General features: G+C 36.2%; 1 protein-coding gene and 2 pseudogenes across 1 annotated transcript; all 3 read left to right on the top strand.

The window, feature by feature from the left end:
• The first annotated feature begins 16017 nt into the window (after positions 1-16017).
• On the top strand, positions 16018-16504 carry LOC140508272 (ATP synthase F(0) complex subunit C2, mitochondrial pseudogene; annotated as a pseudogene).
• A 2196-nt stretch (positions 16505-18700) lies between these two features.
• On the top strand, positions 18701-19539 carry LOC140507306 (L-lactate dehydrogenase A chain pseudogene; annotated as a pseudogene).
• A 29542-nt stretch (positions 19540-49081) lies between these two features.
• LOC140508247 (vomeronasal type-2 receptor 26-like) lies at positions 49082-71712 on the top strand. The gene is made up of 5 exons (XM_072616048.1): positions 49082-49357; positions 50691-51494; positions 57598-57825; positions 60976-61099; positions 70769-71712. The coding sequence occupies exons 1-5, from the start codon at positions 49217-49219 to the stop codon at positions 71710-71712; spliced, it is 2241 nt and encodes a 746-aa protein (XP_072472149.1). The 5' UTR covers positions 49082-49216.
• Positions 71713-72089: the final 377 nt, after the last annotated feature.

Below are 72089 nucleotides of genomic sequence, written 5' to 3'. Positions count from 1 at the left end.
TTGCATCTCTTTAATTAAGAGTGATTTAAAATCTTTTTTTATGTGACTATAGATAGCTTTAGTTTTTTTTTCTTTGAAAACTGCCTGTTCATATCCTTTGACCATTTATCAATTGGGTAATGACTTGTATTCCTGTACATTTGACTCAGTTCTCTTTAAATTTTATAAATGAAGCCCATCACAGAAACTAGTTGCAAAAAATCTTTCCCAGTTTCTTGCTTACCTCTTAATCTTGGTTGTATTGGGTTTGTTTCTGCAAAAACTTTTCAATTTAATGAAATGAACATTATCCAATTTATACTTCATAATGTTCTTTATTTCTTTTTCTGGACATAAATTTTCCATTATCCATAAATCTGACGAACACACCAGTCCTTGCTCCCCTACTTTGTTTGTAGTATCAATCTTTGCACCCAGATCATGTATCCATTTGAACTTTATTCTTATGTACAGTGTCACATATTGGTCTACGCCCAGTTTCCACCACACTGTTCTCCAGTTTTCCCAACAATTTTTGTCAAATAGTGAGATCTTATCCCAGCAGCTAGGTTCCTTGGGTTTATCAAATAGTAGATTGCTATATTCATAGACTTCTGTGTCTTGAGTACCTAATCTATTCCATGGGTCTAATTCTCTATTTCTTAGTCAGTACCAAGTGGTTTTGATGATTGCTACTTTATAATACAATTTGAGATCTGGTAGGGCTAGACCACCTTCCCTAGTACTACTTTTCATTAATTCCCTTGATATTCCGGACATTTTTTTCCTTCCAGATGAATTTTAATATTATTTTTTCTAGTTCTAGAAAACAATTATCTAATAGTTTGACTGGTATGACACTGAATAAATAAATAAATGAATTTAAGTAGAATAGTCATTTTTACCATATTAGCTCAACTTACTCATGAGCAAAGGATGTTTTCCACTTACTTAGATGTGATTTTAATTGTGTTCATATAGTCCCTGGGTTTATTTTGGCAGATTGGCTCCCAGATAGTTTATAGTTCTTAAGGTAGTTTTAAATGGGATTTCTCTTTCTATCTCTTGCTGTTGGGCTTTGTTAGTAATATATAGAAATGTAGATGATTTGTGTGGATTTATTTTGTAACCTGCAACTTTGCCTAAGTTGTTTTTTTTTATTTCACTTAGTATTTTACTTGATTCTCTAGGATTTTCTAAGTATATCATGCTCTCATCCGCAAAAAGTGACAAGTCAATTTCTTCTTTGCCTGTTCTACTTCCTTCAATTTTTGTTCTTCTCCTGTTACTAAAGCTGATATTTTTAGTACCATATTGAATAACAGTAGGGATAATGGACATCCTTGTTTCACACCTGATCTTACTGGAAATGCATCTAGCTTATCCCCACTGCATATAATGCTTACTGATGGTTTTATATGGATGCTATTTATTATTTTATGGAAAGCCCCATTTATTCCTATGCTCTCCAGTGTTTTCAATATGAATGCATGTTGTATTTTGTCAAAAGCTTTTTCTGCATCTATTGAGATAATCATATTATCTTTTAGTTTTGTGGTTGATATGATCAACAATGATAACAGTTCTCATAATTTTGAACCAGCCCTGAATTCCTGGTATAAATTCTACCTGGTCATAATTCATTATTCTCATGATAAATTTCTGTATTCCTTTGGCCAATATCTTAATCAAAAGTGTTGCATTTCTATTCATGGGAGAAATTGGTCTATAACTTTCTTTTTCTCTTTTGGCTCTTGCTGGTTCACATATCAGAACCATATTTGTATTATAAAAAATATTTGGTAGGACTCCTTCTTCAGCAATTTTTCCAAATAATCTATTATTGGGATTAACTGTTCTTTAAATGTTTGATAGGAACAACTTGAAAATTCATCTGGCCCTGGAGATTTTTTCCTAGGGAGTTCTTTGATGACTTGTTCAATTTCTTTTCCTGAGACAGGATTATTTAAGTACTCAACTTCCTCTTTGTTAATCTGGGCAATTTCTATTTTTTTTCAATATTTATCCATCTCATTTAGATTGTCAAATTTAAGGGCATACACTTGAGCAATTTCTAATTATAGCTTTAATTTCCTTCTCTTTGGAGGTGAATTCATCCTTTACATTTTTGAAATTGATAATTTGGTTTTCTTCTTTCTTTTTTTAATCAAATTGAACAAAGGCTTATCGGTTTTATTGGTTTTGTTCATAAGAGCAAGTCTTAGTTTTATTTATTAGTTCAATTGTTTTCTTAATTTCAATTTTATTGATCTCTTCTTTGGTTTTCAGTGTTTCATGTTTGGTATTTGCTTGGGGATTTTCAATTGGTTCTTTTTCTAGGTTTTTCAATTGCATGCCTAGTTCATTAATCTCCTCTTTCTCTCTTTTATTCATGTAAGTATTCAATGATATCAAGCTTACCCTTAGAAATGCTTTTGCAGCATCCCACAAGTTTTGGTAGGTCCATCTCATTGCTATAATCTTCTTGAATGAAATTATTGATTGTTTCTATGATTTGTTGTTTAACCCACTCATTCTTTAGGATTAGATTATTTAGCTTCCAATGAATTTTTGATCTATCTTTCCATGGCCTTTTATTACGTATAATTTTTATTACATTATGATCTAAGAAAGATATATTGATTATCTCAGGCATTCTGCACTGGATTGTAATGTTTTATGTCCTAGTACATGGTTAATTTGTGCATATGTGCCATGTACTGCTAAGAAAAACACATTCCTTTCTATCCCCCTTCAATTTTCTCTAGAGATTTATCATATCTTCCTTATTTAGTGTTCTATTCACCTCCTTAACTTCCTTCTTGTTTATGTTGAGGTTAGATTCATCAGGTTCAGAGAGGGTGAGTTTGAGGTCCTCAGCTACTATAATTTTGCATCTTTTTCTTCCTGTAACTCCCTTAACTTCTCCTCTCAGAATCTGGATGCCATGCTACTTGGTGGGTATAGGTTTTAGTAATGATGTTACTTCATGGTCTATGGTGACTTTTAGAAAATATAGTTTCCTTCTTTATCTTTTTTCATCAGATCTTTTTCTTCTTATGCTTTGACTGAGACTAGGATTGCTACCCCTGCTATTTTTACATCAGTTGAAGAATAATATATCCTGCTCTAACCTTTTAAAAGGTAAAAGGTAAAAGGTTGCCTTGTGTGTATCCCCCTACTTCAAATGTGTTTCTTGTAAACAATCTATTGTTGAATTTTGGTTTATAATCCGTTGCGTTATCTGCCTCTCTTTTATGGGAGAGCTCATCCCATTCATATTCACAGTCATGATTACTATCTGTGTCTTTCTCTCCATCCTATTTCCCCCCATTTATGCTTTCAGTTCTCCCTTCTCCTTTCTCCTCCACAATAGAGTTTTAATTGCTGACCACCACTTCCTTCAATCTTCCCTTCTATCAGCCCTTTATTTCCCCTTTTCCCTTGCTACTTCTTCCCTACGTTTTAGTCTCCTCTCCCTTTTCTTTCCCCTTTCCCCTCCTACTGCCTATTGGACTAGTTCAATTTCTATACTTAACTGAGTTTGTTGTTCCCTCCTTGAACCAAATCAGATGAGAGTAAATCACAAATAGTTCTCATCTCCCTCCTCTTTATCAATCTACTGTAATTGATTGATTTTGTTTGTTTTTGTGCCTCTTCTTGTGACGTAATTTACTTTTTTCTCCCTCCACCTTTTCAAATCTCTCGTGACAATCCCTTCTCAAGCTTAAATCACATTTTTTTATCATCACATCATTTAATTTATACCCACTCCGTCTATGTATATCCCTTTTAAATATCTGATAAATATACAGTTCTCAAGATTAATAAGTATTATCTTCCCTTATAGGGATGCAACTAGTTTCCATATATATTGACTAACAAGTTGTTATTTTTTCTCATGTTTATCTTTCCATACCTCTTTTGAGACTTGCATTTAAAGATCAAATTTTCTATGCAGCTCTGGCCTTTTCATCAGGAAGATCTGGAAATCCCTTATTTCATTGAATATCCATCTCGTTTTCTGAAATATTATGCTCAGTTTTGCTGGGTAATTGATGCTTGGTAGTAGTCCAAGCTCCTTTATGTTACAGAATATGATATTCCAATCCTTCCAATCTTTTAATATACAAGCTGCAAGGTCCTGTGTAAATGTGAGTGTAGCTTCTCGATATTTGAACTGTTTCGATCTGGCTGCATGCTGTATTTTCTCCTTCACTTCATCGTTTTGGAGTTTTGCAACAATATTCCTCGGTGTTTTCAGTTTGGGATCTCTTTTAGGAGGTGTTTGGTAGATTCTTTCTATGACTATTTTGCTCTCTGGACCTCAGGGAAGTTTTCTTTGATAATTTCTTGAAATATATTGTCCAGGCTCCTTTTTTCATCATAATTTTCTGGTAGGCCAACAATTCTTAGATTTTTCTCTCCTGGATCTATTTTCCAGGTCACTTGTTTTTCCAATGAGATATTTTACATTTTCTTCCATTTTTTCATTCTTTACATTATGTTTGACTGATTCTTGATATCTCATAAAGTCATTAGCTTCTAATTGCCCCATTCTACTTTTTAATAGATGATTCTGTTCAATTTACTTTTGCATCTCCTTTTCCATTTGTCCAATCATTCAAGTTAGGTTTTGTATCTCTTTATCCATTTGTACGATTTTCTGTATAAATTCTTCCATAAATTCTTTTTTCATATTTTTAAAATCATTGGCCAATTTTTATTCTACCTCTCTAATTTGGCTTTTAAAATCCTTCTTGGATTCTTCCAAGAATATTCTTTGTGCTTGAGACCAGTTCATATTCCCTTCTGGGGTTTCATATGGGGAGTACAGTCTCAGTGCTGACCTCTTAGGGATTTCTGTTTTGGTCCTTTTCCCCACTGTAAGATTCTATGGTCATTTTTTTTCTATTTTGCTTCCTGCTCATGATAATTGCCTTTTCTTGATTTTTAGACTAGATCTCTGCCTCAAGTGGTCAGAAGACTCTTTCCCATGGTTCTTATACTTAGAGCTTAAGACTTTGTGTATTGTGGCCTCTGATTTTTTCAGTTAGAAGCTAGAATGCTGCAGCTTACTTAGTGCTGAACTGGCTGGTGTGCCAAAGCAGAGGCCAAGTGAAGTCTTTCTGAGTTTCCCTGGAGTTACCCTGGAACTCAATGCAAAGATTTGGGGGAGGGATGATCTGGTCCCTGGAAGTCTCCTCTCCTGAGCTAGAGCATAAGCAGGTTCAGTGATTGTTGAACCCTTTTTGCTCTGGTGTTTGCCCAATTCCCCTGGCTGTGCTAAAGTATGCCTGGCCTCCTGGAGTTTGTGCTAAGGGTGCCAACCCCCTGAGCCTCAAGATCTTCTCCTGATTCACTGAGATGGGGCTGTCTGGTACAGCTCTGGTCCTGCAATGGTCCACTTCTGACAGGGCAATAGGGAACCCGCTTTGAGACTTTCATAGCCTCTCCGGCTGAGAGGTTATTTATCCCTTCTGCTGATCCCACTATTCCAGGATTTTTCCTGGGGAAATATTCTATGGGTTTTCCAAGGTCAACAAGGTGAAGGGGCAAGCATTTACAGAACACACCATCATCTTAGCTCCCAGAAGATCAAGTAGGTAATTTACTGTCATTTAATCTTCAGGTTGATAGTCTCAGGACCAGCTGCTGCTGTCACTTAGGGCCCTACATTTCTCTCTCACTCAGTTCCACTAGACTTCCATCCTGTGCAGATATGTTTGAGAATCTGCACTGTTTCCTCTGCCTCAGACTGTCTGTTGTTATTGTTTGGCTTTGCTATGGGTGGGTCCATGCTACAGCCTGTGTGCTGTGCACTCTGCGCTCCTCCAGCCCCATGTAAAAGATCCTGCCCATCAACCTTCCAGCCTGCTTTGGTCTGGAAATCTTCTGCACTCTGTATCCTAGTGGTTTTTTCCACTCCAAAATTTCTTCAGACACTCTATTTAGAGGTATCTGAAGGAGTTTATTTTAGATCTTAGGTGAGTGTGTGCTCTCACTCTGCCATCTTGGTTACACTTCTAAACTGTTCCTTAAGCCCAAAGAACATTCTTGGATGAGCTCATCAAGGATTTTAAAAGCCAAATTAGAAAGATAGAACAAAAAGTGACCAATACTTTTAAAAATAGTATCAGCCTCTCAGCAAATAAAATTGGCAAAATGGATAAAGAGGCACAAGACCAAACTGAAGAAAATAACTCCTTAAAAGGAACAATTGGACAAATGGAAAAGGAGGTAGAAAAGCTAATAGAAGAAAATAATGCTTTAAAAACTAGAATTGAACAAGTAGAAGCTAATGACTTCATGAGGCATCAAGAATCAAACAAAATCTAAAACATGAAAAAAATAGAAGAAAACTTAAAATATCCCATTGGAAAACAAATGACATGGAAAATAGATACAAGAGAGAAAAATCTAAGAATTGTTGATCTACCAGAAAGCCATGAGGAAAAAAGGAGTCTTATCCAAGAAATCATCAAGGAAAAATGCCCTCAGGTCCCAGATCCCAAAGGCAAAATAGTCATTGAAAGAATTCACCAAACACCTCCTGAAAGAGATCTCAAATTGAAAATGTGAAGGGATAATGTGGCCAAATTCCAGAATTATCAGGTCAAGGAGAAAATCCTGCAAACAGCTAGAAAGAAACAATTGAAATACTAAGGAATTACAGTCAGGATCACATGGAATCTTACAGCTTCTACATTAAAATATCAGAGGGACTGGAATATGATATTCTGTAAAACAATGGAGCTTGGACTACAACTAAGGATCAACTAGCCAGCAAAATTGAATATAACCTTTTTGACAAGAAGATGGACATTCAATGAAATAACGGGTTTCCAGGCCTTCCTGATGAAAAAGTCAGGGCTAAATAGAAAATCTGACGTTCAAATAGAAGATTCAAGTGAGGCATAAAAAAGTAAACAGGAGAAGAAGAAAAAAAAACAGTGTTATTTAATATGGCCAAACTGTTTACATCCCTATATGAGAAGATGATACTTGCTAATCTTGAGAATTTTATATTTATTCTGACCTTTAAAAGGGATTATAAATAGATAGAAGGTGGGTGTATAAATTAACTGATATGATGATAAAAACCTTAAATAAAGGTTTGAAGGGAGAAGATGAAAGGAGGAAGGAGAAAAGGTTAAATTACATCACATGAAGAGACAAAAACATATTATAGAAGGGGGGAAAGGGAGAAAGTTGAGGATTGTTTGAGTTACTCTCATAGATTAGGTTTAAGAAAGGAATAACACACTCAGTAAAGTATAGAAATCTAACTTATTCTACAGGTGGTAGGAGTGAAGCTCTTTTGAGGAGGGAAATGGAGAAGGGAGAAATAAAATCATAAACAGGGGCTGGAATAGGATGAAGAGAAAGATACAGATAGTAATCATAACTGTGAAAGTGAATGGGCTGAACTCTTTTCCATAAAACACAGGTGGGTACAGAATAGATTAAAAACCACAATGCCACAATACATTATTTACAAGAAACACATTTGAAATAGAGGAATACACACAAAGTAAAAGTAAACAGGCTTGAGGGCAATTCATTATGATAAAGTAAAAATTAAAAAAAAAAAAAGCAGGGTTAGCAATCCTAATCTCAGACAAAGAAAAAGCAAAAATAGATCCACTCAAAATAGATAAGGAAGAGAGCTATATCCTGCTAAAAGACACCATAGACAATGAAGTAATATTATTACAAAACATATATGGAACAAGTACTATTACACAGAAATTCTTAGGGGAAAAGTTAAGGAAGAAAAAATAACAAAACTATACCATTGGAGAACCTCAACCTTCCCCTCTCTGAACTTGATAAATCAAACCCAAACAACAAACAATTTGAGGAGGTGACTAGAGTTCTGAAAAGGGTTGATATTGTAGACATCTGGAAAAAACTGAACAAGAATGGAAAGAAATATACCTTTTTCTCAGTCGTACATGGCATATACACAAAAATTGACGTGTACTAGGGCATAAATCCTCAAAATCCAGTGCAGAAAAGCCAAAATAATCAATACATCCTTTTCAGAACATGAAGCAATAAAAATATTTGTAATAAAGAGCCATAGAAAGATAGACCCCAAATTAATTGAAACCTAAATAATCTAATCGTAAAGCAATAGTGAGTGAAACAACAAATCATAGGAACAATCAATCATTCTAGAAAATTCAAATAATGGAACAACCTACCAAAACATACAGGATGCAGCAAAAGCTGTTCTTAGCGGAAGTTTTACGTCTCCGAATGCTTACTTGAATAAAACAGAGGAAGAGGAGATCAATGAATTGGGTATCCAACTGAAAAAGCTAGAAAAAGAACAAATTGAAAATTCCAAATTAAATTCCAAATTAGAAATACTAAAAACAAAGGATATATTAATAAAATTAAAATTAAGAAACTATTGAACTAATAAATAAACTGAGCTGGTTTTATGAAAAAAACAATAAAATTAACAAACCTTAGCTCAATTTGATTTAAAAAAAGAAAGAAAACCAAATTACCAGTATCAAAAATGAAAAGGGTGAATTCACTTCCAATGAGGAGGAAATTAAAACAACAATTAGAAATTATTTTGCCCAACTACATGCCCACAAATTTGACAATTTCAGTGAAATGGATGAATGTTTACAAAAATAGAAATTGCCCACATCAACACAAGAGGAATTAAAATACTTAAATATTTCCATGTCTGAAAAAGAGAATGAACAAGTCATCAATGAAAATATCTAGGAAAAGTTCTCCAGGAAAATATCTCCAGGGCCAGATTCAGTTATAACCAAATTCTATCAAACATTTAAAGAACAGCTAATTTCAACACTGTTGTGACTATTTGGAAATACTGGTGAAGGAGTTCTATGAAATTCTTTTTATGTTGCACATGTGGTGCTGATACTTAAACTGGGAAGAGCCAAAAGTGAGAAAGAAAATTCTAGACCAATTTCTCTAAAGAATATAGAAGCAAATAAATACAATTTTAGCAAAAGAATTACAGCAAATTATCACGAGAATAATCCACTTTGATCAGGTAAGTTTATACCACAAATGCAGGACTAGTTCAGTTTTAGGAAAACCATTAGAATAATTGATCATATCAACAACAAAACTAACAGAAATCACTGATTATCTTAACAGTGGCAGAACAAGCTTTTGACAAAATTACAATATCCATTTCTCTTGTAAATACTGGAGATCATAGGAATAAATGGAGTTTTCCTTAAAATATTAAGTAGTATCTACCTAAAACCATCAGCAAACATTGTGTGTAATGAGGATAACGTAGAAGCATTTCCAAAAATATTAGGGGTGAAACAAGGATGTCATGTTATTCAATATGGTACTAGAAATGTTAGCTTTAACAATAAGAGAAGAAAAATAAATAGAAGCATTTAGAATGGGCAAAGAAAAAACTAAGTTATCACTCTTTGCAGACTATATTATGATATACTTGGAGAATCCTACAAAAACAAGTAAAAAGCTATTTGAAATAATACAAAACTTTAGCAAAGTTGCAGGACACAAAATAAACCCATATAAACCACCTGATATCTATATATTACTAATAAAGCTCAACAGCAAGAGATAGAAAGAGAAATCTCATTTAAATCTACTGTAGATACTATGAAATATTTGGGGGTCTATCTGCCAAAACAAACCCAGGGACCATATGAATGCAATTACAAAGCACTCTTCACACAAATAAAGTCAGATCTAAATAACTGCAAAAATATCAGCTGCTCATAGGTAGGCTAAGCTAATATAATAAAAATGATAATTCTGCCTAATTAATTTACTTATTCAATGTTATACCAATCAAACTACCAAAAAATACTTTTATAAAGCTAGAAGAAACGATGACAAAATTCATCTGGAAGAAAAAAGTCTCCAGAATATCAAGGGAATTAATGAAAAGAAATGCTAGAGAAGGTGGTCTAGCCCTACCAGACCTTAAATTGTATTATAAAGCAGTAATCATCAAAATCACTTGGTACTGGCTCAGAAATATAGGGGTAGATCAGTGGAATAGACTAAGTACAGAAGACACAGTAGTCAATGTCTATACTAACCTACTATTTGATTAACCTAAGGACCCTACCTTTTGGGATAAGAATAAACTGTTCGACAAAAACTGTTGAGAAAACTAGATAATAGTGCAGGGGAAACTGAGCACAGAGCAATGTCTGATACTGTATACTAGAATAAAGTCCAAAAGGGTAAATAATCTCAGATTAAAGGCTGATAATATAAACAAACTGGGGAAGTAAGAAATAGTTTATTTGTCAGATTTATGGAGAACGGAGAAATTTTTGACCAAAAAAGAGATAGAAAACATTATTAAATGCAAAATGGATAACTTCGATTAAATTGAATAGAAAATTTCTTGCACAAACAAAGCCAATGCAACCAATATTAGGAAGGAAACAAAAAACTGGGAAAGAATTTGTCCAAGTAGTGTCTATGATAAAGGCCTCATGTATAAAATATATAGAGAATTGAGTCAAGTTTGTAAGAATGCAAGCCATTCCTCAACTGATGGTCAAAAAATATTAACAGTTTTCAGATGAAATTAAAGTTATCTATATTCATACGGAAAAATTCTCTAAATCATAATTGATTAGAGATATGCAAATCATACATCACACCTAATAGATTGACTAACATGACAAAACAGGAAAATGAGAAGTATTGGAGATGTGGGAGAGTTGGAACACATTCATTTTGAGTGGAGCTGTGAGCTGATTCAACCATTTTGGAGAGCAATTTGAAACTATGCCCGAAGAGCTATTAAAATGTGCATATCCTTTGACCCAGCAATATTGCTTCCAGAGCTGTATCCCAAAGAGATCACAAAAATGAGAAAAGGACCCATATGGACAAAAATATGTATAGTGGCTGTTTTTGTGGTGGCCAAGAACTGGATATCAAGGGGATGGAAGTCAATTTGGGAATGGCTGAGCAAGTTGTGGTATATTAATATAATGTAATATTATTGCACTATGAGAAATGATGAACAGGAAGATTGCAGTGAGACCTGGAAGGAGTTATAGGAACTGATGCTGAGTGAAGTGAGCAGAACCAGGAGAACATTATACACTAAAAAAGCCACAGTATGCAAGCGCTGTTTTTGATAGACTTATTCCTTCATAGTAATACAAGGACCTAAAACATTTCCAAAGGACTCATGAGGCAAAATACTATTATCATTCAGAGAAAGAACATAGAATGAAGCAGATGAATTTCTCCTTTGTTATGTTTTGTATTGTTTTTCTCATGGTTTCTCCCTTTCATTTTAATTCTCTTGTGCAACATGACTAATATGAAAATGTGTTTAATAGGAATGTATGTGTAGAACCCATATAAAATTTCATGATATCTTGGGGAGACAAGGGGAGAAAATTTGTAACTTATGGAAGTGACTGGTGAAAGTTGAAAACAAACAAATTAATAAATTGAGGGGAAGGGGCAAAAGGAGCAGTCAGGAAGGTAGTAGGAGTATATAAAGCATATCAAGGAGAAGGTCATCTACAGTGTCAAATGTAGAGATATCAATAAGGCTTGAGAAATGCCCATTGCACTTGGTAATTAAGATATTATTAACAATTTTGAAGAAAATAGATTCAGATGAACAGTAAGCTTAGAAACTAAATTATAGTGAGTTATGAAGCAAGAAAGACCTAATACAGATAGCCTTATTGTAGAGTTTAACCAAGAACGCGAGGAGAGACAAGGAATGAGAACTAACAGGAATAGATAGCTCAAATGAGATCTTTTGTTGTTGTACTGTTGATGGATTTTTTTTTGTCTTATCTATGGGAGATGAGGATATATTTGTAGGCAATAAGGAAGCAGACAGAATATAAGGAAAGTCTGAACATAAGTGAGAGTGGTGATGATAGAAGAAATAATCTTCTGGATAAAGGCTACAATGAGATTCACTTGTGCATGTAGAGGTGTTTCCCTTACCAAGGAAAAGGACTACATATGAATGAATATGAATGAATAAAGGAGGAGAAGAAATGTAAGGCATCTGAGTGATCTGAAATGAAGAGGAGAGGATAAGAAAAAGTTCTTGGATAATGGTATATTTTTTCCATCAAAAATGATACAAAGTTCTCATGAAAGAACAGAGATTCGAGGTGGGAATTTTGAGATGGGATGAAAAATTTTGTAATCACAACTTTAGAGTGAAGTAATGAGTCAATTAACAGCGTATGAATGTATTGCCCTTTTACAGTGAAGACCCAGTTGTAATTGCATAACATAAATGAGATAAAAGCCAAAACAGCATAATATTCCCTCATTTGGTTCATTACTTTCAGTGAAAGGGTGAAGAACGTATAAAAAACAATAATTGAATGCAAGTATTTTCAGCCAGATCTTTAGAGCTAAAGTGGTATGATTCATAGAAACTTTACAAAAGAAAATTTGACTGGAAATCTCAACCAATATCAGGATGGAATGTAAGTATTATTGTGGCTTGAATACTATTGTATGTTAAATTTCTGCCTTTTGACCAGTCAAGCAATTAGTCACTAATGAGTGTGGGCTCAGAGTGTTCTCTGCGTCTTCAAACAGTGACATTTGTGGTAATAGCAGTAGCAGCAACAGTACCTGCATCAATAGCCCAGAAAGGGTACGTGTTCAAGAAAGCAACTTAAACCAGGTAATTACCAGATCCAGCCCTCATATGCCTCAGTCCTTGCAGGAGCAGTCTGCACTGTGCCAAGGTCCTTCCACATCCAACAGATTCTGAAGGAAGCATACTTTTGTAGCCTACAGCACCAAGGAAGGCCTCTGACGTGATGAATTAGCAGTTCCTTTCCTTCTGGGAAGGGACAGCACTGTGCAGATTTGATATTTCAACTTAAAAAATTTGCTAAAAAATCACACAAAATATGCCTGTTGGCTTTTCAGTTTATATTTGAAATAACAGGTTAGCAGGGATTTGTTTACTTGTGGTTTTCCTGCACCATTGCAATTTCTGAAGGGCTTTAAAGTCATTTTTATATGATTCTTTTCAGGGTGGGTGTCATGCCAGTGGAGGTGATGGTAGGAAGACACCGAATCAGCATGTTAAGAGTCCATACTGGTTCTATTTCAGATTTGGACACCTATTGGAAACTCACTGTTTTGTGTAAGGAGTCCTTTTAAAACATGGAGGACTCAAATTTTAAAGACTTTGGATTTAAATTCAGTAAAGTAGTAAAGATTAGCTTGAATGAAAATCAATGGTTTTCTTTCCCAAAGTATAAAAGAGTTTGCTTCTGTGTGGGACTGAAACTGGCTACCATACTACCACTCAGTACCTCAGTACCTCTCTTCACTATTGAAATTAATTTCCCTTGTTACAGGGGAGAAAAATTAGACCAAGTTGATTACATTAGACATTTTAAGATGGAAACACTCTCCCTAAAATCTGTCTTCTGGATTTCCCTACGTAATGTGTTTGCATTCCAGGGAGAATGTCTTTTGGATACTTCCACAAACCCTGATTAGTTCTATGATGTCATTAATCTTCCAAAGGCTAGGTTTCAAGCTTCTTAGTAAACATTGTAAAATTTTGAGAGACAAGAAACTGTACTGTATTTGTAACTTTTGTCTCAGACACAAATGTACGTTATCAGCTTAAATGATGTTGTGATAATTCCACCTGTTGTATCTAGCAAGGTATAGATGACTAACGGTAAAGATTAAGCAACCTGAACTGGTGTTTAAGGTTAGAGATACTTTAGAACTATGTGCTAGCATAGGTTCGATTTAATATTTGAAGTACCTGCGAATCGTCACTAGGGGGCAACATGCCCTCGTTGAAATCATAAAAATTGATGTAACAAACAAATTAACAGAGGCACTAATAAATACATGGTTAATATTTATTTAGAAAAGGGAAAAATATGCACACTGGATTTCTTGCTAATCAAGTAAAAAAGAAATTACTCCAAAAAAAGAAGAAAAGGAAAGAAATACACAATTTATAAAAGAAGTTTGGTTAAATAAACAGCAATCTGGGCACTGAGGCAAGGTACCAAGTTTATAGCAATCTATGATTTCACTCTCTAAACTTTTCCTGGAGTACTCTTTCTGCCTAGAGTATGAAATTTTTGACCTCTCATGACGACAAATTTATTCTTCAAAATCAAAAGAATCAAAGAGTGGAAAACTTATTCTGGATCTCATTTTTATTAACAGGTGGAGACCGATGATTTGGGTAAAATGATAAAAAATCTTTGAGAGAGTGACCACTTCCTGTTAGAGGCACCACAGAAAAGGAGATTTGATCAGACTTGACATACTAAAAAAGTTCAAAGGAAAGACAGGAAGGATGCCAGAAACTGTAATTAGGGAAAAGTTGACAGAAGAATGGTGAACTTTCTGGAATGAAATTATTAATGCAGAGAGGTTAACATTTCCAATTTAGAGAATCAATGAGAAACATAAGGAGACCAATGTGAATATACAAGGGATTCTCTTACTAATATAGAATTTTAAAAGAAATACAGATAGATGGACGATGCAGCAGACAAAAAGAGAAGAATGTAAGTGGATAGTACATTATGGTATAATGTAGTGTCACTGAGGTAAGGGTGTTGAAGGTCATTAAGAACAGCCAAAAGTGCCTTTGTACCAGCATTTGGAGAAAAGCGAGGAACAAAAAAAAGGTTGGTTCCTTTGATTGGGGCATATGTGGTAAAGTGAACAGAAAAGAAAAAAAAAATACTCAGTGAATTCCACAGGCTCCTTATCACTGCCAGGATAAAAAAAAAAATCCTGTCTGGAGTTCAAAGACTTTCCTAAGCCTCCTTATCCCTTTCCAGTTTCCTTACTCCTAGCAACTACTCTCAATTCTTATTTGTGCCCTAGGGCAGCTAGGTAACTCAGCAGATGTAGTACTCCGTCTGAAGTCAAGAAAACTCACCTTCTGAAGTTCAAACCAAGTGTAAGAGCCAGATCTACATCACTTAACTCTTTTTGTCTCAGTTCCTCATTTCCAAAATGAGCTGGAGAAGGCCAAGGAAACCCTCAATAGAGTTGCAAAGAGTTGGACATGACTAAACAACAAAAATGCATTCTCTCTATAACTTGTCCTCACACATTTCCTTGCTTGTTTTCTGCTCCACAGAATGCTGAACTCCACAAAGGCAAGGGCAATATTTTCCCTCTTATTGTAGCCTAATGCTTAGCACAGTGCCTGGCACTGTATTCATTGACTAACTTATTGTCGCTACTTTTACTATCATCACCATCACCATCATCAGCAGCATCATCATCATCATCATCATCATCATCATCATCATCATCATCATCATCATCATTGTTTCCATTATTATTCTCTTTGTTTTTCTGTCCACCTTCAAATTTTACAAGAATTTAGAGCAAGTCTTTCCTAATATTTCTTAAGTCTGATGCCTTTCCCAAGTTTAGTATTTTAACTTACCTTGTACATAGCTTCTTTGTGCGTTGTTGTTTTCATGTTGTCTGCAATTAGACTGAGCTTCTTGAAACCAAGGCTTATCTTTTAGCTTTCTTTGTATCCTCAGCACTTAGCACCGTGCTTGATACCTAGTAGACCCTTAATTTCTTTCTAAACTGACTGGCTGGACAGGAGGTGGTGGCAATATAAATGTGTCACTGGCATGTCCCCCATAATTGACTTTCCTCTACCCAAAAGCACAGAGAACACCCCATTTTTGAACTAAGGGCTCTTCGCAAAACCATTTGACAAAATGTTCCCACACAACAACTCCAGATTAATGCAAATGAAAGTAATTAGAAAAGAATTCCACTGGAGAATCCAAAAGAAATCAATTCTAATATAATATTCTAGACTTCCAGTCTAATCCACAAACTACACACTATGTTTTGCACCCAGATTTCTGCTCTCTACAGACAGGATAAAATGGGTCATTTCCCTTATTCAATGAAAAAAATAGCCTGGGAAAGACCTAAGAAGTTCTCATGACCTGAGCGGAGACAAGATTTTCAGACAAATGACACTTAAGAATAGGAGGGTTAAGTTCCCCTCTCTGTCTCCTCCGCTCTGTCAGCAACTCTTCAGTTTTGCCCCTCATCCCCTGACAATGTATGTCCGGGCTAAATTCATTTCTCCTCCTGCCTTGTGAGGAGCAGCTCCCAACTGCTGAACAAACCGTTATCTGCAGTGGTGCTAAAATGGCCAGATGTTTGGACGGATAGATGAGAACCTCAGCATTTTGGTATCATCAGGTCCCTTTACCTCAGTTGTCCCCAGACGGGGATTCCACAATGGTGCCATCTCAAGGAACATTGACACAGCAGCTAAGTTCATTAGGGCTCGGGCTGCCTCTGTGGGGGTGGCCGTCTCTGAAGCTGGTATTGGGACTGTGTTTGGAAGTCTCATCATTGGTTATGCCAGGAACCCCTCCCTGAAGCATCAGCTCTTTTCTTACACCACCCTGGGCTTTGCCCTATCTGAGGCCATGGGCTCTTTTGCCTAATGGTGACCTTCCTCATCCTTTTCACCATTTGAAAGAACCATTTCTATCCCCCAGGGTTTCTGAATGTTCCTCCTAGTCCTCATGGTCCTTCCATGTCTCTTCCAGCTTGTGTATACCTCCTCCTCCATCTTACCATGTGGCCCTGGAGCAAGCCATCGGCTCAGTATTAGACACATGGAACACAAATAAATACTGTATTAAGAAGTGTTGTTATTACTTGAGTAATAATTATAATAAATATTATTATTACAAAAGTACTATGCATTAATAAACTGTTTAAAAGATTAGGAAAGCCAAGAATAGGACTATGAGAACATTAAATTAATACTCTGTATTTGTTCTCTAAAGATGAGGACAATAGGTAAGGGATGTTAACACATCACCTATGAGAGTTGAGGAAGTCATGAACTAGGAAATATAATCTCAATAAACACAGGGATGCTTTAAGATAGCCAGGAAAAATTCCAAGGCCTGTTCCACAGCCTTTATAAGGTCTCTTTCCTGTTCCTAGGCAGATAGAGCCTGAACAACCCTCTCACTCTCTAATTGTCTCCTGAAGGGATTTTCTGTTGCTGAACCCCTAGATGTAAAACTGGGATATAAGAATATACTCACCTGATTGTTCTTTGTTGCTAGGAGGGATGAAAGACCTTCATCAAATATAATACATTCCTGTGTGTGTCTGTGTGTGTGCATGTGTGTGTGTGTGTCTGTGTGTGTATCTACATTTGTGTGTGTGTGTGTGTGCATGTGTGATGATACAGGCAGGTTCTACTTATAAAGACTGGATTCTTGGAACCCATCTGCCTCCAGAGCTGAGATTATCATGTCAGAGGCAGGACCAAAGACATTAATCTGCCAAGGGAAAAAGGAATATGTCTAAAAGAGTGAACTTTTTCCCAGCTGAAAATGTCTTCAAGGATTCCTACTGATTAAGAACTTCCAATATGCAACTCTAATGAGTAATGGCAATGGCCAGGTTGTCAACTAAACACAAAGGGGAGAGGAACTTTTCTGGCCTCTGAGAGATCAAAAATGCAACTATTAAAGAGGTTGTCACAGGCAGAGGGTGGAGAACTAATACCTTATTATGAGTACTTCCATTAGTAACCATGGTCGGGCTTAAGCTTTGAGATTGTCCCAAGAGATTCCATGCCTTGCATCCACACTCTTTCTCCATCAAGTTCTCAGCCTCCCAATGCAGTCTCTGAATTCCTGTATAAAGCTAATATTCCTAAGTAGAGAGGCACTGTCTTTTTTGTATCATTATGTCTTTTTTTCTGTTCAATTCTCAGGATCGATTAACTTCCATTTCTCTCATTTACAGTAATCACCAGCAAGAAGTGGACTTTATTGTCCTTAAGGAAAGTTACACACACCTCAATAACGGCCCAACTTGCTTCAAACTCTGATAAAGTTTTCATTTCTGGAAAACATTGTAATTCAGCAGAAAGTGTAATGAAGTTGTGGGCCCTTTGTTAAATTCTTATCTCTTATGTAATGTGGGAAGTGTGTGTGTATGTGTGTGTGTGCATTTCTGTGTACTGTGTTTAGTTGTTTTGTGATGTGGGTTATCTGTGTCCACATGAATCTATCTGGATGAAGAATGCAGGGAAGCAAGAATACATATCTCTACTGTAACCTTCCTTCATTCTTCTCAAAGGAGTCTTTGATTTCTTTCCTAAAAGGAAGCAGCTTTAGAGCAAAAGTTGGCTACTCTGCTCTACACACAGACACACAGACACACAGACACATGTGTGTGTATATGTATATATAGTATATATATACATATACATATACATATATATACACACAAATAGAGAGAGAGAGAGAGAGAGAGAGAGAGAGAGAGAGAGAGAGAGAAAGAGAGAGAGAGAGAATGAGAGTACTGGGCTAGAATTAGACCTATCTTCTTCCTTAAAGATGATTAATCTATACCATAAGATTTGTGGGTATGGCAGTATATTTCTAGTCAACATAATGTGCTTATATTTTGCTTTTTTGCCTTAAAATTTCCTACTTCTAAATAAACATAATTGAAAAACTGAAGAAAGAGATGATTAGTCTAAGGGAAGTAAATTTTAGATTCAAATTGTTCTTCTGATCGCTATCCCTTAACAAGAAAGGACTGTCCCAAGTAATATATCTAAGACTGGACTCCCTTCCTACCAGATAACAGTTACATGATGAATATGCATAATAAACAACAAATAAACTTATCCAAATCAATGGCAAAACAGAAATTAGAGAAAGTAAAGGGAGAGATGATGGAGCTCCAACATGGCAGCCTTTTCCTCAAAATGCCAAAGATTGTTTCTGGCAAAGAATATACTGTGACTGCAAATTCAAAACTGGTCTTTGTTATGTCTGGGGAACATCAACAGGAGGGAGAAAGTTGTCTTAATTTGGTCCAGCATAATGTGAATATCTTTACATTCATCATTCCCAATATTGTTAAATACAGTTTTAATTGCAAGCTGCTTATTGTTTCCAATCCAGTGGATATTTTGCCATATATGGCCTGGAAGCTAAGTGGATTTCCTAAAAACAGTGTTATTGGAAGTGGTTGCAATCTGGATTCTGCCTATTTCCACTACCTAATAGGGGAGAGACTTGTTGTCCATTCTTTAAGTTGTCATGGATGGGTCCTTGGGGAACATGGAGACTCCAGTGTTCCTGTGTGCAGTGGTGTGAATCTTGCTGGTGTGTCTCTAAAGAATCTTCATCCTTCTTTGGGAACTGACGTTGATGCAAAGAATTGGAAAAATGTTCATAAACAGGTGGTTGAAAGTGCTTATGAGGTAATCAAACTGAATGAAGGGCTACACTTTCTGGGACATTGGCTTGTCTGTGGCAGATCTGGCAGAAAGCATTATGGAGAATCTTAGGCAAGTGTATCCACCATGATTAAGGGTTTACACGGCATGTCTTCCTTAGTGCTCCATGTGCCTTGGGGCAGAATGGCATTTCAGATATGGTGAAGGTCAACCTGAATCTGGAGGAGGAAAGCAGTTTAAAGAAAAGCACAGATACTCTTTGGGGAATCCAGAAGGAGCTGCAATTTTAAAACCTTTGAATTGTGCTTACATCGAGAGAGCATGACAGAGGTTGAGGGGTTATATATGATTTGCTTTTCAAATAGGTCAAATTCTTCCTCTGATTATTGACTAAACACCAGAAATGTAAAATCTGTGAACACACTCTAGTTTCTTCCTAAAGTTAGACATGGGGAATAGAACCTTATTATACTTTGCATATGATGCTGAATATGACTTATATAGTCTCAGTGGTTGGTGTCAAGCACAGCCAGTGCCCCACAGTTATATAAGCTACTTGTAGGTGCTCCAGGTTCCCTTAGGTCCAGAAGACAACACTCCTGGATACAAAACATCATACAGTAGTAATTCTTTATTGAAGCATTGATCACCTTTGTGCTCCCTTCCATTAGGGCACTACAGCATGGGCGTTTGTATTACCTTTCCAAGGACCCGATTTTGTCTGCCTGTGTGTGTGTGTGTGTGTGTGTGTATAGGTAGACAGACAGATAGATAGATGATAGATAGATAGATAGATAGGCAGATAGATATAGATAGATAGATATCTCAATAATTGAAAATTTCCATATTATATAAAAAGATATGTATATGTACAACAATGCAACCAATTCCTCAAGTGTCATACTAACCCTAAATACTGAATAAGACAACAAATAACTGACAAAAAAATGGCCCTTTGAATCACAGGTTACATTTATTTTGGAAAGCTGTATGACATGTCAGTTTTCTCTATAAAATGAGACATATAATTAGTTTAAAATATAAGTTTATATATATATGTACACACACACACACACACACACACACACACACACACACACACACACACACACACTGTGCAAGGTCACCAACCTCACTTTCTTCTCCTGAGCCATCATCAAATCAAAGTCAATTGCAAGTCATGTCATCATCTTCATGTTACGGTCCACTTCAGAACAAAGGACAAACACAACCTGTGAGTGAGTAGCAACATCTCCTCCTTCTCCCCCCAAAGCTGCCTGTTTTCCTCTGCGTTTACTGGCTACATTTTTTGCTCAAAGATTAAGGCTTAAACTCAATTTATTCTGGAGCTCATAGACTGGACAACAAGTCCACAGTCATCTAGCACAGAGTGATTGTAATTAATAAATAACAATTGTTTCTCTTTTACCCAAGAATCCAGAGGGTCTTGCCTTCCAAGTTTAATTTATTCATATTTTTTATTAAAAGGGCCATCCCTTGAGTAGCTGTTTAAAGAAGCCTATTCAATGAATGAATGTATCTCACTCAAAGTGAGAATGTGCTAAGATCTTAGCCAGAAAGAGTCAGACTCTCATATTAAATCCTGAGCCATCTCCAGTCTTCATGATGAATATCAGGCCACTGGACCCAGATGGCTCAGCCCTCCCTCATTCAAATCAAAGTCAACTGCAAGTCATGCCATCATCTTGATATCATGGTCCTCTTTGAGAACAAAGGATAGACACAACAAGAACACATGCACAAATTGGTCACAAATTAACTGAACAACTATAGGACGAAGGAAGAATGACTAGGAAAAAGAAAAATTTGTATAGGACAAAATGTTCTGACACAATTGTGTTTTCATTTCAAACTAGGGTGGGGAAAATTTATCATTAGATAAAAAAAGAGAGATATGCTAAATATGTGCTTTACATGCTCTATCATATAAGGTCATGACCCACAGTTTAACAAGCATTGAAGGGGTTGTGAGTGGAAAAGGTTTAAGAAATCATGAACAGTATCAAACAGAAACAATAATAAAATATGTGAATAATCATACATATCATAGAGAACACACAGAAAAATGTCAAAAGATAAAAATGATATTTATAGTCTTAGTCAATGTTGCAAGAGTTGTGGAAAAGAAGAAATTTTAATGCATTATTGGTGGAACTATTAAGTAGTAGTAGTAGTAGTAGTAGTAGTAGTAGTAGTAGTAGTAGTAGTAGTAGTAGTAATAGTAGCAGCAGCAGCAGCAGCAGCAACAGCAGCGGTGGTGGTGGTGGTAGTATTATTGATACAAGGTTTTCTATAATAATAATGTCATATCTGTAGAAAACACTACGTGTCAGACAGTGGGGCTAAACATTTTCCAACATTATCTCCTTTTATTCTAAACAATATTGGAAGGAAGGGATTCTTACTATACCCATTTTATAGTTGAGGAAACTGAAGTAAAAAAAGGGCAAGAAATTTGTTCAAGGTCATAGAGCTAGTAAAGATACAGACCCCAGCAAGCTATTACTCCTGAATGGCTTTGACCTTGCTGGCTATTGAAGGTGAAGCAAATTTCTGCAGCCAGGAACCAGGGTCTCTTCACCAAAAGAAAGAAGTATGAAAAAAGTGATCCAGGAGTGGTTTTTGATGAAAGCCTGTGACATGTCCTTGGGTGTGCAAATATAGTGTTATTGCCAGTAGCCTGGGAAATGGATGAGGGATGCTGAGTGATTTTAGGGTTAGTAAGCTTCAGTTTCTGGTCGTTTTTAAGCCTTCTTTTGGATTCTTGATGTCCTCGACCACGGAGCCAACTGAAGTGGCTTTTTCTTTGGAGAGTAATTTGTTTGGAGAGGTTTAAGAGGTCATGGAGATGAGAGAAATTAAGTCTGTGATTGATCTTGTCCATATTACCTATAAGTTGAACACAGGAGAAAACAAAACTGAGCAAAAACTTTGAAAAACAAATACAAGAGAAAAGTGAAACCTTAAAATGTAAATTTCTTTGCTGCATTGGCAGGACATTAATGGATGGGTTCTAAAAATTCTAATGTGCAAAAACAATTCTCAGAACCTTAATACCTATCTTTAAAGGGTATTAAGGGACATAGACATGCATAATGAAAAATAGATATAATGGGATTAATTGGTTACATTTTTGACAGTTTTGAAAAAAAGAAAATAAAGTCAGGCAAAAGGGAGGAATATGCTATTGAAAAAGGAACGTTATGAAACTTGTTATTGCCTATAACCAGGATTCATGAGAAAAAAATACACAAAGATAGAAGAAAGGAAGGGGGATTTGGAATATAGGGACCTTGCTCTTATGTGAATTGGAAAAAATGCATTAATAATTTCGTATAGAAATACGTTAATGTCAACAGTGAAAGACGCAAAGAGAGGGGGCAATTAAAAGGTAGGGAATAGTTACAAATTGGAAAAAAATAATCTTCCTGATTATGAAAGGGAAGCATAGAGAAGGGTGAGCAGCAAATGTAGCTAATTTACTCTTAATTTTCTCTGCTTTCTGGAAATAATATATAAGGCTATGGATAATTTAAAAAACACTGAACATTTAGATTGTGGAGCTTCACAAATGGAAACTATGGCAAATGAAATTTGAAATTACTGAGGAAAAAATGGTATAAGCTTTGAGAATATAAATTTATTAAGCAATGAATGCTGATTCCATTACAAATCAGGACTAGGCCTCTTCAGCTTGGTCCTGTACCCTGACTATAGTAAAAACAAACAATTAATAAGCTATTATAGGATATTAACCTGGATTCAAGATTGCATATTTGATTTCTAACTGAAGGAAGTTTAGGGGTTTCTGAGTTGGTAGTAGGATGAGTGGGTTTTGAGAGTTTGGAGGGGTTGAACAAAGAGGTACAATTATGTGAAATCAGAAAAAGAGGTTTCTCACTCCTCGCAAGTATCTGTATTCAACGAAAGGAACATGGAAACAGTAACTAATAAACCAGTAAAGGATCAGTTTTCAGATAAGACATATGGGTTGCTTGATATATATCATTGTCAGAAAACTTTTTGCATCCATCTTTGGACTTGACAGGGTTTCTGATCACCATAGCCTAGGTCCTTACTTTAGGAACTCTGCAGTTAGAATTCAGGGACAGTAGTTATCCACTTTTTAAAAAAAGATTGAGTGAGGAAGTTGTTCATGTCTCATGCTTATCAGCAAACCAATACTTCTATAAATAGCAATGAAATTGACAGATGATTTTGTTATGTTAGTCAATAAAGCAAAATGTGATTCAGTATTGTATATTTTACTGTCATTAATCTTCTCTAAAAAAGCCATCCAGACACCATTCCTATCTACACTTTCTATCTTTTTCATTCTTTTAAAGCTTTTTGAAAAATACATTTTTTTTTGCCTTTGGCATGTAAACATTTTCAGGGAAGACCAGTACCTCTGGTGTGAGGGCTGCTTATTTTTTTTCAGGGCTGCTTTCCACCTCTTCTGATCACCTGATGTACCCAACTCTTATCTATGACTCCCAGAAGCGGTGCATGTACTGGGGTCACACCCTAACAGTACATTTCAGGAAATGGGCTAAACCACATTGGGGATAAGTAATCTTAATCAGCTGATCCTCTACTTGGAAGATGGTCATCTACCCCAAAGCCATAGTGGCTTCAGAAAAAGCTGAGGAATGGTTGATAGTGTTCACTACCTGACAACTCCAGGAGAAATGCCAAGAATAGGACAGAGGTCTATACACAATCAGTCTGGCCAAGGCCACTGATGCTGTCAGTTATGAGGGCTTGGGGAAGATCATGGCGAAATTTGATTGCCCACAGAAGTTCTTTAGTGTTGTAAGTTAACTTCATGCCAACATGTTTGCACAGGTTCTGGGTAATGGAAGACAATGCTCTTGCTATTTCCCAGTCACCAATAGAGTGAAGCATGGCTGTGTTCTTCCTCCCATAGTTTTTAGAATGATGTTTTTAGTGATATTATGGGATGCTTTTAAGGAGGATGAAAATAGCATCAAGGTCAGCTACAGCACTGATGGCAAATCATTTTGATTGAAAAGGCTTCAAATCAAAATTAAAGGGAGAGTTAGTGTGCAATTTTTTGTTCACAGATAATTGTGCACTCAATGCAATCTTTGAGACTGAATTGTAAGAAAGTATAAATTAATTTTCTGCTGCTTGTGCTAACTTTTGCCTGAAAATTTACACCAAAAAAATAAAGATTTTCCACCAGCACTACAATGTCCGTTTATGGAACCATCTGTTACAGCAGATGGAGAAATTTGAAAGCTGTGGAGAAGTTCACTTACCTTTGCCATCTACTTTCCATGGATGCCTACGTAGAGATGAAGTTGATACATGCTTTGCCTGAGCTTGCTCAGTGTTCTGGAGGCTCTGAAGGAACACATGTGAGAGAAGAGGTATTAGGATGTTTACCCAACTGAAGATCTACAGAGCCATTGTGCCAACCTCAATGTTTTATGCCTGTGAAACCTGGACAGTCTACCAGTTTCATGCCAGGAAACTGAATCACTTCCATTTGAATTGTCTTAGGAAGATTCTGAAGATCAACTGGTAAAATAAAGTGCTGGACATGGAGTTTTTTTTTTTCTTGAGCTGAAGTACCACGTATTTAAACTCTAACCCAGAGAATACAACTCATAGGCTAGCTAGGTTGTATAAATACCAAAATTACATTTCCCTTAAGATTGTTTTGTAGAGAACTCAAAGCAAGTGCTCACAAGGTCAGAGGAAGCAATACAAAGATATTCTTAAAGTTTCTCTGAAAACTTTGGAATTAATTGTGAGACAGGGGAGACATCATCAAAGGACTTTCTAGCATGACATGCCTGCATCAAAGAAAGTGCTGCACTCTATGAACAATGTAGAATTGTAGAGGCTCAAAAGAAGCATGACATGAGCAAAATTAGAGACATCTCCACTCCAAATGTTCATATGGATTTTTTATGTCTGACTTCCCGTAAAGACTTTCAATTTCATATTGTTCCCCAAAGTCACAGTTGACACACTATACCTTGATCCCAACATAGTGATATCATTTCAGATCTCTCTTAGTATGAAGGCAGACAATTAACCAATGCATACCTAAGTAAATAAGATTTGAAAACTTTCCATCCCCAACTGCCCCAAACACATATGCACACTTTTATCTTTGTTATTATTTTTCTCTTTTGGTTAATCAGGTGGTTTGTTTCATATTATTATTTTCCATCCTTCCAATTTGCCCCATTGATTAAATAATAACTAATAATACTCATAACAGGTATAAATAGTCCACCAAAACAAATTCCCACATTGGCTATGTCCAAAAATATGTCACTTTTTTGCATTTGAAACCTATCATTTCTCAGGAGGCAGGCATTGGACTTCATCTTGAGTCCCTGAGTTTAATGGTTTATCCCTGCATTGTTCAGAGGTCAAAAGTCTTTCAAAGTTCTTGCTTTTCTTTATGTTACTGTATATTCATTCACCGCCTTGCTGTGCTCACTCCATTGAATCAATTCATGGAAATCCTTCTAATTTCCCAGTTTTCACCATTTCAGTATTTTCATGACTCTATAATACTCTATTACACTCTTTTACTAAAAATTTAAAAGCATTTCTCTCATAGAGAGATTTTAAATTTCTAATTCAAAAATAGCTGTAATAAACATTTTGAAAATATATCAATCGCATTCTTTCTTTGATCTCTTTAATATTTAGACTTCTTAGTGTCACTGCTGTGACAAAACATATGAATGGTTTAGTAACTTCTGAAATAGAGCTCACAGTTACTTTCCTGCTTGACTGAACCAATTCACAACCTTATAAGTATTACACTTACAACTCTGTTTCCTTGAATCCCCTCCATTATTTGTTATTTTAGGAAGTTAGTTGACACTGTAGATAAAGAGTTTGACTTGCCATAAGGTAATCCTGAGTACAAATACAGTCTCAGATATTCAACAGCTGTATAACTGCAGTTCAAGTCACTCAACCCATTTGTGCCTTAGTTTCCTCCTCTCTAAAAGAGAGAAAACAATAGCACCTATTTCCCATTTCTTGTGGGAATCAAATGGACTATTATTTATGAAGTTCTTTGGAAACCCTAAAGCACTATGTCAATGCAAACGTTTATTTTGATTATTATTTTCATCTTTTGTCAACTTTTCCTTTTTAACAATTTTGAGGAGAAACCTCAATTACTCCTATTAGCATCTGGAGTATTTTTACTTATGGTTCTTGATAGCTTTTATTCCATTCTTTGAAAAGTACTTGTATATTTATCGATTGAAAAATATCTTCCAGTCTTGGGAACTGAATCCTTTCTTTATGTGTATTTTTCTCTGGGGCTTTTAATAAAAAACACAACAACAACAACAAAAACTTTCAACAAAGACTCTTCCTCCAGTTACTTTTTTCTCTTCTGAATGTAATTATGTTATTTTTGTTTCTACAAAACCTTTTATAAATTTTATACTTTTTAAATCTCTGCCACAGTCCCCTTTATACTTTGGTCAAGAACTCGTTCCTTATCCATAAATCTAAAAGGTACTTTCTTCTTTGCTTTCCTAATTTGCTTATATTTTTTCTACTTCTAAGTTTTATATCTCTTTGCTGTTTATTTTTTATTTGATTTGTCTCTTTCTACCACTTTCTTCCAGACAGCTTTCCAATTTTACTTCTTTTTTAGTCATGCCCTTAGTCACATAATTGATACCTTCTGTTATATCAAACATGATATTACACTGTTTATTTGCTTCTACATGTTGTGCACTTCATTCCGATGACAAGGGTGATGATAATTTTGATACCTCTACTCAAATAATCAGTGTTTATTCAGTTCATTGTGATTTGAACAGTACCATTTATTCTACTATTGAATTAAGAAGAACAGGATCAAGCTAAAATTATTTATGTGTATTAAAGTTGTTAGGATAAGAGTTATATATGTTAGGAACGAATAATCTCTTTCATTTTAGTGATATTGATATCACTGTGATTAGTAATATAGTTGTACATAACAGCACATGATCACATGACTGTTAGAGAGAATTATGTTTCATTAACCCTGCAGCTTGCTATGGTGCCATTAGCACCCCCTCACCTGAATGAGTCAGTTTCACTACTATTTCTTGACATTTCCTCTCGCCTACTACTGCCTTAACTCCTAGCATACTGATAAGCGAAATACCAGACATTTAACTTCCTAGAGAAACCTCTAATAAGGTGGTAAGTGGAACATCTTTTTTGAAGAAAAACCTGACATAAAATTCATAACTTGAAAATCTGCTGAAAAAGTCATTTCCATGTGATTGATGGAAATGCCCATTAACCAACATATAGTTTTCTGACTTTCCACAATGGCATTAACCACTCATGAAACCATATTGTCTCATTCTATTTTTAGTGCTCTCCCAAGTGTATTGAAGTAGCTAGCACTGAAGGGGATGCATCTCTGATCATGAGGAAGATCTTGGATCCAATTATATTGATATTGATTCTTAGAATCCCTAAAAAATTGAAAATGCTTAAATGCCTCAGTATCTTTTTGTTGCACATTGGGTTGGAATTTTGGGATCGCATTCTGTTAACCCAGATTAAAGTTAAGGTGCAATCCCACACTTCTCTGTATACCTTTCCTGAGGGATCCATAAAAGAAGCTCCCCAGAAAATTTTCACTACTGGCTCCCCAGAAAGGGAGGCTCTGGGAAATTGGACTCTCCCATTGAACTTCTGCCAACCAAATTCCCTCAGCCACAGGAAGCCTTTCCAGACTTCAGGGGGTGAGTTTCCTTTTATTTCTAAATTCATGGACTTTTCACCTTCATTTTGAAAAGGGTCTCTAATTTGGCTTGAAATGGGACTAGAAATCATTGTTGTCCTCAATCTGTTGTTAAAATGGTAAACATTTTTAATTAGAAAGACTCTAGAGCAGTCAGGAAAGTATGGAATTAGGAAAAATTGAAAAAACTATTAGAAAGAGGCTATCAGTTTTAAAGTGTACAACATATATTTTTTCCTTCTTTTCTCTTTGGAAAAGCAGGGCTAGAAAAACTATGTACTAGGCTTGTAATAATCGTGTCGCTTTCCCTTTTTAGCCAGTCAAAGATGGCTGCAAGGTCTAGGAAATCAGCCAGCCTGAGAAGGCTGCCAGTTCTAGCTATCTGCAGGACTTCTTTATTCCTCTTGCAGATTTAGTTAGCAGGAGCTAACTAAAAATGGATTCTATTCTGCTTTTTTCTTTTTTAATTTGGAATTTGTCTCTGGTTCTTGTATGTATTTATGATCATTTAATATCAGTTTAATAACCTCAACAAGGGTCAGAACCTGAATTAATCAACCAGAAGTGCCTGAACCTAACAGCTTCTTTGGTCTTTGAATAAACTCAGAGAATACCTCTTCCTATGTCAACAAGGTCAGATGGGGCTGACTTAGCATACTTTGTAAGACCCTTAATCTGAGACACTACCTTGAATAATGGGACTTTTCCATATCTCAGTATATTATGAACATATACTATGTTATCGTACGTTAATGGTAAAGAAAACACAGATACTCGAGTTATAATTTCAATTGGAACTTTGTTAACTCTTTTATTTTATTTATAACTTATTCAACTAAGAAAATCTCTTTCTCATGGTATAGTTAAACACATACAGAGACCATAAATCTGAGAGACAAAGACTTCTTGGGATTGTCTTAAAACATATTTAAGCCTGGTCATCCTTGTATCAGACAGTCAAAAGTTTCCCTCTGACTCCATGATCATATATGTACTAGCTTTCAGGGAATAAACTATTTTACATATTACATATTGTAATTTACATATCACAAAGCCTGTTTGCCTCCTTTAACCAAACTTTCACTTCGACAGTATGAAAGCATTACCTTAGATTTTTAGCTCTAACTGAGGCAGCAGGAATAGGACCTAATCTGAAGATCACCTGGTGACCAGCAGGGAACCCTGTGTCCCCCTCAGGAGGCTGCCTAGCTCAATGAACTAGCACTCAGAAGTGAACGTTGGTCTGAAAAACTTTAAATCAAGGGCTGCCAACTGAAACACCCTGAACTGGGAGGGGAAACACCACCGAGGGGTAGAGGCTGTCACTAGATCCGTAAACCAGGACTAGTGACTAGGTATAAGCCAAATCACTCCCCATAGTAAGGAATGAATACCTGTTAAAGACACCTGTGTACTTGTTTAGTTTCACCAGCCAGAGTCAATGATTAGATTTCCACAGTTATCTCTGCAATGGTAGAAGGCAATTAGTCTAGTCACGAGGTATCATGGTTACTATTTTCATTGGACTACTGAGACTTCACTGAAAAGGAGAGACTGGAGGACATTGAACCATTTTACTTTTACTTCCACACAAGGACTCCTAACTCCTAATCTTTCGAAAAACTAGAAGAGATTAGAAGAGTGACTGGGGTTTTTACTGAGAGTTTCCAGAAAAAGAAAAAGCTCCCAAAATAGATCTGGCATATTTTGAATGGGGGAGCCCCAAAAGAAAGGGAAAAGAAATATCTCATACAGAGCAAACCCTTAGACAACTAGGAGAGACCTTAAAATTAATAGGACTGTTCCTTTTAGACAAAGAATTAGAACTATCTCTTCTTCAATGAGAGAATCCCTCTTAGGATTGGAGCAATATTTCCTCCTTTTAGAAATAGAACAATGTTTTCTCCACTTAGGAAAAACTTTGAGGAACTTAGATCAGGACCGCAATCATAGGGTCCTAATAAACCAAAAACCAATCCCTGAATGACTGAGTCTTAGCTGTAGGAAAGGATCCACATTAAGTCTTTTTTTTGTGGAACTTCACATAGGCTTCTGGAATTTCTAGGGAGAGTGATCTTAGAGAAATTTCAGAGTTCTAAGAGGAAAAGATTCGTCAAAGGAAACACCCATGAGCGGATAAGGGGTCAAATATTAACTTACCTATAGGATCACCCTGAGGCAAATATGATATTGGCAAAAAGATGAATTCCCTTTTGATCTGAGCATCGTGAGAACAGGATAAACTGTCCATCCAGTTGGGGATGACAGTGGAGAATGCCATGAGACTAGGCAAGATATGCCAAGAAAATAAGAAAAAAAGTCTTGGCAAATGATTGCAATTTTGGTTATCCAATGATCAGAAAATTATTAAGGATTTTTCTATTTTTTTCATTTTTCAAAAATTGATTTATTTACTTATGTTTTCAACATTCATTTCACAAAATTTTGAGTTCAAAGTTTTCTCCTCGTTTTTCCCCTCCCCCACCCCAAAACACCTAGCATTCTAATTACCCCTATGACGAATCTGCCCTCCCTTCTAACTTCCCTCCCTTCCCTTATCACCATCTTCTCTTTTGTCCTGTAGGGCAAGACAAATTTCTATACCCCATTACCTGTATTTCTTATTTCCTAGTTGTATGCAAGAACAATACTCCACAGTTGTTCCTAAAACTTTGAGTTCCAACTCCTCTTCCTCCCTCCCTTCCCACCCATCCCCATTGTGTAAGACCAACTATATTTCCCTCCATACTATCCTGCCTCCCATTTCTTCTATTCTTTCTTTTGACCTTGTCCCTCCCCAAGAGGGGCTGCTCCCTCCTCCCACTGTCCTCCCTTCCATCATCCCCCCCCATCCTGCTTATCCCCTTCTCCTCCACTTTCCTGTATTATAAGATAGGTTTTCATACCAAAATGATTGTGCATTTTATTCCTTCCTTTAGTCAAATGTGATATGAGTAAGCTTCGTATTTTCTCTCTCACCTCCCCCCTTTTTCCCTCTGATGAAAAGTCTTTTACTTGCCTCTTTTATGAGAAATAATTTGCCCCATTCCACTTCTACCTTTCTCCTCCCAATATATTCCTCTCTCACCCCTTAATTTCATTTTTTTAGATATGATCCCATCCTATTCAACTCACCTTGTACTTTCTGCCTCTGTGTGTGTGTGTGTGTTTTTCAGATACTGAAAAAAAAAGTTTCAAGTGTTACAAATATTGTCTTTCCATGTAGGAATGTAAACAGTTCGACTTTAGTAAGTCCCTTATGATTTCTCTTTCCTGTTTACATTTTCATGCTTCTTTTGATTCTTGTGTTTGAAAGTCAAATTTTGTTTTCAGATCTGGTCTTTCCATCAAGAATGCTGGAAAGTCCTCTCTTCCATTGAAAGACCACTTTTTCCCTGAAGTATTATACTCAGTTTTGTTGGGTAGGTGATTCTTGGTTTTAGTCCTGGTTCCTTTGATTTCTGGAATATCATATTGCACACCCTTCAATCCCTTAATGTAGAGAAGCTGCTACATCTTGTGTTATCCTGATTGAATTTCCACAGTACTCAAATTGTTTCTTTCGTGCTGCTTGCAATATTTTCTCCTTGACCTGGGAATTCTGGAATTTGGCTACAACGTTCCTAGGAGTTTCTCTTTTTGGATCTCTTTCAAGAGGTGATCGGCGGATTCTTTCAATATATATTTTGCCTTCTGGTTCTAGAATGTCAAGGCAGTTTTCCTTGATAATTTCATGATAGGCTCTTTTATTTATCATGGCTTTCAGGTAGTTTCCTAATTTTTAAATTGTCTCTCCTGGTTCTATTTTCTTGGTCAGCCGTTTTCCCAATGAAGTATTTCACATTATCTTCCATTTTTTCATTCTTTTGGTTTGTTTTGTGATTTCTTGCTTTCTCACGAAGTCATTAGCCTCCAACTGTTCCTTTCTAATTTTTAAAGAACTATTTTCTTCAGTGAGCTTTTGAACCTCCTTTTCCATTTGGCTAATTCTGCTTTTGAAAGCATTCTTCTCCTCATTGACTTTTTGAACCTCTTTTGCCAATTGAGTTAGCCTATTTTTCAGGGTATTATTTTCTTCAGCATTTTTTTGGGTCTCCTTTAGCAGGGTGCTGACCTGCTCTTCATGCTTTTCTTGCATCTCTCTCATGTCTCTTCCCAGTTTTTCCTCCACCTGTCTTACTTGATTTTCGAAATCCTTTTTGAGCTCCTCCATGGCCTGAGCCCACTGAATATTTATTTTGGATGTTTGGGATACAGAAGCCTTGACTTTTATGTCTTTCCCTGATGGTAAGCATTGTTCTTCCTCATCTGAAAGGATGGGAGGAGATATCTGTTCGCCAAGAAAGTAAACTTCTATGGTCTTATTTTTTTTTTCCTTTTTTGGGCATTTTCCCAACCAGTTACTTGACTTTTGGATCCTTTGTCCAGAGTAGGGTATACTCTGGGAATCTGTAAAATCTCAGTTCCTCCAAGGTGGCACAGTCAAGCACATACACTGGTCTGGGAGCAGGAAGAGTTTTTTTGCCCAGAATCTTAGCAGTTGCCTCTCCAAAGCCACCTGGCCTGCCGTTCTGCCAAGCCAGCACTGGGGGGCTGGGATTCAGTTAAGCTGTGGGGGCAGGGCCACCATTCAGTGTGAGACATAGACCAGCTCCTTTAGGGCCTCTACACAGAGCTGAGGTAATATTCAGCTCCTCAGTGCCCCTAAGAGTTTTACCAGACAACAATGGATATCACTGCTGTAGGAGCTGAGATAAGAACTGCTGCCGCCTGCCATGGCCTCTGCTGGCTGCGTCCTGAGGCTGGAGCTATTGGAAGGCCCTTCTCCCTTCTCAGCCAGCTGAGAAAACCCTGTCAGTGACCTTTGGCGCCTGTGGGTTGAGGGATCTGTGGATGGCTGCTACTGCTACTGGAGGGCTGTTCTCAAGGTTATACATATTTTTGTAGCCCTTTAGGCATAGTTCCAAACTGCTCTCCAGAATGGTTGGATGAGTTCAGACCTCCACCAACAATGAATTATCAAACAAGAGGTTGCTATATTCCTTGCCTACTGTGTCTTGAGTGCCAAATATATTCCACTTGTCTACCCTTCTGTTTCTTAGCCAGTACCAAATGGTTTTGATAATTGCTGCTTTAAAATACAATTTGAGATCTGGTAGCTCTAGGCCACCTTCCCTAGCATTTCTTTTCATTAGTCCCTTTGATATTATGGACCTTTTGTTTTTCCAGATGAATTTTGATATTATTTTATCCAGCTCTAGAAAATAATTATCTGATAGTTTAATTGGTATGGAACTAAATAAGTAAATTAATTTAGGTAGAATTGTTATTTTTATTATACTTATTAAATCATATTAAATTACTTTACATTATGTTATGTTATATTATATGTATTATATTATATTACCTCAGCCTACCCATGAAAAGCTTACTTAGATCTGACTTTATTTGTGCAAAAAGTGTCTTGTAATTGTGTTCATATAATCCCTGGATTTGTTTTGGCAGGTAAACTTACAAGTATTTTATAGTGCCTACCCTAGCTTTAAATGGGATTTCTCTTTCTATCTCTTGCTGTTGGACTTTGTTGCTAATATATAGGAATGCAGAAGATTTGTGAGGGTTTATTTTGTAATCTGCAACTTTGCCAAAGTTGTTTATTATTTAAAGTAGATTTTTACTTGAATCTCTGGGATTCTCTAAGTATATCATCATATCATCTGCAAAGACTGATAACTTAGTTTGTTCTTTGCCTATTCTTATTCCTTCAATTTCTTTTTTTTGTCTAATTGCTACAGCTAACTTTTCTATTACCATATTGCAAAACAGTGGTGACAATGGACATCCTTGTTTTGTCCCTGATCTTACTTGAAATGCATCTAGCTTATCTTCATTGCATATAATGCTTGTTGAACGTTTTAGGAAGATACTACTTATTATTTTATGGAAAGTTCCCTTTATTTCCATGTTGTCCAGTGTTTTTAATAGGCGTGGGTGTTGTATTTTGTCGAAAGTTTTTTCTGCATTTGTTGAGATAATCATGTGATTTTTGTTAGTTTTGTTGTTCATATGATCGATAAGGCTAACAGTTTTCCTAATGTTGAACCAGCCCAGCATTCCCGATATGAATCCTACCTGATCATAATGTAGTATTATCGTGATAAGATACTGTATTCGTTTTGCTAAAATTTTATTTAAAATTTTTGCGTCTATATTCATTAGAGAAATTGGTCTGTAATTTTCTTTCTCTGTTTTGTCTCTTCCTGGTTTAGGTATCAAATAGAAAGAATTTGGGAGAACTCCTTCTTCCCCAATTTTCAAAAATTGTCTATATAGTATGGGAATTAACTGTTCTTTAAATGTTTGACAGAATCCACTTGTAAATCCATCTGGCCCTGGAGATTTCTTCCTAGGGAGTTCATTGATGGCTTGTTCAATTTCTTTTTCTGAGATGGGGTTGTTTAACTATTCAGAGCCCTCTTCTGTTAATCTGAGCAATTTGTATTTTTTAAAATACTCATCCATCTCATTTAGATTGTCGAATTTGTGGGCATAAATTTGGGCAAAGTAATTTCTAATTATTGTTTTAATTCCTCCTCACTGGAGGTGAGTTCACCCCTTTCATTTTTGATATTGGAAATTTGATTTTCTTCTTTCTTTTTTTTAATCAAATTGACCAAAGGTTTATCAATTTTATTAGTTTTTTCATAAAGTCAACTATTGGTTTTATTTATTAATTCAATAGTTTTCTTAATTTCAATTTTGCTAATCTCTCCTTTGGTTTTCAGTATTTCTAATTTGGTATTTACTTGGGGATTTTCAATTTGTTCTTTTTCTAGTTTTCTCAGCTGCATGCCCAAGTCATTGATCTCCTCTTTCTCTATTTTATTTATGCAGGCATTCAAAGTTATAAAACTTACTCTAAGAACGGCTTTTGCAGTATCCCGTAAGATTTAATAGGTTATCTCACTGTTGTCATTCTTTTGAATGAAGTTATTGATTGTTTCTAGGAATTCCTCTTTAACTCACTTCTTCTTTAGGATTAGATTGTTTTGTTTCCAATTAATTTTTGGTTTATCTCTCCATGGCCTTTTATTATATGTAATTTTGATTGTATTATGATCTGAGAAGGATGCATGGATTATCTCTGCCTTTTTGCACTGGATTGCGAGGTTTTTATGCCCTAGTACATGGTCAGTTTTTGTAAATGTGCCATGTACTGCTGAGAAAAAGGTATATATTCCTTCCTATTCCCATTTAATTTTCTCCAGAGATCTCTCATGTCTACCTTATCCAGAGTTTTCTTTACCTCCTTAAACTCTTTGTTGTTTATTTTGAGGTTAGATTTATCAAATTCAGAGAATGGGAGGTTGAGGTCCCCCGCTAGTATAATTTTGCTGTCAGTTTCTTCTTTCAACTCCCCCAACCTCTCCTCTAAGAATTTAGATGGTACACCACTTGGAGCATACATGTTTCATAATGATATTGCCTCATTGTCTATGGTGCCTTTTAGCAGGATATGGTTTCCATCCTTATCTCTTTTGATTGGATCTATTTCTGCTTTACTTTGTCTGAGATTAGGATTGCTACTCCTGCTTTTCTTACATCGGCTGGAGCATAATATATTCTGCTCCAACCTTTGACCTTTATCCTGTGCATATCCCCCCGTTTCAAATGTGCTTCTTGTAAACAACATATTGTTGGATTATGGCTTTTAATCCATTCTGCCACCCGTCTCCTTTTTATGGGAGAGTTCATTCCATTCACATTCATAGTTATGATTACAATCTGTATTTCCCTCTATCCTCTTTCCCACCATTTGTGCTTTTAGCTCTCCTGTCTCCCTTCCCCTCCTTCATAGTTTTCACTTTTCACCAACACCTCCTGCAGCCTTCCCTTCCTTCTTTTAACCCCCCTCCTTTTTACTCGCCTTTACCCTTACTTCTTCTTCCCTCCCTTTTAGCTTCCCTACCCTTTCTTCCCCTTTCCCCTCCTACTGCCTGTAGAACTAGTTAGGATTGTATACTTAGGTTTATTGTTCTCTCCTTGAACCAAATCAGATGAGTGTACCTTTCAAAGAGTGCTCATCTCCCTCTCCTCTTTACCTCTAGTATAATTTCGTACTTCTTCCTGTGATGTAATTTACCATTTTCTGCTTCCTCCTTTTCACACCTCCTGTTACAATCTCTTTGCATACTTAAATTATATTTTTAACATGACATCATTTACTTTATACCTGCTCCTTCTATGTATATCCCTTTTACATTTCATAACAGATGCATAATTCTCAAATTTAACAGGCATCATCTTCCCCTATGGGGAGGTAAAGAGTTTGTTCAAATTGAGTAACAAGTTCCCCACCCCCACCCCCGTTTATCTTTTTATACCTCTCTTGAGACCTGCTTTTGAAGATCGAATTTTCTATTAAGTTCTGGCGTTTTTGTCAGGAAGGTCTGGAAATCCCTTATTTCGTTGAATGACCATCTCCTTGCCCGAAATGTTATGCTGAACTTTGCTGGGTAGTTGATCCTTGATTATCGTCCCAACTCCTTTGCCTTATGGAACATTGGGTTCCAATTCCTTCGATCTTTTAATGTAGAAGCTGCAAGGTCCTGTGTGATCCTGACTGTAGCTCCTTGATATTTGAATGGTTTCTTTCTGGCTGCCTGTGGTATTTTCTCCTTCACTTGATAGTTTTGGAATTTGGCAACGATATTTCTTGGGGTTTTGAGATTGGGATCCCTTTTGGGAGGTGAATGGTGGATTCTTTTGATGACTATTTTGCCCTCTGGATCTAGCACTTTTGGGCAGTTTTTCTTGATGGTTTCCTGGAAAATGCTGTCCAGACTCTTTTTTTCATCGTGGCTTTCTGGCAGGCCAATAATTCTTAAATTTTCTCTCCTGGATCTATTTTCTAGGTCAGTTGTTTTTCCAATTAGATATTTTACATTTTCTTCTATCTTTTCATTGTTTAGACTTTGTTTGACTGCTTCTTGCTGTCTCATAGAGTCATTAGTTTCTACTTGCCCAGTTCTAATCTTTATCAAATTGTTTTCTTCAGTTAACTTTTGCATCTCCTTTTCCATCTGTCCAATTTTTCCTTTTAAGGAGTTATTTTCTCCAGTTAATTTTTTGTACTTCCTTTTCCATTTTTTCAATTTTCCTTTTCAAAAAGATATTCTCATCAGTGAATTCTTTTTTTATACTTTTAAAATCATTGACCAGTTTTTCTTCTATTTCCTTCTTCAACTGTTCCAGGAGAGTTGTTTTTGCATGTGAGTAGTTCATATTCCCTTCTGAAGTTTCAGATGAAAGTACAGTCTCGCCACTGACCTGTATGGTATTTGTGTTTTGGTCTTTGTCCCTATAGAAAGATTCTATGATTTTTTTCTCACTTCTGTTGCTTTTTCTTGTTCATGATGGTGATTGTGTGTTGTGGCTTCTGGTCCTTTCAGTTAGAAGCTGCAGAACTTGGAGTTGAGCTCACTTGTGTGAAAAAGCTAAGAGCAGATTTTTGTTTTGTGTTTCCCCAATCAGCCCTGGGGTTAGCTTGTTAAGTGTGGGGAAGAGGTGGTCTGGTCAAGGGAGATCTCCCCAGCTGAACTGAGACAAAGGCAAGCTCAGGGAATGGTGATCCCAGCTGCCCTATTGTCTTCCTGTTTTCCCTGCAGTGCTGAGGCACGCCTAGATCCTAGTGCAAATTTACACCCCTCCTCGGGTTCCTCTCCTGGTGCTGAGGATTGCCTGGGTCCTAGTGCGAGTTTCCTCTGCCCTGGGTCCCCTTTTCTTCCAGTTTGCCTCCGCCACAGTAGGAGGAATCCCTCTTAGGTATTTTCCTAGCCTCAGGTGTTATGAGACTATTTGCCCCCTCTGCTGTTCCCTCTCATCCAGGATTTTTTTGGGGAAATATTTTATGGTTCTTTCAAGGTCATCAAGGGGCGAGGAGAGAGCAATTACTGATCACTCCACCATCCTGGTTCCCAGAAGTTCAAATAGGTGACTTACAGATGTTTAATCTGCAGGCTGAAAGACTTAGGAGCTACTGTACTGATATCTGGCACTCAGCAGCTGTCACTGGCTCGGCTCTGCTGGTCTCTCACCCTGGGCCGGTTCTGCCTGCTGCTGTCTCAGGTTTCCCGGGGCCCTTCCACTCCACTGAGCTGGATGTGCTGCTCTGTGCGCTCTGGGCTCACCCCCATGAAACAGATCCTTCCCGTGGACCTTTAAGTCTGTCTTGGGTTTTTAATCTGCCACAGTCTGCCTCCTATTGGAATCTGCACCTCCAAAATTTGGTCAGATTCTCTTTTTACAGGTATCTGAAAGAGTTTATCCAAGAGCTTAGGTGAGTCCTTGCTCTCACTCTGCCATCTTGGCTCTGCCTCCTCATGATTTTCTTGCATTGCTCTCATTTCTCTTCACAATTTTTCGTCCACCTCTCTTACTTGATTTTCACAATCTCTTTTGAGCTCTCCCATGACCTGAGACCGTTGCAAATTTATTGTGGACATTTTGAATTAAGAAGTCTTGACTTTGACGTCTTCCTCTAATGTTATCTTTTGTTCTTCCTCATCTGAAAGTCTTTTCACCAAGAAAGTAACCTTCTATAGTCTTATTTTTCCCCCTTTTTGGGCGTTTTCCCAGCCAGTTACTTGACTTTTGAGTTCTTTGTCAAGTGGAAGGTATACTTTAGGGAGGAGTAAGTTCTCAGTCCCTCCAAGGTGGCACAGTCAAGAGAGAGGAATTTACTCCTCACCTGACCTGCTCTCTGGTTTGGGAGCAACCACAAGCTTTTCTGCCCAGAATATTCAAATAGAATTCCCTCTCTAGGGCCTCCACCAGCTCCACCAGCCAGTGTTCTTCCTCACTCCAGAACTGCTGCTCAGGGCTGAGATCCAGATCAGTGGCCCAATTCCCCCAGAGTCTTCAGGCCAAGGGCTCCAAAAATGGACACTGCCACGGTGACATCCGAGGCTGGGACTGGACCCCACCCCCTTCTCACCAAGTAAAAGAGCTTTCTCACTAAGTTTTGTGATTGTCTTTGTCTTTTGTGGGTTGAGAAATCTCGGAACCTGCTCCAGTCCTCTTTCTGCTGAGCTGCTTGGCCAAGGCTGGTCTGTGTTATACTCTGAACCTGGTGTGGTAGACCTTTCCTGTTGGTCTCCCAGACTGTCTTGGGTTGGAAATCTCTTTCACTCTGTCTTTTTGTGACTTCTGCTGCTCTACAATTTCTTTAGTGTTATTTTTTACAGGTATTTTATAGGCTTTGGGGGCAGAGCTAAGAGTATGTTTGTTCTTCTACTCTGCCATCTTGGCTTCTGAGATATCGTTTTATATGTATCATATTGACTAAAAAGATTAAAGAGGAAGGGAAAATGATAAATATTGGAGTGTATGTGGAAAAGTTGGAACACTAATAGTGTTCATGGAACTTTGAACTGATCCAACCCTTTTGAGAGCAATCTGCAATTATACCAAAAGAGTTATTAAACTAGTTATTAACCTATTGACCCATAAATATCACTACTAGGTCTATTTCCAAATATGATTAGGTAAAAAAGGAAAGAACCTATAAGTTCTAAAGTGGCATGTCTCTTTGTGATGGAAAACAACTAGAAATTGTTGTGATGTTCATCAGTTGAGAAATGACTAAATAAATTTTATGGTATGAAATTTTAATGGGATACTATTGCACTATAAGAAATAATGATCTGGATATTCTGAGGAAAAATATGGGTAGACTTTCATGAGATAATGAAGAACAAAATCAGCAGAACTAAGAAAACATTGCATTCAGTAACAGCAATGTAGTGTTAAGAAGAACTTTGAATGACTAATTTATCTTGACAATTATAAACACTCAAGTTAACAACAAAGGCTTTTTGAAGGAAGATATGATAAGCATCCAGAGAAAGAGATGATAAATAGAATGATTCTTCATGCATGTACATATTTGTGTCTAATGGTAGCCATTTTGGGGGCAGAAGAGAAGAAAAAGAAGAATGAAAAGGAGTTACATGATATCTTTATTATATGTTTAAAAGTGATAGCAAGTTGTACATAATAGATTTGCAGTTTCATGTGTAATCATCTTTTGTTTTCTGTTTTACTGTATTATGGAAATGACTGTTGTTTCATTTCTTAAATTGAGAATAAAATAAATAAAATTGTTAAAAAAAGAAAAGAAAAAAGAAAGGAAAGGAAAGAAAGAAAAAGGAAGAAAGAAGGAAAAAGGAAGAAGGTTGTGGAATTCGTAATTTCCTATAACTGGAGTTCTCAAGATAAAGAATAATGGAGGACAGAGTAAAGGAAGGGAAAGTAGGAATAAAGCAACCTCACTCTTCTCTGAATTGGACAAACACATAAACAATTTGGTGTAGAAATACCTCACTCTCAACAGGCAAAGAAGCAATAATGGTGGAAACCTAAGAGGAAGGGAATACTCATAAATTTTTGTAAAAATCTAATCAAGGAAGGAAAAGGGCACAGGTAAGAGAATGGAAGGTCTGGAAAGGGGTGGCAAATTGATAAGGCAAGTATCAAAGTTAGAAAATAATTGACACGTAACAATAAAATGTAATATTATTTCTCCTAAAAATGTCGAAAGGAATTACTTCAAAAAATTCTAGAAGGAAGAATAAATACAGAGGAAGCAGATGAAGGTGGGGGGGCTGGTAATATTGCAACTTTGCTCTCATCTGGGTTGAAAACGATACCATCGATACATCCGAAGAGGTTTAGAAGTCTTTTGAACTTCTAGACAAGTGAGAGAACTGGGGGATAGCGTGGGGAAGGGACTTTTAAAGGGATGTATAGCTTACCATTAGGAGGGTAGTGTAAATAGACAAGAAACTGCTAAGGGAGGGAGTTTTAGAGGGGCAGGTAAAATAAGGAATAAGAGGTAGAAGAGAATATAAATTAGCAGGGGCAGGGTGAAAAGAGAGTCTGAAAAGGAAAATAGTGAGTAAAAATAGCTGGGCTTAGACCAGTATCTTATATTATTGCCAGGATAAGGTCAAAATGGATATATGGCCTAGATATAAAGAGAGATTTTACAAGAAAGTTAGAACACAGTACTTATTATTTGTCAGACTTAGGAAAGAGTAAAAAATTTATGAATACACAAGAGATTGAGAGTAAAGTTAGGTGTAATCCAATTTTGGACACTACCTTTGCATAAAATACTTTTGTTTGACTATGTTTATTTATTAGAAGACATTTTGATCTTAGTTTTTTAATTGGAGATTGGAGGTGAAGGTAGTAATAGTGATACACAAAAAAAGAAAGTGTTATTGAACCACTTTTAATGCACAGAGCAAAAGAACAGGAAGGTCAAAAGGAAATATTGGAAAGCAGTACCATCGAATGCAGTGATTGAAATGAATGTGCTTTCTATGTGTACATATGCATTTATTCCTATATATATTCCTATGCATGTAGGGTTTGTATTGGGTAAAATTCCTAAAATACAGTAATAAGCAAAAAACCATAAAACTTAAACTTTGTGAAAGATGGAAACCTGAACATGGTGACCTGTTTACAAATTGAAACTTAGATATTAAATCATGACTTAGACATTGAGTGAAAGCTTAACACACTATAACCTATGAAAACGAAACCAAGAATATTGTGATGTGACATTATCCATACACAAACTTAGGTCTGGGCATAACATTGGCAACTCCCACGCTCATGACTAAGCAAAAAACCAAAACAATCCGTCAATCAGTAGTGACATACTCTGTAGCTCCTCCTGCCTTTGTCTGTTTCCTATAATTACTGTGGAGATTTTGGGATTCTTCAGTGGGAATTCACTGATAGACTTGGGTGTCACTCGAGATGGAGGATTATTAATATCTTGGCAGGGATTTATCATACTACCTCAAATATAAATAACCTAAATTGATTTAACAACTACCTAAAATCAATCTGGAGCTTGGCCTCTTTTTTTGTATTAAAAGAACTCCCCAAAGTTATGGGGACAGTACAAGATTCCTCAGCCAGAGGAACTCTGAACTTTACAGTGAATGTGAGCATACACACATATGTACACATGTATAATATGTGTACATTATATATGCACGTAATATACAATATAAATTTATCTAATTCCCCACATAGAATACTATATTATATTAATTGATATATGTTTGTTTGCATGTGTACAATATACATATTCAATGTACGTGCAGATGTGTATGCACTCATATACTAACATATGTAAGAGTGTACATATATATACATATTATAATGCAAGTGCTATGAAGTTCTCTATGTCATATGCAATTGTCTTCTTGCATCTTTCTGTGAATATAGGAATGTTCATATTACTGCCTTGTCATGGTGGAGGCACTCTTATAGCTCAGTGGAACTATGAACTAGGCCATGCAGTATTAGCCACGATGGATAAAATTCAGTTAAGAGTTTTGACAAAATGTGATCCACTGAAGAAGGAAATGGCAAACAACTCCAATATCTTTGCCAAGAAAACGCTATATTTTTAGAATGACTCCATCATACAGCTTAGCTCAAGGATTTCTTTCAAACCAACCAAATCACGATGGCCTTCATAAGAGTGCCAATAATATTTTCTAGGACTTTACAATCTGATGGTGAAGACAACTTGGAAAGGAATCTGTACAAAGCAAACTTGATACCAAAAAATAGGAAATAACAGGATGAAGGCACTGAAATCACAGAAGCTCCTTTTCTAGGGCAGAATTTCCTTTGGATTTCAAGGAAACCCGAGTGGATCTGGAATCTAGAGCAGGAGACTCATTAAATTCAAGAAGTTCCTGTGAATAGAATTGTTGCTTTGTGCTACAGATTTATCATGTCCTTGATAATTCTTAAAGAGACCTTTGGCCTCAATGGGCATTATCTCCCTCTAAATGAGTACCTGAAAAGGGCAGCCTAAAAAGGCCAAGGTCTTTAAATGCATCCTGGGACATCTCCAGTCATCCAGATGAGTATCTGGTCTTTGGAACCAGAGGACTCAGGAGGAGAAAGTGAAGTTGGTAACCTCGCACAACTCACTCTCATTCAAAACAAAGTCAAGGGCAAGTCATGTCATAATTTCTCTGATTTCATGGTCTTCTTTGAAAATGAAGGATGAACGCAGACAAAGAGAATAACATTTTCACATATAAAATTTCACAAACAATTTGCCTGTATGGAGACATTTAAGTTTATTAGGTGGAGAGGCATGTATCTGTGAACTCACTGACACACATTGCTAAGGCATCATATTTAAAAGCAAAGATTAAGGAAGATTTCCCTTTTCCTAGGAAAAAAAACCTGGGAGCATCACAAATAAAATCTATAAAATACAATAAAGTCTTTATCCCAAGGAGTTTCTCTCTATGTTATTATTTTCCTGTTCTCAGATTCCTTAAAGCGTAATGTCTTTTTATCCTCAATCCCAAAATGTTGGCAAGGTTGTTATTCTTCTGATGCTGCAGTTCCTCAAAGGCTACTTTATTTTAGCAAAAGGCCTGAAAAGGAATACACTGTGACGTGCGTGGCTAGGTCAGGGCACCTGGGTGAGAGGTTAGTAAATGGAATGACTTAACGATTTAATTCATTTAATGATTTAATTCATTCAGAGAGAATCTCTGAGAGATTGCTTCTGATGATCCAGGTATTATAATAATGACCATGTAAAGTATCTGTCAATTTCTACTCTTTCTCATATAGGGAATGTTTGGAATAGCCGCTATATTATACTGGGGTACCTGTATAAGACTTCTATTAAAAGTCAGTACTTTGGAAGTGAATACCTTGGAACCCTAGAGCATGAGAGTTTCCATGCTTTCTGCTGGAAAAACGTGGGAAGAAATTCTCCACTTTCCCCCAGTACCTGACACTGTCTTTGTCATCTGACACAGACATCTGCCTGATGCAATATCTGTCAACTCCAGAGTCATTATAGGAATCCTGATTGTTGACATAGGGCATTACAGGATGGGGTACAACTGTGGCTCATGTCAAATCCCTGGAAATCCCTCCTTCTTCCCAGTGTACACTGCTGAGAATACATGGACAGGGAAAGAGAAAAACATGTTTACTCTGCAGGCATGGGAAGCCACGAGCAGAGTCCCAAAGAGGGATGGTCCCAGAGCACCCATTGGTTTGGCTTGTGCTGATTGCACTTGGGGTAAAAGGAGGAGGGTGGTAAGGATCCATCTCTTACAACAAATCTTCCTGGTGCAATAGTTAGGCAATAACAGATACTAATAAATACCCCCTGCTTCTTCCTTCAGCACCCTTGTCTTCGGCAAGGGTCTGAATCATTTTGCTGTTGTCTTCATAGGTGTGAGGAACAAAAGTGGAATTCAGATTTTATAAAGGAAATAAACATTTGTCTGTAGAAGAGTTTCAGCATTAGAAAGTTCTTCACAATCCTAGTTCTACTGTGACCAGGTCTGATCTAGAGCATAGCTCCACCCTGGTCTGGCTGCTATTTGTCCAGGTGTTAGAATTTGAAGAGAGGTGTTCCTGATGCTCCACCTCCTTTTCCTATTTCTGGGACTGGAGCTTCCTCAGTCTATGGGTCATAAAGAAGCCCCTCTCTGCTTCCTGAAAAGAGATTTAGGTCCCACCCACTACAGGGATGGAGATTTTATTATGGGAGGATTTTTCCCTTTAATTATATATGAAATGAGCATACAACAGAGATGGAAATATTTTTATACTCATCCTGAAAATATTCTGAAAGACCATCAGTAAGTTTTATTTTCATTTTAAGAAGTATTTTTGAAGGGGAGGGTGATTAGAAAGAACTTTTAAAACACTGGCATGGACAGAGTTTCATTTCCTGTCCTGTTTTCTGACTTTAATGCCTTCAATGTCTCAGGCTGCTTCCTTTTAAAATCGCATTTAAAAAATCCCTCTTTCCTTTCCCCTACACAGATATATACACTCTCTCTCATCCACAGGGTAATCAACCAGGCTCTTATTTATTTTTGTTCTGTTTCTGGAAAGGTTCTGACATAGGACAATTTGACCGCCCCCTTCTCTATGAAGGCCAAGCTCCATCTTCCTTCTCTGTCCTTACACTATTAACAGTTGAGGTTTTTGGAGAAGTCGAATGCCAGATAAATGCTCTGAATATATAATTTGCTTTCATGTCATCCCCATATGGATGATCTGAGAAGGGCCTTACAATTATCATTCACTACAGCAGTTTCATTATGCCATTTGATCTATAAAACACACAGGAAGAGTCACATGTGTTTATATATTTTGTGTGTATGATCACTGATTGTTGACATAGGGTATATACATAACAAATATATGAGATTGAGACATTTCATATATGCTTATTACATAATTAAAAATATTTGATGGGTATGATATATTTATGCTTAAGTGTATATGAACACACATCTACTAATGAATGTAACTATATCTGATATAATTACATATAAGTCAGTATTTATATGTCTCTGAGTAAATGTGATGCTGACTGGTATCACAACAATAATTTATTAGTATTATGATATAATAATATATATTATTATAGAGTGTTGTCAGGTGCCCTGGGAGCTGAAGTGAATTGCTGATGATTTTCCTGCCCATATTTTTCAGTCAAAACTACTAGCTCAGGTTTTTTTGATTCTCAATCCAGTCTGTTCCTTAAGTCTCTGTCTCTCTTTTTCTGGTTCTCTGGCTCTGTCTTTCAATTCCATAGTGAGTGACTATAATTGTTTTATATAATAATTTTCCCAGAATGCATTCATTTTCAATATTTTATGCTTTTAATGTTATTCTTTTTCATATTTAAAAAATGAGACAGAATTCTCTCATAAACTACTAGAATCCAATTTCTGAATTACTTTACATGTATTTTTTTCATTTCAGTTGATCCTCATGACTTCTCATGGCAAAAGTGCTAGTATTATCCACATTATACAGATGTGAAAATGAGACAGAAAGAAAATCTTGCCTAATTTCGAAAACTTCATGTCCGATATGAAAATGTAATTCCATTTCTCCTGAGTGTGAGTTCAGAACTTTATTCCATAAGCTATTTAGCTGTTCTGAATATTCAATTTTGAATATTCTTTGTTACTTTTTCTCATCTTGTTCTAACTGTACATGACTTTTTGACACTTATTTGATTTTTATCCACCTTTTTAATTCACTTAAATGAAAGTTTCTAAAGGTGGTCTCTGTCTCTACCCCAGTAAATCTTCCTCTCCTTCCTAAAATTATCTTTCTAAATCATAGCTATGTCACACACTTGTTCTATGAATTCCTAAGCCTGCTTCTTAACTACAGGACGAAATACAAAATTTTTCATATGGATTTTAAAGCCCTTCACTACCAATCAGGTTGCTACCTTTCCAGTCTTCTTATAACTTATTCCCTTCTAGAGACCTAGACCTTCCTAGGATCCCAGCTACACCAGCCTACTTGCTGGTCCTCACAGAAGACACTACATTCCCCTGCTCTATTTTCACTGGCTGCTTTTCATCCTTGGAAAGCTCTCCCTTCTCCCACCCTGTCACATACACAGTGTGGATTCCTCGAATTCCTTTATGCTTTGGTCAAAAACTGACCTTCTGCAAGAAGTCTGTCCCTGGTCAGCTAATGGCAAGAAGTATTCCTAAGGGATTGGATGTAATATCTTTATATACTATGTTTCCCATTATATTGTGAGTTTCTTGGTGTCAGATACCTTGCTTTTTTATTTTTTTAATTTTTGTGTCCCTTGAGTTTGGTATAATCCTTGGCCCATAGGAAGTACTTACAAGCTGTTTCTTTAGTTAAAAACTTGGTGGAAAGTCTTTTTCAAAATATTGGAATTTTTTTGAATTTTAAGTTCTTCATACTGTTTTCCAATTTCTATTTCATCTCTTATCTCAGAGAGTTGCTCTTTTGTGCTTACTTTTTTCAAAACCTTTTTTTTAAATTTTGCCTTGTCAAGTTCTTTAGGGGATATTAGTTTCAATGAACAAATTGGAGAAGATGAAATCTTAAGTATATTCTAACTGTAAGTCCACAGTTCTAAGCTTAAATATACAGTACTTTTTAAAGTATTGTTAAGAAAAACAACAAATTATTGTATTTTATATGTCAATTACTTACATGAAAAAACTTCAGTACTGATATCTGATATCAATCACACACACACATATATACACATATATGTATATATGTATGCATGCATGCATGTATGTATGTATGTATGTATGTATAAGGCAGTTAGATGGTGCAGTAGATGGTTAACTGAGCCTGAACTCAGGATGACTCATTATCTCAGTTCAAATCTGGCTCCTGACATTTACTGGCTATGTGAACCTGGGCAAGTTACTTAACCCTACTTGCCTTAGTTGCCCATTTATGAAATTAGCTACAGGAACAACAATGACAAACCACTACATTAGTTTATGCCAAGAAAAACCTACATGGGGTAACAAAGAACTGGGCACAATTAAACAGGTGTATAGCAAAACATTTATGCATTTAAAGAGACATTGAGAAGTGAGGATAAGAGGAAGAAAGAAGAAAGGAAGAGTGATAGAGGAGGGAGGAAAGAGAGAAAGAGAGAGAGACAGAGCTCAGGACTTACTTCTACTTATACCACTAATATCTGCTACATTTATATCAGTAGGCAAATCACTCAACTTTTCAGTGCCCTGGAAACTTTTTAGGTCTATAAGTTGCATATTTAAATTGGTGGAAGTAATTTCTTAAATGAGGAAGAATTACCAATCCCAAAGTAATCACAGATCTGAAAATACATTGTTACTATATAGTGAGTTTTAAAAATTTGAAGGTGCAAGAATTATTCTATGTGACTGGACATTTTTTACTTGCCCCTGGTGTGGTCTCATAACAGAAAACACTATAGTCCTCCTATATTCAGCTTAACAGTCATCTTTCTGACTGCTACATTCTACACAGAATAATCATCACCTGCTCTATTTTTTTGTTCTGTACATATCAGTTTAGTCACATCTTCTTTTGTATTTTCTATTTGGCATAGTGTCAGGTAGACAAGTAATTAATGAATGCATATTGATACACTCAACTCCAAACAACTCACTCAATCAAATGAATTACAGAATAGTTATGATCAATATTTTTTGTATTAAACAAACTCAAGAAATAGAATCAGATGAAAGAAAGAAAAAATCTTATAAAAAGAATCATGTAATCTAACCACCAATAATCAAATTTATCCTTCTGGGTTGATTTTCAAGATGCTATCACTATCATCCCTATCCTTCCTTTCCATAGACCCCAAAGCAGGGTCATTTGCTAATGTGAGGAAACTAATTCAGTGAAATTAAGTCCATCAGGCCCAGAAATTATTGTTTCTCCATGATCATGATTTTTAGTTGCCCCTCTTAGACGTCCAATTCCTATGCTCTCTTGCCGCTCCTGTTTCTGAAATTCACATCATCATAAGACCACTTCTCACCAGTCTTTTAAGTTAAAACTAGTCTCTTGCTGTACTAGCTGTTCATCCTCCTCTTCAGTACTATAAAGCTAAGGATCAGAAATCTTTCTCTTAATTGGTGAAAAAAAGCAATCTAACCTTTCCCTTTAAGGGATAACCATTTCTAAGTCTATGGAGGAAAAAGCAGCATAACGTGTCTCATAGCGTAAATCCTTGTAATATATTTTTCTTGGCAGAGTCTAATAGATTTGGTAACACCTAGGTTGATAGAAAGATAGATAGACAGACAGACAGACAGACAGATAGATAGATAGATAGATAGATAGATAGATAGATAGATAGATTGATTGATTGATAATATATAACCACACAAATAAATGGAATGTGTTCTATATCTATATCTGTCTACCTATCTCTATGGATATAAATTACTATTAAGGTGAGATTACCAGAAAAGGGTAAAATAGTATTTAACTAAGGAACTGAGAGTTAACAAGGAGAATCACAGCAAGTTGACTGAACTATAGACTCTAAATTAGAACAACCAACAGGCATTCTCTTTGTTAAAAAATAACCTCATTAGGGATAGAAGAATTTTCTTGAGTTTTGACACTGATGATCTCAATCGAGATTACAGGAAAAGCACTACAATCAAGTCCTGGCTTTGGTGTTTGCTGTAGAGGAGATCAACAAGGACCCCAATCTACTACCCAATATTACTCTAGGATTCCACATCTATAACACCTACCCCAGTGATGTCAGAACCCTGGAGAACTCCTTAATGTGGCTATCAGGACAAGGAGTGGCCGTACCAAATTACTGCTGTGAAAAGCTGGGCAAGTCATTGGCTGTCATTGGAGGAGCCTATTCTGAAATGTCAGTGCAAATGGCTTCCCTACTTGAGCTTTACAAGTTTCCACAGGTAAGAAATATCAGAAAAAGAGCATAGATTTTTAGGAAAACGTTAATGGTTGGGAGGGAGTAACGTTAGGGACTTGAAGCTGGATATGTGTCATGGTAAACACTGGGAAATTCTGTATTATGGAATTATTCTTCAGTTGGTGCTCAGAAAAATGAAGATACAGAGGTAAGATATTGAAATGAGTGATCAACATTGGCTGTTCTACTAAGATTTATCCTTCCCAGGATGTACTGTTGTGTATATCTATCTACCTATTTATCTGTTATTCTATTCCATTAACGTAAAAATTACATTACATTTCAATAATCACATTCATGTTTGCATTTACATGTTATATCTAAATATGTGTAACTATATTTTATTTTATTGAACAGTATATTGTGTGTAAGTACAAATGTACACACACACACACGCACACACATACACAAACACAAACAAACATGCATACACATATGAAGCCAGATGGGACAGTGAATCAAGAACTGTGCTACAAATCTGGAAAACTCATCTTTATGGGTTCAATTCTGGGCCTCAGACACTTACTAGCTGTGTGGCCTTAGGTAAGTCATTTAACGCTGTTTTCGTCAGTTTCTCATCAGTAGAATAATCTGCAGAAAGAAATGGCAAACCACTCCAGTATCTTTGCCAAGAAAATCCCAAATTGTTTCAAGAAGATTTAGACATGACTGAAACAACTAGAAAAAAACACAATAAATGTGTACAAAAGTATAATTCATTGTAATATAATGTAACTGTAATGTATATGCATATGTGTATTATATACATGTGTGTAAACCAATGTAATTCAGACAAAATGAATGAGCACTTAAAAAGATTCCTTAGACACGGAACGCAACGTGCTCCATTGTTCACAGTTATGGAGCTGGTAGGCAGAGGTGGTAGGAAAACATTTAATAAAAACTTCACCCTTGACTAACACATCTTCTGAGATATTTTAAAATATCATAGATTGTCAAATGATACTGAGGCAAATGTGAGGTACAAAGGAAAGGTTATTTCACAAAATTTTTGTATTATGGGAAGAAAAGACTCTTGCAGTCATATTATGGCAAGTTTCTTGGAAGATGACTTGCCTAGTCACAGAAATCAGTAACTTTCTTAGAGGTGGAATTAACCCTTCGAAGTGAAAAGCAGGATAATAACAGGCAGAGAAAAAAGTGAGTTGAATTCCAGGAATACTGCCTGGTCTATGTAAGCACATGAAACAACAGATGACTTATTAAGAAAACAGAAAGATTCATTGTGTGTGATATGGGTTTATGTGGGTCATTCTTCGATCTCAACAGGGATCGTATATTTTTTCCCTCATCAGATCAGCTATGGTCCGTTTGATTCCACCCTGACTGACAAGGTTCATTTTCCAAGTGTTTATCAACTGGCACCCAAGGATTCCAGCCTTGCCCTGGGGATGGTCCAATTAATGGTGCATTTCCAGTGGACATGGGTGGGACTGGTTGTAACAGACAATGTCAGGGGTGAAACATTCCTCTGGGATATAAGAGAAGAGATGGCCAGGAAGGGTGTCTGTGTGGCCTTCATAGAGAAGATTCCTCCCACCGAGAAATACACTATTAATTCCCATTATGCTATCATGCAAAGAATTGATGGATCTTCTGCCAAAGTAATCGTTATTTATGGGGATAACAATTCTCTAATGGCACTGCAATATGCACAAAAGCTTTACTTAATTTTAGAAAAAGTGTGGATTACCACCTCTCACTGGGATTTCACAATAAGACCCCATGGCGTTGATGTTGACAGTTTCAATAGAGCTCTGATATTTTCAAGTCAGAGAAAAGAGATTCCAAGTTTCAAACCTTTCTTAAGGACAGTTAAACCTGCTAAATATCCAGAAGATATCTTCCTTAAAAGATTTTGGAACTCAGCTTTTCAGTGTCCATTAGACTATAAAAAAGGGGAGCCAGAAGATTGTGCAAAAAATGTTTCTTTAGAGATACTGCCTTTGCGGTATTTTGACATGTCCATGTCTAGTCAGAGTTACAATATCTACAATGCTGTTTATGCTGTGGCCTGGGCTCTCCACAAAATACTCTTAACTAGTTCAGAAATGGAATTCCTGAGAGATGAAAGCAGCCTAGTTCTACAATCCTGGAAGGTAAGTTTCCATTTATAGCACCAGAGAGTCCATATGTTCAAACTCCTCTTTAGTTCATAGGCTAGAAAATAGATTTGTTATCTGTAGAAAGTAGGGAATTAGTGAGTCACTCAGCTAAATGGCTTCTCAATGATATTCCCCTAAAAAGTGCACCTTTCTTTTTCTTCTTTAAAGATGTCTGTTTTGCCTCTTCCAGCTGTCACTCAGTAATGACTAGAGCTTTATTCCAATTCAAACAGGGCTGATGAGGAATCTAACCATAGGTTACATAGCTTGAGATTTTATTTCTAAATTGGTCCAGAGGGATTATAAAGTGAGCAACAAATGTCTGAAAAGGAGTCCTGAAGCATGTGCAGACTCTGTCTTTATCCAAAATTAATAGTTTTCACATCAAGAGGACTCAAGACTTAGCTATTCCCCATCCATAATCTATATCACATCCTCCATAAGAAAGGTCATATATGGTTCACCAGGCTTCCTAAGAGATCTTGGATGCAAAAACATCTATGACACAAGAATTTCCTGACAGTAAAAGATGAAGGATTAAGCTTATGAGATTGAGAATAAAGAAAAGGTATGAAAAGACATAGGTTAGCTAGAGTCAAAACTCAGATGTTGAAGGGTCTAATCTGGCCTTCCATCCATTTTTATACTGTCAAGGGACTAAGAAAGGTATGCAGTGTTAAGTGTTGGTAAACATAAATAAAGATGAAGATAGATAAATTGGATGTTGTACAGAGGAGTGTAAAAGGAAATATTGAAGGTCTTCAGTTCATGACTTCTGAGGCTCCAATGAATAAATTGGGCATTTTAGCTTGGAGGGAGTAAAACGGACTAAGAGGTAGACGCATGATGACTGTGTTCAAGTATTTTAATGTCTACTATGTTATGTAGAGATTAGAATTATTTCATCTTACCCTGCATAGAAGAAGTAGGAACAATAGTTAGAATTGAAAAGAGAACAATTTAGATTTCATATCGAGAGAAAATAAGATCATAAGTAAAGGAAAGAAGAACTAAACAATGAATCTATGAATAAAATCGTTAGCAGCATTTTTGTTAAAATTAGATCGGGACAAAAACATAATTGATTGCCTCATAAGACCGTGAATTTTGTGGGGGTTTTTTCTGAGAGATTTTCAAAAAGAAGTTCAACAATTATTTGTTTATTATGTTATAGTGAGGATTTCCTTCATATATGGTCCTATCTAACTCTCAAGGTCTATAATTCTCTGTGCAAAAATGGATCCTATTTTTTAAATTTACATATAATTATCATTATTGTCATTATTGCTGAAATATTTTAAAGCTTACTTATTTCACCTGTAAAACGTGGAAAATAGTCCTGCTTCACAATGGGGTTATGAGGACAGTGCATTGGAACAGTTAAACGGAAAGAGATAATGGAACTAGTGACTGTGCTGTTAACTGTGATCTCTGAAATACTTAGAATAAGAGAGATGAATCAGCATTCGAGAAGGGCAAACATTTTCATTGACACAGAACAGAGAACAGATTTTGAAAATGATGGAACATTGAGCTTGACCCAGTTACCTGGGTGGGAATTTTAAGCTGTATTATTAAAGTGAAGATTAGGAACAATGTCTAAACTGAGAAGACCTTCCACCCAAGACAGATTCCTGAACAAGAAGCAAACCCTACACTTGCCCCCTACTGACTGCAGCAAGATTGATACCAAAGAGAACAAGATCTAAGAAAATCTATTAGATTCTACAGTGACTGCTTCCACTCCAGATCTTTATTTAAAAATAACAATAAATATTTAACCACAATTGGAGTCTCAGGGCAAGATAGTATCCCACTGTTTCCAGGAAGCAGCATGATTCAGTGTCTAAAACAGAAGAGATAAATGAATCAAAGAAAGCACTATCCAGTATTTGAAATGATCAAACAATAATTTAATAACTTCAAACAACCTCAAAAGAAAAAAGTCATGAAGCCTAAATTAACACCGAAGAAGAATAAACTAAGAGAGGAAAAAATGAATGAGATATATGCTTTTTATAGAAGAATTGAAAGGAAATAAATATTTTAGAAGAAGCTCCTAGTCTAACCAGATATTAGACTCCGAGAATACTTTACTAAACCAGAATGGAATCCATGACTTCTTGAGACAGGTCAAAATAATGGAACAAAATTAAATAATGCCAAAGATGGAAGAAAATATGAGGTAATATTTAATGAAAATGATGTGGGGGAAATCAGAGATAATAGAGGAATTGTTATATTCCCTGAAGATCATTTTCATCTGCGTGTGATAATATAAACAAGGAAATCATAAACAGAAAATGCTTGTGTCTGTTAGATCAAAAAGTCAAAGTGAAGATATACAAATTTATCTATAATCTCCTAAAAAGCAGCAGCAGGTACCAAGTAGCGTCAAGTACGAAGTGAACAATTAAGATTACACAAGATCTGAAAACTTTTACATTAAAGAAGAGATCCTTCAAGTGGAAAAATATATACATTGACAAAAAAGAATAACAATCTTGAAAACACAAAATACAACTATCTATCCATCTGTCTATCTACGTGTGTGTTTATTCATATATATGAGTACATACTTGTATTGTGTATACAGACAAAGTCACACACATATAGAGAGAAAAGAATGTGAAGACAGAGATGTGGAAGAAGAGGAGGAGGAAAGAGAATAAGAGGAACAGAAGGAGAGAGAGAGTAAGAGAGACAGAGAGACAGAGAGGAAGAGAGAGAGAGAGAGAGAGAGAGAGAGAGAGAGAGAGAGAGAGAGAGAGAAGGAGGGAGAGACACAGTTATTGAGTGTCTGAGACAGATTTTACATTCAGTTCTTACTGAGACTCTTACCTTGGGCAAATCACCTAATTTCCCGTTTCCTCATCTGTAAAATGGACACATTAGCAGCACCTATCTCACAGGGCATAATCAAATCAGATAACATGTATAGCATTTTGCAAACCTTAAAACTCTATAAATTCTAGTATGGATGTGTGTGTGTGTGTGTGTGCGTGCGCGCGCGTGCCCCTAGGGAATGTAAACAAATACAAAAAAATACAAAATAATTAAATACCACATAATTTGGAATGGATCTCATTAGCAGCACCGAATATCAGAAAAGACTTCACGTGGAAAACAGAGTGTAAGTTATACCTTGAAACAAGGGATAGATTCTATGGTGCAGAAGAAGGAGGGAGTATAGCTGAGGGCTGATGAGATGGCCATATCAATGACACAGAAGTGTAAGGTAGAATGTTTAGTTCAAAGAACAGAAAGAACTGTTTGTCAGGACTCTAGAGATGAGAATGTGAGTAGCATACTGTTAGATGGAAAACACAGTTTGCAACTGCATTGCGAAACATGAATATGATACAGTTGCTCCAACTACATCATGACTTTCTTCATCAAACTTTTGATATATTGAAGGTTAGCATAAGAAATTAAATGGGAATTTGGGGGGTGGCATTTTACAGAAGCCTCATATGACATGCAAAGGCTAGCAGACCACACAGAAAAAGTTAGAAACTCAGATATTCAAAAATATATCAACCGTATTGTAAAATATCAGCATATTTCTCTTTTAATATCACAAATATACAGAATTTCTTCATTCTTATATAAAGGAAAGAACAAAATATTTTACATCTATAAACCCCTTTTTGTGGCAAGAATAACTGTGGCTGATATTTTGTCTCACAGTGAACTACAGGGCTTAGGTCTTATGGATGTGTAGTTGTAAAATGTGTATTAAATAACAATTTATGTGGTAGTAGTGTGTAGGAGAGACTGGATTTATAAGAAGTTGAAAGGGAAATCAATTAAGAGGCTGGATAAATAGATAAGTGAGTGATCTTATAGAAATGATTATTACAGCCTTATAATGATGGGCTTCGAAAGAGTCAGAATATAGCAGGAGAAAACAAAAAGTTTTAGGTCATCATTCATAGTAAGTTGTTTTAAAGAGGACCCATGGCATCATAATGTGATGTCTTGATTTGTATATAAATTGGATTTAAGTAAGGCAGAGTGGCACAAAGTCATCAGTCTCACTCTCTTTCTCAAATTCATAGAAGTAGAGTAACAAGACAAAGGTCAGGTCAATTGGTCACGGTCTGGATTTACTGGGGATGACCTTGACACCTTTGATGTCTGACCAAGCTCCAAGCACTCCATGATGACTAGTTAGGTTGGGTTCATGGCCACTGAAACAAATTGTTCTCATCCACCCATTACACCATGCAAAGTCTTCATATGCTTGGGGTAGACATCCCCTTAACTCACCTGTGGCTTTGAGGCCTGTTAGTTGACTTCATTCTTGCTTAACCCATTTGCTGAGATGGTTTTACTGGGGTATGGACAAAGAACATGCTACAGGTTAGCACCTTATGGTATACTCACAGTTAGTGAGTGTCATAGCGATAATGAATCACAAAAGGAAATGAAGCAGTCAAATCAGTAGAAGAGGAACCAAGAGAGAGTAATACCACAGAAATCATGAGGAGAGCAAGAACCCAAGAGATATGAGGTATTGACAGTATGAAATACATCAGATATTTCAAGAAGGAGGAATACTAAGACTATGACATTTGATCATTAGGAGAACACTATAAACTTTGGAGAGAGCATCTATTGTTCAGTGCTGATGTCAGAATCCAAGTAAAAGGGTTGAATGATAGAAGCATGAGTTGTGGTGGTCAGTGGAGAGTTTCATTTTCTTTGTTTTGGTTTCTTCTAAATTTCAGTGATAAAAAGAAGAAAGATATAGTACAATAGCTTGGCATGGAGCATTAATAAAGTTTAGTGGAAGCTTTTTAAAGAATTGGAATAGATGAGGCATGTTTGAATGAAGTAGGAAAAAAACCACAAGATGTGGAAAACTACAAGATTCAAAACAGAAAAAGCAACTGAAGTAGGATCTGTTTGGAGAAGGTAGGTAACTTTTGGTTAGAGAATGGGGTTACACCATGCAAGTTGGAGAGAGTTTTTACTGTTGAGTGATGACATGAGAATCCACAAAATGTACTGAGTGGTCCAGAAAAGCAGATTTCATCATGGTATCTGAAGAGAATTGGTTTGTTCCTCCATCTTCTTAAAAATGTGAATGAGAAAGGGAAGAGAGATAAAGGAAAATAGCTTGGGAGAGGTGATTATAGGTAGAAAGAAGTAGAAAGAAATAAGATATATGAGAAAGTACAAGATTAAAAAAGAGAAAAATCATTAACTGTAGTCGGTATCTGTGTGCAGAAGTTGGGGAAAGGAAACTTGTTACCTGTGTAAACATGGTTAAATCTCTAGTTTGACCTTCACTGAGCTCATCAATAAAATGGTGGGGTTGGAATGGGTGGTCTACACCACCCATGATATCTCTAGATATCATTCTATGATATTCTGATTTTATGAGAATATTACCAGTTTTATGTCCTCCATATTTTCAATGAAGAATTGAGTTGCTGACCTGAAGGAAACAGGATAAGGGAGTCTAAAAAAGAGCAGAAAACTGAAGTGGGGAGTAAGACAGTAATTTAGTTATAGATGAAGCAAAAGAATTTCTTGCTAAAATGCAGTTTCTTCATAAAAAATTATGATGTATTTACTACAGTGGTTTATGCAACCTCTACCAGCTCTGAACAATGGGAAGTGAATAGGATTGGAAGAGGTTTGTGGGGTTAGTATTGCTGAGGTTTGGCAAGAGATGACGGCCTATAAGAAAAGTGACCAAAGAATCTGAGAACATGAAATGATCGAGTTGAAAATATTAACAATGGAGGATATTGGAAAAGGGAAAGAAAAATAATCATCAGAGTTTTCATATCCTGTAAAGGTGCTGAGGGATGAAGCAGTTAGAAGTCCCACCAAAAGTGACAAATAGGTTGAAGAGGGTTATACATGGTGAGAAATGGCACAGCACAAACTTTTGCTCAAATGAATGAGTTGAAAAAGTTTTCATTTGAAGAAGTGGAATTATTTTGGGATTGACAAGCATGAGATGCCAATTATGATTATCTGTATAGGTGACTCAGATGGAGGAAAAGATTATCTTGACAGTTCGAAGTCTTTTGAGTGTCCTTGCATTAAAGAGTCACTTCTCACTTCTTTTTCAATTCAGCTTCACTCCCTTCTTAGAAACATCGAGTTTAACAACAGTGTGGGTGACCAGGTGTTTATGGATGAGGAAAGGATCTCCGTGGCAAACTATGATATTACCAATTTTTTGATCTTTGATAATGGCACAGAAGTTCTGTTGAAAGTGGGAGAGTTCATTCCTCATGCTCCCTTGGGTAAACATTTTTCCGTCCATGAGAAGGCCATAATGTGGAACCAATATTATATGAAGGTTAGTAGTAACTCATATGGTAGTTTTTCAAAGTGTGTGGGCATAAGAGAGCCTATTAATGCGATTTTTTAATTTCATTTCTTTTTTTCCTTCTACAGGACATATTTATGAGTATTTAAATTCTTACCACTAAAAATGCTCATTCCATTCCACAAGAAGTTAGAGGATAAAAGGGGAAAAATGACACAATAAATTAAGTTGGGAAGGGGTGAAGAGATACTTAACATCCTATGATTGTTTTCTTTATCCACTATCAGTGAAATAAGCACTTCTAATTGCTCTTTTGGGGGGGAATGGTAATTGGTTACTATCTCTCTCTCTCTCTCTCTCTGTCTCTCTTTCTCTGTCTCTCTCTGCCTCTGTCTCTCTGTCTCTCTGTCTCTCTCTCTCTCTCTCTCTATCTATCTATCTTTCTCTCCATCTGTCTGTCTATCCTTTCCCTGTAGAGAAATAATTGTCAATAAAAAACCAGTCATCTTTAGAAGTTCTAGTTCTTTATGACTGTGAAAGTGGTGAGTCCCTTACACGGTTTATGGTTGCCAGTTTTGAGGGAGAAGACAAGATTTAAACCACACTTCAGGATATTGAAATAAAAATACTCCTTAACTATGTGAGAGGAACTGGCAACGTACATCATGTTCCTATTCAGATTACTATTGTAGAGACTTCAGGCCTTGCATGAGATAAAGTTTTGTTATCACAATTCAGTGGGAAGACTCTTACATTCTTTACTGCTTTGCACATATTCTCCTCTTTATTAATTTCTGATTTCTTCATTAATATGATTTTTTAAATAAATAGACTGCTTTATTACACACTATATGTGTTGATAGTGGAACAGGTATTCAGTGGGAAAGAATCCAAGCTTTGATATAGAGGTTAGGTCTTCTTCCCTAATCCAAAGTGACAAAGGGTTCATTTAATAAATAAACATTAATTAAGCTCCTACTATATATTAGGAGGTCATCTAGGTGGTACAATGGATAGAGTGCTGAACCAGAAATCGGAAAGATCCAATGTCATGGGTTCAAATGTGACCTCAGACATTTAGCCTTGTTTGCTTCAGTTCCTCATCTGTGTGGAGAAGGAAATGACAAATCACTTCATTATCCCTGTCAACAAACCTCTAAAATGGGGTCACAAAAGACCGACACAACTGCAAAATGACTTAACTACAAAATGTGCCAGGCATTATGCTAAGCTCTGGAGATACAGAATAGGAAACAAACAGTGCCAGCACTCAAAGAGATAGCTGTTGAATTGGAAATTTTATTTGTGACTTAAAGGAAATCATAGAAGTCAGGAGGAGAAGTGGAGGAGAGGTATTAGAGACAATGCCTGTAGCCAAGACATGGAGATTCTGGAACAGCCAGTCAGCCAATGTCAGTGGATCAAAGAGTATATCTAAGGGAATAAAGGTTAAGAAGATTGTAAATGTAGGAAGGGCATAGACCATGATGGGTTTAAATGTCAGGCAGAGCATTTTGTATTTGCCCTTGAGGCAACAAAATTTATTGTGGTGAAGGGGTAGTGAGATGATCTTAACTGTGATTTGAGAAAATCCCTGTAATGGCAAAATAGAAGATGTATGTGATAGACATACATAGCTGGTGTTACTCTTGACTTCATGTACTTCTGAATTACAACAATAAAATTGTGTGAAGAGTTTATGTTCAAATCCTTTTATTAATCAATTTTTAAAGGTCAGACCTCAATGGGAAATGAGGAGAGTTTAGGTCAATGCATATCATTGCATGAACTTTTCATGTAGCATGAATTACTTGTTGAAATAATTCAGGTTGCAATTTGTCTACTTCCATTCATCATTTCCACTTTTTGAAAATTCTTTCTGCTTTGGTACTGGATTTGATCTCCTAACTAAGCAGTTGGTGGTCTGTACTCCATTAGATGATTAGTCAATATTTTTATACATTTAAATTTTTTAAATCTGTTTTGCTGAAGGAGATTCCTTGCTTAGAATACATCCCAAGCATGTTATTGATTTCTATATAGTCAGAACCATAACTTGGAAGTAAAGAGAGAGTGACCATCCTGGGCCATCCCAAAATGTAAGTCATTTTTATGTATATGTCAAATATAGACAAAAACACAAAATATATAAGTGATCATTTTAGTGATATGAAATCAAATACTGTGTTACAGAAGAACCATTTTCCCTGCCCCCTTCTCAACTTAAGACATCCCTTTGTCATCAGACCTTTCAGTCACTGGTGAATTGCTTTTTCTGCTTCTCTGTTCAGCATATAATATTTTTAAGATTAGCAGTTCTACTTTTAGGACTCTTAGCTACATCTACAAAATGTAGAAATTCAGTTGGGGCAGTAGATATAGTGTTGGACATGGAGTCAGGATGACCTGAGTTCATATCCTACTTGAGAGACTTAATTGTTTGCTCCCAAAGTCACTTTAATGTTCCCTCTCGATTATTTCCATCAATTACATCATCTGTAAAATTAAAATTAATAGCGCCTCCCTCTCAAATTTACTGTGAGGAAAATGAATAAATGTTTGAAAAGTATTTTTCAAACATTACAGTGCTACATAAAATTAGCTAAACTTAGTATTATTTTGAAAGATCTATGTGGACCTGCACAATTTGATACTTGATAAAAGCCATCACGTGTCTGTTATTTTAATTAGGTATAGCTACCTTCAAAGAGACAGCTTGAGCAAATGCCCAGCTCTGTTGTTCCTTGCAGGAACAATTGCAAGGTAAATCTTTAGTCAGTGAAAAAAATCCTGTACTTACCTACTGAGATATGTGTATGTATATGCAAATACATTTATACATAAATGTACCATATGTATATATTGTGTAAACACGGTTGCAGTTGAAAGTTAAATTTGTTTGAGAAGATTTAGTTACTTGTCAATTTACTTCCTGGATATTTTTTTCAAGATAGAACAGCATTTCATTCATTTACTGTTTTCTAGATCTTAGTACAATATCTTTTATATATAAATTGACTTGTTAAATGATTGATTGAATCCCTGGAAACACAGACAAGGTATAACTTCTCTAGAAATTCTACTACATTTGTGCCCTTACAACTTCAATTGCCAAACAGCTATACACCTTCTAAACTATTTGAATGATAAGTCCCTTCAAAGAATATCCTCCTTGTCCAGACTCCCCGCTCTGTGTGCAGTGAAAGCTGTGGCTCTGGACTTCGGAAGTCTGCCCATGAAGGAGAGTCCATCTGCTGCTTTGACTGTATCCCCTGCCCAGAGGGGCAGATTTCCAACCAGACTGGTAAGTATGTGCAGAGAAACCTACCCTCCTCCCCATGTTACCAGAAAGAGTCAAGCATAGAGAATTAATAGCAGAATTGGAAAAGATGCTTAAAATCACATCCACTCTGTGGAAGCAAATCACCTGGAGCAAATGTTGGGACACCAGATATAGGGACAACCAAGTTGGGAGCACAAAGTGGGCAGTGTCAGCACAATAGCAGAAATGGGACATGAGAGTTACAAAAAAATGAAGGCCTTTCTGTATATCTATGGCTGTGATGCTCAGGGATAGGCATAGAGGAAAGATGAAAACACTAACCCCAAGACAAATAAAAGTAGTATACTGAAGTAGCATGCAGAATTTTTCACCAAAAGTGAATAAAACAGCAATACATACATATACATCATATATGTGTATATTTGTGTGCATATATAAACGTATTTATCTGAATATATATTTAATTAACCTCACCTGGGAAGGAATAATAAAAACTTTTAAGCTTGAAAGTCCATTTCTTGAATTTTTATTGATATAATTTATTTATATATTACCCAAATTCCTCCCATTACCCATCACATTCTCTTCTTACAGTGATCCATGAAATATAACAAGAAAATTTTTACAATAAAATAGAAAACAAAAAATGGATAAAAACAATAAAACAAATCAATACACCTTCTCCCCATGTCAAAAAGTAGATTGTGGATTTTCTCCTCATATCTCCTCATTATGGCTGTATATTTCTTCTTTGTAACTTTGAAACATTTATTTTTAAAAATCATATTTGCTTGTGCTGTTTTCTTGTTGCAACTGTCATGTAGTAATCATTGTATATATTCTATTTTTTAGTCAGATTACATCTTCCTCTGTCCTTTCAGATAAGCCTTTCCGTGCTTCTTTGTATTCATCATATTTACTATTGTTCTAAACAAAGAAATATTCCATTACATTTATTTGTTAAAATGTAATCAGTTACTTCTGAAGTGAGAGTCATATCCCTTGCAATCTAATGGGAAAGACAACATGCAAATATATATACATACATATATACATGTATATGTATATATGCAATTATATACACAATAATGATGGAATAATTAAAGGGGAGAAAGCATTAGAATTGTGAGGGGGATAAGGAAGGACTGCTGGATATGGTGAGATTTTACTTGAAAGTCAAATTTTCTTTTCCACTCTGGTCTTTTCAACAAGAATGCTTGGATGCTATTTGTTTCATTGAAATTCCATTTTTTCCCCTGAAGTATTATACTCAGCTTGACTGGGTAGATGATTCTTCGTTTTAATACTCTCTCCTTTGACCTGTGAAATGTCATATTCCAAGCCCTTTGATCCCTAAGTGTAGAAGCTGCTAAGTCCTGTGTTATCCTAATTGTATTTCCACAGTACTTGAATTGTTTCTGATTGTAATATCTTCTCCTTGACCCGGGAACTCTGGAATTTGGCTATACCATTCCTAGGAGGTTTCCTTTGGGGATCTCTTTCAGGAGGTGATTGGTGAATTCTTTCCATTTATATTTCAAGAATACCATAGCAGTTTTCCTTGATAATTACTTGGAAGATGATGTCTAGGCTCTCTTTTATATCATGGTTTTCAGATAGACCAATGATTTTTAAATTATCTCTCCTGGATCTATTTTTCAGGTCAGTTGTTTTTCCAAAGAAATATTTCACATTGTCTTCTTTTTTTTATTCTTTTGGTTTTGGTTTATAACTTCTTGTTTTCTCATAAAGTCATTAGCTTCCATCTGCTCCATTCTAATTTTTTAAGAACTATTTTCTGCAGTGAGCCTTTGAATTTTCTTTTCTATTTGTCCATTTCTGCTTTTTAAAGCATTTTCCTCTTCATTGGTTTTTTTTGATGTCTTGGGTTTGTCTATTTTTAAAAGTGTTATTGTCTTCAACATTTTTTTCAGTCTCTTTTAGCAAGCTGCTAACTTGGTTTTCATGATTTTCTTGCATTGCTCTCATTTCTGTTCCCAATTTTTCTTCCACCTCTCTTACTTGAATTTCAAAATTCTTTTTGAGCTCTTCCGTGATCTGAGACCATTGCACATACTTTTGGAACCTGATGTAGAGTCCTTGACCTTGCTGTCTTCCTCTTACAGTATGCTTTACTCTCCTCATCTGAAAGAATGGAAGAAAATACCCTTTCACCAAGAAAGTAATCTTCTATGGTCTTCTTTCATCCCCTCTTTGGGCATTTTCTCCGACAGCTGCTTGACTTTTGAGTCCATTATCAAATGGAGGACATACTATCCTAGGCTTCAGAAGTCTTGTGCAGCTGTTCTCTGAGAAATATCTAGTGATCTGTAATTTCTCAGTTCCTCTAAGGTAACACATTCAAGGGAAATCCCAACTTTCACTCTAGTCTTTGAGCAGCCACAAGCACTCTTTTCTGCCCTGGAACTGTGAGGAGGATTACCTCTCCACAGCCACTGCCAGCTCCACCACACAGCACTCCTTCTAACCCCAGGAACACCACTCAGGACTGAGACCCAAATGAGCTGCTCGATTCCAACAGGGTGTTTGGGCCAAGAGCTCAAAAAGTGGACGCTGCTGCTGCAATGGCTGCTGCTACCCTGGGTCCTGGGATGGTGGGACCTCATCTAGCTCCCCTCTCACCCAAAAGAAAGAGTTTTCTTACTAAGAAGTAGACTTAGACTTAGACTAAGACTTAGAAGCTGTCTTTGGGATTTCTGGGTTGAGAAACATGGAACCCACAGCAACTATCCATGATTCTGCACCCTGATGCCTGCTCCAGTCCTGACTTTCTGTGCAGCCCAAGCTGGCCTGTGCTTCCTTCCAAGCCTGGTGTGATAGATATTTCCTATAGGCCTATCTGGCTGTCTTGGGCTGGATATATGTTTCCCTATGTCATTTTGTTGATTCTTCTGCTCTAGTATTTGTTTAGAGTCTTTTTGTACAGGTGTTTTATGGGCTATGGGGAGGGAGCTAAAGCAGGTCCATCCTTCTCCTCTGCCATCTGTGATGGCAATCAAAACAGGCTCTTTTGCTATTTTCATTTAAATATAATCAGGTGCCTCTGATTGATTCTTTCCTTTATCATCAAGAGCGTTTAGAAGGTGTAAAGTACAGACACGGGTTTCTTAAACAAGAAACAGTGTATTTATTTGTATTGCTAATTATTTTAATGTGATTAAAGATCTTTCCCACCCATTGATGGGTATTCCCACTGTGAGAAGCTTGATTAGGGGAGTTGTTTTGTAGGAGGGTCCCAAGGACCTTTTGTTTTTTCTTTTGAGGCACAGGATCAAAGGGTTGTGATGCCCTCTGTCTCTAAAAAAGGTATAAATACTCTGAGTAGAGGTTTGACTTTGTGGCTTAGTTTTAGTAAGAAGGTTTGAGTGCAAGATGAGGATTCTGGGAAGCAGCTAAGGAAGCCCCCAGCTTTGAGAACCCAAATGTCATGCTTCCCCCTCTGGTAATGATGGTCAGAAAGCTGTACCTCTCTGTTGAATTATGGTCAGACAAGAGGCTGCCATGTTTGTTGATTACCTTGGGGCTTACTGACTGGAAGAATTTCTTCGGCCAGATGAGAACTCTGGAAGGCCACTAAGAAGCCCCCTGGCTTTGAGAACCCAGATGTCATGCTTTCCTCTCTAATAATGATGGCCAAATAGTTGAGGTCCAATTATGTGTTGAATTCTGGCAGAGTAAGCCATGTTTTTTGATCTTTTGATTTTTCTGTATTTTCTTTAAAATTCAGGGTGCTGCCTCCCTGATATAACTGAATGATATACACACTTAAAGGAATAATATGTGTGCTTGATTAAAGTCATTGTTATACCCACAAAAGTTGCCTTTCCTTTTATGAATGCAGATCTAAGAACCTGTGGTAGCAGGCCTCCCTGTGCATGTTGTGGTGTTTATTGATACAACATCTTGGCTCCACCCCAACAAGGTGGGATTTTAGTTGTCACTTAAAGAATCCATAGAGGTCAGTATTCAGAACAGACATCAAGTATACCAGGTATGGGGAAAAGGCTGAGGAAACATGGATGTTTTCATTTTCATTTTACAATTTCTCCTCTTAGTAATTTGGAACATGCATATTGTCATTAATGTATTTTGTGATTTGTCTTTTGAGAATATTATGCTTTGTTATTTTAGGTTGTTATGATAATGTATATTATGCATAACATGATTATACATGCATATATACGTATATCACTGCATTTTACTTTATTTATTATTCTATTTTTTCATGACCCATTTATGATTTATGATTTCATTGTTTGCCCAATTTGGGTCTGTATCTCTGTGTTTTCTATACTCCTACGTTGCAAAACATTTTGTTACACTAATGGTCTGAAATTAATTAGTTAATCGTCATTTAGAAAGTGCCTACAATATTCTAGGCACTGTGCAAAGCACTGGGGATACAAAAGGCAAAAGGCAGTGTGTGTTTAAAGGAATCCCCAGTCTAATGGGGGAGACAGCACATGAAAAGAAGTGGACAAAGGTTGGAATATTGAAGTCCTACAACTGGATTTGAAGGAAGTAGCTGACCATTGGGAATCTCCTTGAAATGGAAGATCTTCAAGGAGCTCTCTGATTTTCACCCTCCATTCTTTCCCATTAGAGGGAGGGAGAAACCCCAGAGTCAAGAGGTACTAAATAGGATTGGTTTTTGCAATTTTGCAAGAAGACAATTAAAATAACTTACATTTGTATAGTCACCTCTTTACTAAGGACTTTACATTTGTGATTTCATTTGATTCTCACAAGGACCCTCAGAGGTAGATTGTATTATCACCTCCATTATACAGATACCGACACTGAAATAAATAGAAATTGCATGACTTGTCAGCTAAGAAATTTCTGAGGAAAGTCTGATAGCAGATCTTCCTGATTCCTATCCTGCTGTTTGATCCAGTGTGCTACCTAGCTCATGAAAGCCATAATGAAGTCTAGGAGATCAGCCAAGTGGCAATTGTCAAAGACGTGTTTATTATTTCTGCATCTCACATTCATTTACAAAATCTCTCTGCCCCAGTACATGGTCACTATTCCCTATCTTTCCATATAATGTGCCTATTGTAAGGAGATGATTATAAAAGTAACTTCTTTTTCTTCTAGTTCATCCAAAATTTTCTTCAGTCCTTTATCCTTTTATTTCATGATTCTGTTACTTTGTTCCAAAGCAGATGAAAAATTTTTTTTTAAATCTCTAATCATATTGCATTACTGTCTATTTCTTCTTTGAATTCAGATCATTTCCCTTCATATATTTAGAGGAAAAAGCACTTAGTGCATATACATTGAGTACTGATCTTGCTGGGATGTCCTTTTTTATGATTTTTTCTTCACTCATCTTATTTTATATTGAATTTCCCCTTTAATTGTCAACATGATGCTATATTTTATTTTTATTAGTCTGATATATAATAAATATATTTTATTTTTATTATAGTTTTAGTATATATTTGCTTTTCATGTGTTTCTTTTAAGAAATAGTTTGAGAGATTTATTTTTCTTATCTAATGTGGTGACTGTCTTTAAAAAATAATATAATGAGCTGATTTAAATATAATAGAATATCATATAATGTCATGTGAGATATAATGTAATATGATGAGGTATGATGCAGTATGATCTACTGTAACAATATGATGTGATATGATATGATATGACGATGTAAATAATATGATATAAGGTAATTCAAGTTGATGTAATGTAATATATGTCATATAATACAACATAACAATAAAAAAATACAGCATAATTTAACATGAAATAATATAGTATAACTTATAGCATACTGAAATAATTTAGATTATTTAATCTTTTCACGTTTAAAGTTATGATAATACATGTTTATATCTTATCCTTTTGTTTTCCAATATTGTTTTCTTTCTCAAATTGAGATTTCTTTTTGTAACTCTATCTCATCAAAGATAATACTTTGGTCTTTTAAATGATTTTGCTTAGATGACTTAATGGAAACATCTCCACAGGCTTCTTTCCCTTCCCTCTCAAACACCATAAATAATTTTTCAAACTTTCTAATAATTTTGGATATTTATTAATTCATTCATTTGTATTTCTCCCATATATCTTGTTTTCCAAATATTTCCCCCTTTCTTTGTCTCATTTATTTAGGTACTTAATAAAATTATCTTTACAATTATTCCCTTCTACTGATTGTTTATGTTCCCATTTTGATTATTTTTTTCCTAAAAGAAAATTCTTTCCTTTACTCATTTCTTGAAATTTCTGTTTACATCTATTGTAAAATTATATTTATAGAAAAAATGTCCCTTCTGCTTCTTTCTTTCTTTTTTTTTAGTCTCTATGTCCTTTATGGAATTAAAACCAATAACGTCCATATTTTGTTTTTTCTCTTTGGAAATATTGCCTTCTTATTTCCTTGAAGATCTTGGTTACCTGCCCTTTTTCTTTTTTCTTTTATGAACCACTCTTGAAATGATCAATCCCGCAGGAGATATAGTGGTAAAATATTAGAATATCACAGAAATTTTCCTGAAATTTTTCTTATGTGTTCCATCTTTCCATATTGTCATTCTCATGATCATTTTCCTTTCTAATTTTCATGAAAATAATGATGATGACTATCATGGTGGTGGTGGTGGTGGTGGTGGTGACCGTTGTGGTAGTGGTGCTATAGATAAATTAAGGTAATATTATGATATTAGTAGAAATGTATCCTATTCAGGAAGAGATATTGCCCCAAATGACAGAAAAATGCACAGAGATGCTGGTCAAAACACACCAAAAGAAAAATTTCAATCATTAATAAAAGTTCACAATACTGGATATTTGTAGAACCCCATTCCTTTATATTTAATGGTCTTTCTCTTTGTTAACTCAAAAAGTTTCAGTTGATCATGGGAATTTTGAAATCTTATTTCAAATTTCTTTGAGTTTGCTGCAAAGGGTATATTTTTGTTTTTAATATTTTCAAAAGACAATGGATTCTTTTGATTTTCAGTATCTTCTGTGTTCTGACATGTTACATGGTCCCCTTGGATTATTTCTTGTGTTATTTTTTTTTGAGTTTTTGGTTTGTGTCATTATTATATGGAACTTATCTTGTGTCTACATATTCAAATTTTTAAATCAATATGTTTTCATTGTATAGAGATCACATTTCCTGTTAACATTATTGGTCTTTCTCTGTATTGGTGTGTCTGATTAGTCTTTCTCTTCGGTGTCTTTGGTAAAATATATGACTGAATTCATATTTTTCCAAGCTTACATTCTGCTATCATGATTCTTATTTCTCTCTTGAATAAATGAGAAACATCTTGAAGTGGTTAGATGGTCTCTCAGAATTCACAGCATCCTCTGTCTCATGAGATAGTGATAAATTTAATTTTTTTCTCAATATTTCTTTGGTGATGTTGAACTCATTTAGTGCCTTTGGAAAACCTCTTCTATTTTCATGTTTTTCTGTTTGTTCATATGCTTATGCTCCAGAATTAACTGAGTTTTCTTCTTACTGAAATCTTTCATTGGTTCAACTTGTTAATTTTCCGTATATTTTACTATCACACAATTTTTTATGCTTTTTGATTCTTTGCCATTTCCTTGTGCATCACAAAAGGGTCAGACCTCAAAGCTGACTCTGCTTATTCACACCCTTTCGGATTCAATTTTCGTTAGCTTTAGTCACCATGAGTGGTTTTCTGGAGGAGAACAGAATAGTACCTAGCATGATGCCAGTTCAAGTCTGTAGATGCTTTGCTTCAAGTCTGTAGATGCAACTATCAGATCACTAAGAGCCTGTATGTGCATTGAAATTCACTTGCTGATGCCCTACCAAAAGTTACTTCTCTTCTTTATTTGCCTAGTACAATAATGAGTACTGATGAACACTATTACAGCAAAGTAAGGATGCTAATCATCAGCTACCAGATGCAGGAGATATGGTTCCAAGGCAGAGATTTGTACTAGGGCTTACAGTTGCAAAGCATCAGGGAACCTTGTCTAATTCCTAAGGCTAAGTGTAGTGATAGTCCTTGTGACTACAGGGGAGCAGGGTACCTTTCCAAGTGAAGACTATTGCATGGACCAGAAGAGCAATAACTGCACCTCTCCCCATAGCAACACAACTTGAAAGAATCAAAAACTTGTGTACATCCAGAACTAGCTCTAAACATAGTACCACAAAAAAAATCATAAACTTGGGACAATGCCTCCCCCACCCACAGGTGACCAGTGTCCAACTTTAATCAAAGTCAAGAAATAGGGTCGAACAATGAGCAAGCAAAAAAAAAAAAAAAACAAAACACTAATGATAAAAAGTAGTTCTAATGGTTGGGAAGACCAAGACACAAACTCAGAAGAAGACAGTAATGTCAAGTAGCTACAAGCAAAGACTAAAAGAAAAATGGTAACTAGATAAAAGTAGGTTACAAATTTTCAGAAGAGTTAATGAAAGAGATAAGAGTGGGAGAGATAAAATTGGGAAAAGAAATGAGAGCAATGAAAGAAAATCATTAAAAGGAATTGATGCCTTAGTATATTAGGCAGAAAAAAAAGAAAGAAATACGTTAAAGAAAAAATAAAGAATTGGCCTCATGTTAAAACATACAAAAAATTTCACTGAAATAAAGATCTCCTTAAAAAGCATAATTGACCAAATATAAAAAAGAGGCACAAAAGATCACTGAAGAAAATAATTCCTTACAAATTGGGAAAGTGGAAGTTAATGGCTCTATGACACACCATGTAACAATCAGATAGTAAAAAGAATGAAGAAAATAGAAAAAAGTGAACTATCTCATCTAAAAAAGTCACTTTAAAATGCATCAAGGAGAAATAATTTGAGAATTATTGAATTACTCATAAGGTGTGATAAACAAAAAAGCCTGGACATATTTTTTTCGAAAAATTTTCAAGGAAACTTCTCAACATTTAGATTCCCAGCATAAAATAGAAACTGAATGAATGTGCCAAACATACTAGAAGGTATCTTATATGAATACGTCTGGTAATATAGCAGCCTTTATTTTTCAGCTTCCTTTTATGTGCTCTGTGCTCCCTACCCCTACCGCTAAAATGTCATATATTGAAGGGAAGAATTGTCTTAAATTTGGTGGCATATGTATACCCAAGTCACAGGTGGGGAACCTGCAGCCTTGAAGTCACATGTGGCCCTCCACGTCCTCAAGTCCAGCCCTTTGGTTAATCAAAACTTTACAGAACAAATATCTTTAATAAAAAGATTTGCTCTGGAAAACTTGGACTCCTTCAAAAGGCAGCACCCAGGGACCTAGAGAGTGAAATGTGGCCTCCAGAATGCACATTCCCTACCCCTGGCCTGGGTTTTAAGAAAGTCCTTGCCAAATAAGTACTTAATAAATGTTTCTTGGCTTCCTCCCATCCCCAAATGCTTATTTTAAGAGATATCATTTTCCTTACAGCCAGGGAGTAGGTAAAAGACTTGAAAAATCCAGCTACTTCAGAACAGCTATGTTCAGGAACAACGTGTCTGAATTGTTAGTGCTAATGTGTTAGAGAGGCCTATTGTTTGAGAGATTAATATCACTTCCAGAATTGGAGAAGATTATGACAGGCCCTTTGTAGTCAAGAAATTCTGCCTGAGGGATGCTATTACCCAGTGTAAGAGCTCATGAAGTTTGACTGAACTTGAAAAATTGAGAATGTTTTTATTCTCTTTAGATATGGACCAGTGCATCATTTGTCCAGAAGGTAAATATTCAAACAAGGAGAGAAATCGCTGCCTCCCCAAGGTGGGGACATTTCTGACCTATGAAGATCCTCTGGGCATGACTCTGGCCTGCATAGCTCTGGTCTTCTTTCTCCTGACAGTATTGATCATTGGGGTCTTTGTGAAGCATCGGAACACCCCCTTAGTGAAAGCCAATAATCGAACTCTCAGCTACATCTTGCTCCTCTCCCTCAGCCAATGCTTCCTGTCTTCATTGCTCTTCATTGGTAAGCCTACCTCAGCCACCTGTCTGCTTCAACAGACAATATTTGGAATCACATTCACAATGGCCATCTCCTCTATTTTGGCTAAAACAATCACGGTAGTTGTAGCTTTCAAAGCAATAAGACCAGGAAGCAGGAGCAGAAAATGGATGGGCTCCAGAGCACCCATTGCTATTATTCTGATCTGCTGCCTGATCCAAGTGATTCTCTGTGGTATCTGGCTGTTGGTTTCTCCCCCATTCCTAGATGAAGACCCACACTCAGAATCTGAGCACATCATACTTAAGTGCAATGAGGGCTCCCTCATTGCCTTCTACTTTGTCCTGGGCTACATGGGATTCTTGGCCCTGGGGAGCTTCACTGTGGCTTTTTTGGCCAGAAATCTTCCTGACACCTTCAATGAAACCAAGTTTATCACCTTCAGCATGCTGGTATTCTGCAGTGTCTGGGTCTCCTTCCTCCCCACATACCAGAGCACCAAGGGGAAAACTATGGTAGCTGTGGAAGTCTTCTCCATCTTGAGCTCTAGTGCTGGCTTACTGGGCTGTATCTTCATTCCCAAGTGCTATGTGATCCTTCTGAAGCCACAATGGAACACGCAAGAATGGATCAATCACAAATGCCATACCAGGGGAAAACACCATTCTAAAGCCTTTCCTCATGCCTCCTAGAAATATTATGACATGCCTGAAACAAAGAACTAAATGATATTTGATGTTGGGTATCTTTTCACATGAATCTCCTTTATCTCCTCATCGGAGGAAAGCCTTTTGACTCTTCCCTTACCTCCATAGTTACCATCATCTTTTAACTAAGTTCTTCATCAATGTCAAAGTCATTATTTTTTATTGTCCCTTTTTCATTCTTGATCAATTTTGAAAAATTTAAACTTGGTCTTCCATGCATTTTTTCCCACAATTGCCTCACTTCTGCTCTCCTCAACTCCTAGTGAATTATTGATGGTAATAATATTTTTTCCTCACTTTCCTTGATAATCTGACATGATTCCATTTTAACGGAAAAATTAAAGGTCCTTCAGGTTAAAAAC

This window comes from Notamacropus eugenii, chromosome 5 (assembly GCF_028372415.1).
Source record: "Notamacropus eugenii isolate mMacEug1 chromosome 5, mMacEug1.pri_v2, whole genome shotgun sequence".
Taxonomy (NCBI): domain Eukaryota; kingdom Metazoa; phylum Chordata; class Mammalia; order Diprotodontia; family Macropodidae; genus Notamacropus; species Notamacropus eugenii.
The sequence above is the reverse complement of the archived record's forward strand: the minus strand, read 5'-3'. Positions and strand labels throughout refer to the sequence as shown.

Coding starts and splice junctions, on each gene's coding strand:
- LOC140508247 (XM_072616048.1), top strand. CDS start 49,217: ATGTGGCTATCAGGACAAGGAGTGGCCGTACCAAATTACTGCTGTGAA. Junction 51,495..57,597: donor TAGTTCTACAATCCTGGAAG/GTAAGTTTCCAT, acceptor TTTTCAATTCAG/CTTCACTCCCTTCTTAGAAA. Junction 57,826..60,975: donor GGAACCAATATTATATGAAG/GTTAGTAGTAAC, acceptor CTCCTTGTCCAG/ACTCCCCGCTCTGTGTGCAG.